Source organism: Cupressus sempervirens, chromosome 4 (genome assembly GCF_028749045.1).
Source record: "Cupressus sempervirens isolate cs-2001-9-10 chromosome 4, ASM2874904v1, whole genome shotgun sequence".
Taxonomy (NCBI): Eukaryota; Viridiplantae; Streptophyta; class Pinopsida; order Cupressales; family Cupressaceae; genus Cupressus; species Cupressus sempervirens.
Window position 1 is genome coordinate 457,048,461 of NC_143121.1, and position 72,089 is coordinate 457,120,549.

General features: G+C 33.6%; 1 pseudogene; it reads right to left on the minus strand.

Annotated features, from left to right (window-relative positions):
- Positions 1 to 22,638: 22,638 nt before the first annotated feature.
- LOC149561951 (uncharacterized) lies at positions 22,639 to 51,241 on the minus strand (annotated as a pseudogene).
- Between the last annotated feature and the right edge of the window lie 20,848 nt (positions 51,242 to 72,089).

Here is a 72,089-nt window from a genome sequence, read left to right on the forward strand (position 1 = left end):
TAATGATTACTTAGCATCTGAATGACTTGATACTTACTATCTACTTGATAGTTGAGTGACTTGGAACTTACTACTTAGCACATACTGTATATCTCTCTTGACATATACTATCTGAAAAATTATACTCAACATGTATTACTTGTTTCACATGAGCTAAGTAAATGACTTAAGTATATTTTCACTCATATGTCAAAACTAATATGAGATTAACATTGATTGTGTGCCACTAATCCAAAAATAAACATTGATTATTTGCCATATTTTTGTATCAACATTTTGAATCACACTTAGTGATCCATCATCATGATGTGAAGAGTTGGAGGACATAAATGAATAGTTATAGACCAACCAAAGAATACATGCAAGAATGGAAACTATATTCTCTATTTGGTTTGCAACTACTCATTTATCTCCTTCATCTCTTCACATCTTTATGATGGATCATTGAGTCTGATTCAAAACATTGATGCAAAAAAATGGCACATACTCAAATCCAAAATATGCATCTCTCAATTATGACTAATTGTGGAAATATGTTCATGTTAACTTTTAGGCTCTATTTTCATGATCTCATAGAACATATATGCATTTATACTTGAACTACTTCCTTTTATATTTTTTTTTCCCATTTTCAACTATTACTTCTTGAACCCAGAGATCCTAGAGGGAATGTCAATGTGGAAATCCCTTTACCGGTTGTTGCTTTCAAAATACTACTGTGAGATCAGAGTCAGAATTGTTGAATAAAGGTTTCTCCCTTCTAAGTGTTTTAAAGATGTGCAAATTCTACAAGTTCGAATTTCAATTCAGATCTGCCATGTTATAAATCATTGTTTCAAATCTTTCTCACATATGTGAGTGGCGAATCTATCTAAAGGATCTCTGAACCATTGTAGATCAGTGATGTATAATTTATTTTCAAGAGTTTTCAGTTGAATCAAATAGATCTAAAAGTTGTGTTGAAAATTTAAACAGAAGAGAGAGTATATAAGTTTTTGACTGGTAAGTTTTGAAGTTCTGTTTGATTTGTTGTTATAAGAATTTGTAATGATAAAGATGAATCACAAAAATGATGTCATTTAATTCTCCTCAAGGAGATGGTGACTCTGTAAGGTTATGATCAGTGGTGTAAAGAATTTAGATTAGCACCAGGCCAATCAGTAGATCAGTGGTTTCACGCAACAACACTTGAGGTATTTTTTGCTTTCATATGATTTCTTTTCAATGAAATTGAGTTCCACATATGTGTTCTCCATCAAGTGAAGTTTTAGCACTAAGAAGAGGAGAATGATTTGATAAGTTTTATGCACTTCATTAGAATGAGTTTCAATTGATTATTTTTAAAGTTGTGAAGTGTATTCGGAGCATTCATTTGGTAGAGGGTTGTGAAGATTTGCTACAAGTTATGAATTCTGAAAGTATTTAATGATGAATGAGTCTTGAGTTGAAGAATGTCAAGTTTCATCTCATCTAGTATGAAGCCTATTAGTGAAGTTCCTAGATCCATCTCTACCAGGAGGTATATGCCATTGAATTTTAATGGTATTCATGGTTTCCGAAATACTATGCCTTGTAACCTCAGAAAATATTTTCCTAGGTTTGGTGGAAACCATGAAAATTCAACCAGTCATCATGTTCATTTGTTTAGTGACTTGGTTGGTGATTTTGAAATTTCTCATGAAGACCTTCAGATGAAGTTGTTTGTTCAGACTTTAGAAGATCATGCTAGGGACTGGTTTTCATTTTTACTAGAATGTTCAATTTCATCCTGGGATGAATTATTGATAGCCTTCATGATACAGTTTGGGGAAAGAGTAAGCATCTCTAATTATTTTGATAAGTTTTCAAAAATTAAAATCAGGAATGGTGAGTTAGTTCTTGAATTCAATATCAGATTTTCAAAGATTTTAAATGAAATTCCTAAAAGTTACAAGCCGGATGATCAAATGTGCTTAGTGGTTTATCTTGGGGCATTTGATAAGAAGATGAGCTATCTATTGAGAGATAAATAACCCAAGACTTTGCATCAGGCATTCATGATATTGATAGAGATTGAGAATAACATAAAATATGGCTTAACCAGGAGTCACTTCTCTAGAAATGTTTGCCGGCTAGATGAGGTGCAAAGAACAAATCAACGTCATATAGAATATTCAATTTCAGATCAGCAAATAAGTACCCCTGCAGTTGTAAATAGTTTTGTTGAATATTCAAAAATAAAAACATGTGAACATGAAATCTCTTTGTTGCAAAGAAGAAATGATTCCATTCATGCTGAATTGAATGCACATGTTTATGGTATTACAACAGCGAATGATAGAATTGATTCACTTGATGAGTTATCCATGCAAGATATGAATCTAGTCATTCATTTTCCCATTGATGATTTGCATTTTGTTCAAAACATAATGAATCAGGAAGAGGAAAGGTATTTATCTCAGTATGAGGATGAAGAACCTGGAAGTGATGTATCAAGTGATAAAGATGAAATTGCCTATCTGACATATTGTGAAGAAGCATCATGTGAAGATAATGGCGAGACTTGTTGCTCAAGTCAAGAAGAGGATTGTGATAGTACATATGTGTCTTCATGTGAATCAGATGCTGATTGGGAAGAAGAAAGTAATGACGAAAGTGAGTACTCTTTTTCTAGTAAAGGTATGAATTCTTTTCTTAAATCTGAAAGTGAGTGTCCATTTCAGAATTGTGTAAATCAGTTTGAGATTGAAAGTTATGAAGAAAATGTGTCTACACAATATGAAGACAAAGAGGTTATCCATAGAGATGTATTACCTAATTGTGTAGAAGAGTGTCTTGAGGATGAGTGCAGTGATGATCAGTATGTGATTGACCCTGAGATTAATGCATCAGCACCTATTAGTAAGATAAATGATGATTTGCTTGCAAGACATTTGAATCACCTATATGGAGACAATGAAATTAACTTTGATTTTTATTCTGCATGCTTCGTTGATGGAGTGGATGTTGAGTCTTCATGTAGTTTTGATTTTTCTTCATATGTTGAAAGTGTCCATGACAGTGATGTTAGAAATGGTTTTATAAAGTTTTCACTAATCCGTTATATGGCAAGGAGTTTGATGTTGATCAGCACATCACTTGTCCTAATGTATACAAAGGCACTTTGCATGGAGTTATCAATCCTCTTTTTGAAGAACATATGGATGGTTCAGATTTAAAAGAGAATAAGTTTAATGATCATACTTTGTCTTACTGCTATAAGAGGTCAAACTATTCTTCTTCCAAATATGATAGTGAATATGATCATAATGTTGCATCTGATTATGATAACAAGGTGTTTGATGAGACGGTTATTGAAAATTTGCCTATACCTTGCAATGATTTTTATGATGAATATTTTCATGTGATGACTAATCCATTTGCTGATTGTGAAGAACCATTTGAAGGTTGTGGATTAGCTTCAGATTCGGATGTGGATGATATATGTGAGTATCAGTCAGATTGTTCATTTGATTCATATCCAGTTATACAAAAGGATACACATTTTGAAGGTACGAGTGGTCTCTTTCCCCAAGTTGAATATGAAGCCTTCACATTCAAGAATGATAGCATGCATGAGCCATTAAATGAAGAGGATTTTCAGTTTCAATCTGATATGTTTAAGCATGCTGATCAATATTTTCATAATGAGCTAATAGTTGAAGATGAAGTAAGTTTTTATATGCATTATGAAAGTAAGAGTGATGATTTTGTTTTGCCAAGTGATTTGTTATATGATGATAATATGATTGGTGAAACTGATAGGAGAGGAAATTTCAGTTTACCTCATGAAAGTTCAGATGAGAATCATGTTTATGACAGAGGTAAACAATTTTGTTGAAGTTCGGTGGCTCGGGGTCATCGTTTGTAAATAGTAGAAGTAGTTGTTTCCTTGCTTTCAATAAGCTGTTTGAGAGAAGTTTTGTTGTTTCAGGAATGGTCTACTTCCTCCAAAGATCTAAATCCTTGCCATGCCCATAAGGGGCATGCATCCCTAGGTAGAGCCACTGTTGGCGCTAAAAATTGCATGGTCAATTTTTGAGCCCTATTGAGAAATTTGAGCCCTATAAACGCTTTTAAATGAGATTGTACCCAGCTGTCAGTTTGAGGCCTAAAAGGTGTTTAATTTTTCTAACACCTTCCATTCAGCCCATCTACATGTTCCATGAAGTTAAATTGTCATTTTGAGCCATTCTGTGAAGTCTTGTTTCGAGAAATTGTCAAATCAGCATTTTACCCCAAGTGTCAAACAACGACAGGGCCATTGAATATCTCGAACCAAAAAAGGTTTTGTGACTTTTTGCTTTGAGAGTGTCTAGTATCCATACCCAAAAACCTATGTTTTAGATTTTGAGTCATTTTGAGTCTGTTTGACTAGGTTTCAAATCCCTCAAAGTTGGTCATTCATTGTTTTCATGCTTTTGCACTGTGCACACATTTCTGGGAAGCCCTATTTGACATGCTATAACTTTTGACCAATTGATCCAAATGTTGAAATTTCTATTGCATTGAATTTTAGCTGTCAAAGACTTGTTATGTTTCAAGTTTCATATTAGGACGAATCCGTTTGATCAATTTTCAAGCGTGATTCCAAGTGGAATTTTTGACTTTTTGCTGGTGTTAGTATTTGCAGATTGATTGGAAGCCCTATTTGTGACATTATATCTCATGATTCATGATTGGTCAAATTGAATGGATTTTACCCCTATGTTTTCCTCTAAAAATACTATAAGTGTGTCAGTTTTTAAGCCTTGACGAATCCATTTGCACACTTTTCTAGGTCAATGCCATTCGCAAAAAATATTTTTGTTAGCATGTCCACTCTGTAAAATTCTGAGTAGCCCACTTTGACTGATCGCCATTAGCACCCTATTATTCATCATGAGCCCAAATCATAGGTTCATATTCACCTCGTGACATAGAACTAGTGTCCCAATTTTTGTTTCCCCATGTGCTCGTTTGCCTAGTTTTCCAAGCCAATTTGTTGTTTTCTAACATGTTTATCTGCAGGTGTTTCTAAGTAGGCAACTTGAATAGTCGATATCTTTTGACTAGGAATTCATCTTGAGATGAGATTTGGTAGGATGCACGTATGTAGAAGAAAGATTCAATGTGTTAGTTTTCAGAGCATTGTCAATTGTTTGGGTCAGTTTTTAAGGCTAGCCAACGAACCTCCTAGCACTAAAATCATATTTTGCAGAAAGTGATAAATTGAGTTTTTAATGATCTTGATTCCAATCAGTTTGAAAAGGTTGGTGGATCACTTTGGCATTTCAATTGTTTGAAAATAAATTTTTTTTAACTGAACCCACTCTGGGGTCCGACTGACTCCAAATAGATTATCAAGATGTTTGGGTGTGGAATGATGTATTCAGGAGCTGCAATGTTGTAATGATGAATTTTAGTTATATTCTTTTTGTGTTGATTAAAGTGGGTGGAGAATAGTTTGAATAAGTATGAAAGGCACCTAGAGCTGAAAACAAGGATTGCAATATGAAACTACATGAAGTAGCTAAAATTGGTAATAGAGAGGTTGTTGATATCCTCCTTTGCAGACAGAGTTATGCCTACTATTTCTATAAGCTTAAAGAGACAATTTTAATATTCGCTTCATGGTATGGCTACGTGGAAACAGTTAGGTGTCTCTTGCAATCTAGGTTACATCAACATGTATTTGAATGGGATCGATCTATTAGAGAAGTAGCTTATAGGGGTTGCAGTGTGGAGGGAGCCTTTCATGAAATTACAAAGGCAGTTTGTAGCATATATTGAGGGAAGGCAATGCATTGGGACAATTGGGAGCTCTTCCAAGAATGACTCAGAGCATCCTCAGGCCAAGGAGTAGAGGAGTCGACTTCAAACAAAGAGAACCTATAATCAAATAAAATAAAAAATAGTTAATGCCACAACATGTAAAAAATGCAGTCAATGGAGGCAGATATAGCAGAGACAACACCCTAAAAAGTAAACTTGTGCTAGCGCAAAGAAAGAATAGCGTATGAGGAGAACTCATGTAGATGGAAGGATCTTGGTGAATGGAGGTAGCGACAAGAAAAACTAGAGCGTCCATGCATATAAAAATGCAATTTGCAGTTAAAATGAAGAAGTAGCTCATGCTTTAAAAGAGCAGCTCCACGCAAGGGAAGAGCCTCATCATTAATGATAGGAAGACGTCATAACAAAATAGCTGATGCATTTTAAACAGGAGATCCCCATGTCCAAGTTGAGAAAATGTAGTTACAGGGGCAGCATTTGAAAATCCATAGCATTAAAAGGAATTCGCAGGCAAGAGGAACATAATAGCCCACACAACGGAGGAACCCGCAGACACAAAGGTTTTTCAAAATGTTTAATCCCACATTAAGGCCCTGAGAACTATTTTAACATTTTAAATACAATGCAACTCATCCTTTAGTGTGTATTGAAATAAGAGGCTTTTGGAAGCCAAGTTCGCGGAGGTGGGGCTCATGGTCGGTAGGCCAGTTATAAACGCAGTCAGAGTATAATTTTAAACAAACACGCGGTCAAAATTGGTGACATCAGCGAGCTATAAGGCAATCGAAAACACCAAGAATCTGGCAGTCGCTATCTCGCTAGCCAAAAAATCTTGAAAAATTTGGCTAGCGACATAGCGAGGTCATCAGAAAATTCAAGAATCACGCAAGAGTCAACAACAAATCGGATGTTTACAAGTGGGTTCCAGATGGTGATGAGATGGCGGGAAAATAGATCTAAGTGCTGAGATGTAGCCTGAGATGTTGCCATGTGGCACAATCAACGGTCCTCATTACCTCGCTAAGGTGAACTTGCTCACCGATTAATATAGCAAAGTAGCAAGTGTGATGTGGCATCCATGTACCATGCTGATGTTGTGTCGACCGTGATAAGGTGGCATGCTGACGAGGCAAAATAGAGGGCCAATGAGATAATGCCATGTGGCAATCAGTCAACCCTGAGTCGACCACAGATTTTAAGGCAAAGGAAAAAATAAAGAATTTAAAATGTCATTTTTTGTCATTTTTCAAAGAAATGATGCACGTCAGATGTTTTAAAAAACCAAAAAGGCATTTAACCTAAAGTTTTAACTTTAGAGTAATTTAAATTTCTCAAAATTTAAATTTTAAAGATGTGCAGACCTGATAGTTACACCAGAGGAGTCATTTTCAAAATGATATTCTAGGAAGTTTTTGATATCTAAAACTAGCACTCCAATATACTATTGGAACCAGGAAACTCTGAATTTTCCGAATATGAAGTTCATTTTTGCATAGACTACCACTAGTACATGCTACAGGGCATTTTTATGAAATCTAAGGTATTGACAGTAGAATAAGAAAAACTCATCATTGATTTTCAATTTTGGTTATGAGGTAGATGTAAAGGCCTTTTGAACCCTGAGTGTGGTAAAAATAAGCTAGAAAGGATCATATTGCATTCTGAAAGGCCCTTTGTAACTGATTTGTTACTTTTACCTAGTGAATTAATTTTAAAATCAGAGTCAGTAATTTTTTTTATCATTACATTTTGAGATTTTTATGCCTCTGAGGGCCAAGGTGAAAGGATTTGATTTGCCAGTCAAGGAGAGAGGAAATAAAGATGTTTTTGATCTTCTCGGGAGTGAATTTCAAGTGGACATCTGTCAGTTGTATAACAGATCTAGGAATTCATCTCCCTCCTATATCTTGCTTTCTTTCTATCATTTGAAGGGTTCCAATTTTTGGGAAGTTCCAGTTCTTTGGAGAAAATCTGCACATTACTGTGATACCAAGGTCTTGGATCCAGTTTTGGTTGCATTCCCATGACTGTGACACCATTTTCCTTCAGGAATTTCTTCTCATGTGAACAACAGTAGTGTAAAGTTAATACAGATAGTTCTGATGCATTAGGTTGTTTCATGTTTTTAATTTTATGCATCTAAATGTATAGTTTCAAGGAAATGAATATATATGAGCAATAATTTCACTAGTTTTGTTCTAGTTCTTGTCTCCTATCTCAGCAATCTGTATGTCTTATGTGGTTTTGGAACAAAGATTTGAGACCCATTTGCATCCCTTTAAGGTTGTATGTTTGATGCATTTTTTTGTTGGACCAAAGGGCCAAGTAAATGCTCGATATGTTTAAACAAGGTTACTGGTTGTTTGAGAAGGATATTTTGTGAGAATGAGACCTGAATGAACACTGATGTCTGAATCACAAGGTGGTTGGATAGATCTGATGTCTGGGTATATGAGATATGTCCTGATGTCACAGATGTATGTTTTGAATTCATGGAATTGCCCAATGGATTAGGCACTAATTAGTTATAGGATCACTGGTTATACTGTTGCATTTTTGAGGTTTTGTTGAATCAACACCTTGTATCAAATGAATTTCCCTTTCATGTTAAAGAGCTATCATAGAATGCCCTCACTCAGCTTATGAGGTTCATAGATCTACATCTAGCTATCATAGGTCTATGTTATTTCATGAGTTCTTAGGAGAAATAAGGGCTTTATTTTCTTTGAATAGATTCAATGTATGCTTTGATAACTGGTACCATATAAAGAATCTGTAGGTCAACCCGCCTAGGTTTTGCAAAGCCTAAAGAAGAAGAAGGGTCATGCCTTATAGTTGGCCCTATGTCTAAAATGATATGTTGATAATGGGAGTTAGCTGCCCCTAGATGTGTCATATTCTCATGGGGATAATTTGAAATGGGTAACAATTTCAAAAACCAACAAAATGGCGACTCTGTTGAGGAATGTATTGAATCAGATTTAAGGCAAACCTTAAGAATTTGAAAGGAGATTCAATACAGCAGGAGAAGTGCATTAAAGAGTTCAATAGTAAGTTCTCTGATGTTCTTTCCAATTTTCTTACTCTAAATCATGCACCAGAGTTAAGTTTTATCCATTACTGCAGTATTTTTCAAGGTTGAATCAAATTATGTTGCTAAGAGTGTTCATATTCAGTCAAGTTATCCAGTTGTTGCTTTCAAAATACTGTTGTGAGATCAGAGTCAAAATTGTTGAATAAAGGTTTCTCCCTTCTAAGTGTTTTAAAGATGTGCAAATTCTGTAAATTGGAATTTCAATTCAGATCTGCCATGTTATAAATCATTGTTTCAAATCTTTCTCACATATGTGAGTGGCGAATCTATCTAAAGGATCTCTGAACCATTGTAGATCAGTGATGTATAATTTATTTTCAAGAGTTTTCAGTTGAATCAGACATATCTGAAAGTTGTGTTGAAAATTTTAAACAGAAGAGAGAGTATATAAGTTTATGACTAGTAAGTTTTGAAGTGTTGTTTGATTTTCTGTTATAAGAATTTGTAATGATAAAGATGAATCACAGCAGTGATGTCATTTAATTATCCTCAAGGAGATGGTGACTCTGTAAGGTTATGATAAGTGGTGTAAAGAATTCAAATTAGCACCAGGCCAATCAGTAGATCAGTGGTTTCATGCAACAACATTTGAGGTATTTTATGCTTTCATATGATTTCTTTTCAATGAAAGTGAGTTTCACATATGTGTTCTCCATCAAGTGAAGTTTTAGCACTAAGAACAGGAGAATGATTTGATAAGTTTTATGCACTTCATTAGAACGAGTTTCAATTGATTATTTTTAAAGTTGTGAAGTGTATTCGAAGCATTCATTTGGTAGAGGGTTGTGAAGATCTGCTGCAAGTTATGAATTTTGAAAGTATTTAATGATGAATGAGTCTTGAGTTGAAGAATGTCAAGTTTCATCTCATCCAGTATGTAGCCTGTTAGTGAAGTTCCTAGATCCATCTCTACCAGGAGGTATATGCCATTGAATTTTAATGGTATTCATGGTTTCCCGAATACTATCCCTTGTAACCTCAAAAAATATTTTCCTAAGTTTGGTGGAAACCATGAAAATTCAGCCAGTCATCATGTTCATTTGTTTAGTGACTTGGTTGGTGATTTTGAAATTGCTCATGAAGACCTTTAGATGAATTTGTTTGTTCAGACTTTAGAAGATGATGCTAGGGATTGGTTTAAATTTTTACCAGCATGTTCAATTTCATCCTCGGATGAATTACTGACAACCTTCATGATGCAGTTTGGGGAAAGAGTAAGCATCTCTGATTATTTTGATAAGTTTTTGAAAATTAAAATCAAGAATGGTGAGTTAGTTCTTGAATTCAATATCAGATTTGCAAAGATTTTAAATGAAATTCCTAAAAGTTACAAGCCGGATGATCAAATGTGCTTAGTGGTTTATCTTGGGGCATTTGATGAGAAGATGAGCTATCTGTTGAGAGATAAAGAACCCAAGACTTTGCATCAGGCATTCATGACAGCGATAGAGATTGAGAATAACATAAAATATGGCTTAACCAGGAGTCACTTCTATAGAAATGTTTTCCAGCTAGATGAGGTGCAAAGAACAAATCAACGTCATATAGAATATTCAATTTCAGATTAGCAAATAATTACCCCTACTATTGTAAATAGTTTTGTTGAAGATTCAAAAATAAAAACATGTGAACATGAAATCTCTTTGTTGCAAAGAAGAAATGATTCCATTTGTGCTGAATTGAATGCACATGTTTATGGTATTACAACAGCGAATGATAGAATTGATTCACTTGATGAGTTATCCATGCAAGATATGAATCCAGTCATTCATTTTCCCATTGATGATTTGTATTGTGTTGAAAACATAATGAATCAGGAAGAAGAAAGGTATTTATCTCAGTATGAGGCTGAAGAACCTGGAAGTGATGTATCAAGTGATAAAGATGAAATTGATCATTCGACATATTGTGAAGAAGCATCATGTGAAGATAATGGCGAGACTTGTTGCTCAAGTCAAGAAGAGGATTGTGATAGTACATATGTGTCTTCATGTGAATCAGATGCTGATTAGGAAGAAAAAAGTAATGACGGAAGTGAGTACTCTTTTTCTAGTAAAGGTATGAATTCTTTTCTTAAATTTGAAAGTGAGTGTCCATTTCAAAATTGTGTAAATCAGTTTGAGATTGAAAGTTATGAAGAAAATGTGTCTACGCAATATGAAGACAAAGAGGTTATCCATAGAGACGTATTACCTAATTTTGTAGAAGAGTGTCTTGAGGATGAGTGCAGTATTGATCAGTCTGTGATTGATCCTAAGATTAATGCATCAACACCTATTAGTAAGATAAATGATGATTTGCTTGCAAGACATTTTAATCACCTATATGGAGACAATGAAAATAACTTTGATTTGTATATTGCATGCTTCGTTGACGGAGTGGATGTTGAGTCTTCATGTAGTTCTGATTTTTCTTCATATGTTGAAAGTGTCCATGATAGTGATGTTAGAAATGGTTTTAAAGTTTTCACTAATCCATTATATGGTAAGGAGTTTGATGTTGATCAGTACATCACTTGTCCTAATGTCTACAAAGGCCCTTTGCATGGAGTTATCAATCCTCTTTTTAAAGAACACATGGATGATTCAGATTTAGAAGAGAATAAGTTTAATGATGATACTTTGTCTTACTACTATAAGAGGTCAAACTGTTCTTCTTCCAAATATGATAGTGAATACGATCATAATGTTGCATCTAATTATGATAACAAGGTGTTTGATGAGACAGTTATTGAAAATCTGCCTATACCTTGCAATGATTTTTATGATTAATATTTTCATGTGATGACTAATCCATTTGCTGATTGTGAAGAACCATTTGAAGGTTGTGGATTAGCTTCAGATTCTGATGTGGATGACATATGTGAGTATCAGTCAGATTGTTCATTTGATTCATATCTGGTTATACAAAAGGATACACATTTTGAAGGTACGAGTGGTCTCTTTCCCCAAGTTGAATATGAAGCCTTCATATTCAAGAATGATAGCATGTATGAGCCATTAGATGAAGAGGGTTTTCAGTTTTAGTCTGATATGTTTAAGCATACTGATCAATATTTTTATAATGAGCTAACGGTTGAAGATGAAGTAAGTTTTTATATGCATTATGAAAGTAAGAGTGATGATTTTGTTTTGCCAAGTGATTTTTTATATGATGATAATATGATTGGTGAAAATGATAGGAGAGGAAATTTCAGTTTACCTCATGAAAGTTAATATGAGAATCATGTTTATGACAGAGGTAAACAATTTTGTTGAAGTTCGGTGGCCCGGGGTCATCGTTTGTAAATAGTAGAAGTAGTTGTTTCCTTGCTTTCAATAAGTTGTTCGAGAGAAGTTTTGTTGTTTTAGGAATGGTCTGCTTCCTCCAGAGATCTGAATCCTTGTCATGTCTGTAACGAGCATGCATCCCCAAATAGAGCCACTGTTGGTGCTAAAAATTGCACAGTCAATTTTTGAGCCCTGTTGAGAAATTTGAGCCCTATAAACACTTTTAAATGAGATTGTTCCTAGCTGTCAGTTTGAGGCCTAAAAGGTGTTTAATGTTTCTAACACCTTGCATTCAGCCTGTCTACATGTCCCATGAAGTTAAATTGTCATTTCGAGCCATTCTGTGAAGTCTTGTTTGGAGAAATTGTCAAATCAGCATTTTACCCCAAGTGTCAAATAGTGACAGGAGGCTGTGTTTGCCATTGAATATCTCACACCCAGAAAGGTTTTGTGACTTTCTACTTTTAGAGTGTCTAGTATCAATACCCAAAAACCTATGTTTCAGATTTTGAGTCATTTTGAGTCCGTTTGACTAGGTTTCAAATCCCTCAAAGTTGTTCATTCACTGTTTTCATGCTTTTGCATTGTGCACACATTTCTAGGAAGCCCTGTTTGACATGCTATAACTTTTGACCAGTTGATCCAAATGTTGAAATTCCTATTGCATTGCATTGTAGGTGTCAAAGACTTGTTATGTTTCAAGTTTCATATCAGGACGAATTCGTTTTATCTGTATATGAGCAATGTTAGTATGCTAATAGAAACCAAATTTAAATAAAGCTTCTACAATCTAAACAAAATTCATAAACTTCAAGATAGACTAAGATGAGCTCTCAATTGAGAATATGAGCCATTAATGGGCTCTCTCAATGAGAAGCTCTCTTGTTGAGTAGCTTTGTCTAAATAGATAGGATGTATGCTCAAGCTTATGCTTCAAAAAGGGCTTCAAATGGAGTTGGAATTTGGGTGTGAGTGTATGGTTTTGATGTAAAATGGCTTCTCAAAATGGCATTATGACTTTACTTCATGGATTGTGTTATTTTGCAAAGGGGAAGGATCCAATTTATAGGCAAGAGGCTTGAGGGATTGAGAGCTAAGATGCAAGGATGGGAAAAAGCTCATGGAGGGCTTAGATTGCATGAGAGGAGAGCACATGGATTGTGCTTCCTTACAACCAATCAGGGAGTGACACATGTCACATGGTTAGAGGATGGAGGAAAGGGGAAGGATGAGTCAACAAAGGAGGCTCAAGGGATAAAATCTTCATAAAGACCCTCATAATGACTTGTAAGAGCAATAAAAGGGCTTGTAAGAGTCATTTATGACCTAGTGGACTTCATAAAGTTTTATGGTTGAGATATTTTGAGGGTGATGAGAGCAATTTTGACTTGGACTTGATTAGGAAGGTTTTAAGCTTGTTTAGGCTTGTGCAAATGATTAGAGGATGGATTAGGATGGTTTAGAATTAGCTTAGGGATAGGCAAGTGGATGGCATTTAATGAGGGTGGGTGAAGGAGGAGATATTTGTTAACTTTGGCTTGGGTTAGTAAGTTTTAACCCATGTTTAGGGAATGTGACAAGGTTAGGAGGGGATTAGGATTAGGTTTAAAGACATCTTCTAGAAGAGTCTAGACTTTGGATGAGGATAAAGACTTTCTAGAATAGTCTAGAATTTCCTAGGATAAGAATGAAGACTTTCTAGAAGAGTCTAGAACTTCTTAGGATGAGGATAAATTAGATTTTTAGGAAATAAATAAAGTTTTATTTATTTCAAGGGTTTGGGTTGAGGAGATATTTATTAAAACTTTTTTAATAAACATGAGGATTAATATTTAATCTTAATTAAATATTTTGGGTTGGGATTAGGGGTAGGAAATGATGGGATTAGCCTTTAATCGAAATTAAAGAAGGATTAGAAGATTTTGGAAGAGGTTATTGGTCATAAGGAAATTGGCCAAGTTTTGGGCAAAAAATAAATTTTTTATTTATTTTAGGATTTTTGGTCAATTTATTAATTAAATAATTAATAAATAAGGAAATAATGTTTAAATAAGATTTAAACATTTTTGGGAGGGATTCCTTAATTAAATATTTTTAATTAAGATAAAGGGATTTAATACCATAAAAATTAATTAATTAATTAATTAAATAATTAATTAATAAATGATGATGTCATCAGGGATTTTTTCAAAAAATAAAAATACTTTATTTTTTAAAGGATTTTTAGGTGTCTATATTTTCAATCTTCAAGCGTGATTCCAAGTGGAATTTTTGACTTTTTGCTGGTGTCAGTATTTGTAGATTGATTGGAAGCCTTGTTTGTGACGTTATATCTCATGATTCGTGATTGGTCAAATCAAATGGATTGTACCCCTATGTTGTGCTCTGAAAATACTATAAGTGTGTCAGTTTTTAAGTCTTGATGAATCCGTTTGCACACTTTTCTAGGTCAATGCCATTCGCAAAAAATATTTCTATTAGCATGTCCAGTCTGTAAAATTCTAAGTAGCCCACTTTAATTGATCACCATTCGCGCCCCATGATTCATCATGAGACCAAATCGTAGGTTCATATTCACCTCGTGACATAGAACCAGTGTCCCAATTTTTGTTTCCCCATGTTCTCGTTTGCCTAGTTTTCCAAGCCAATTTGTTGTTTTCTGACATGTTTATCTACGAGTGTTTCTAAGTAGGCAACTCGGATAGTCAATATCTTTTGACTGGGAATTCGTCATGAGATGAGATTTGGAAGGATGCAAGTATGCAGAAAAAAGATTTAGTGTGTCATTTTTCAGAGCATTGTCAATTGTTTGGGTTGGTTTTTAAGGCCAGCTAACAGACCTCCTGGCACCAGATTCATATTTTGCAGAAAGTGATAAATTGAGTTTTTAATGATCTTGATTCCAATCAGTCTGAAAAGGTCGGTGGAACACTTTGGCATTTTAATTGTTCGAAAATGAAATTTTTTTAGCTAGACCCACTCTGGGGTCTAACTGACTCCAAATAGATTATCAAGATGTTTGGGTGCGGAATGATGTATTCAGGAGCCGCAATGTTGTAATGATGAATTTTAGTTATATTCTTTTTGTGTTGATTAAAGTGGGTGGAGAATAGTTTGAATGAGTATGAAAGGCATGTGGAGCTGAAAACAAGGATTGCAATATTCTACTGCATGGAGTAGCTAAGATTGGTAATAGAGAGGTTGTTGATATCCTCCTTTGCAAACAGAGTCATGCCTACTATTTCAATAAGGTTAAAGAGACAATTTTAATATTCGCTTCACGGTATGGCTACGTGGAAATAGTTAGGTGTCTCTTTCAATCTAGGTTACATCAACATGTATTTGAATGGGATCAATCTATTAGAGAAGTAGCTTACAGGGGTTGTAGTGTGGAGGGAGCCTTTCAAGAAATTACAAAGCCAGTTTGTAGCATATATTGAGGGAAGTCAATGCATTGGGACAATTGGGAGCTCTTCCAAGAATGATTCAGAGCATCCTCACGCCAAGGAGTAGAGGAGTCAACTTCAAACAAAGAGAACCTGTAATTAAATAAAATAAAAAATAGTTAATGCCACAACATGTAAAAAATGCAGTCAATGGAGGCGGATATAGCAGAGACAACACCCTAAAAAGTAAACTTGTGCTAGCGCAAAGGAAGAACAACACATGAGGAGAACTCACATAGATGGAAGGACCTTGGTGAATGGAGGTAGCGACAAGAAAAAATAGAGCGTCCATGCATATAAAAATGCAATTTGTAGTTAAAATGAAGAAGCAACACACATTTTAAAAGAACAGTTCCACGCAAGGGAAGAGCCTCATCATTAATGATAGGAAGATGTAATAACAAAATAGCCGACACATTTTAAATAGGAGATCCTCACGTCCAAGTTGAGAAAATGCAGTTACAGGGGTAGCAATTGAAAAGCCACAACAGTAAAAGGAATTCACAAGCAAGAGGAATAGAATAGCCCACACAATGGAGGAACCCGCAGACGCAAAGGTTTTTCAAAATGTTTAATCCCACATTGAGGTCGTGAGAACTATGTTAACATTTTAAATACAATGCAACTCATCCTTTAGTGTGAATTGAAATACGAGGCTTTTGGAAGCCAAGTTTGCGGAGGTGGGGCCCATGGTCGACAGGCCAGTTATAAACGCAATTAGAGTATAATTTTAAACAAACACGTGGTCAAAATTGGTGACATCAGCAAGCTAGAAGGAAATCAAAAAAACCAAGAATCTGGAGGTCGCTACCTTGCTAGCTGAAAAATCTTGAAAAATTTGGCTAGCGACATAGCGAGGTTGTTAGAAAATTCAAGAATTTGGCAAGATTCAACAACGAGTCAAATGTTGACAAGTCGGTTCTAGATGGTGATGAGATGCCAGGAAAATAGATCCAAGTGCTGAGATGTGGCTTGAGAGTTGCCATGTGGCACAACCGACGGTCCTCGTTACCTCGCTAAGGCGAACTTGCTCACCGATTAATATAGAAAAGTAGTGAGTGTGACGTGGCATCCATGTACCGTGTTGATGTGGTGCCAACCATGATAAGGTGGCATGCTGAGGAAGAAAAATAGAGGGCCAATGAGATAATGCCATGTGGCAGTCAGTCAACCCTAAGTTGACCATGAATCTGAAGGCAAAGGAAAAAATAAAGAATTTAAAATGTCATTTTTTGTCATTTTTCAAAGAAATGATGCACATCAGATGTTTTTAAAAACCAAAAAAGCATTTAACCTAAATTTTTAACTTTAGAGTAATTTAAATTTCTCAAAATTTAAATTTTAAAGATCTACAGACTCGATAGTTACACCAGAGGAGTCATTTTTGAAATAATATTCTGGGAAGTTTTTTATATCTAAAACTAGCACTCCAATATACCGTTGGAACTGAGAAACTCTGAATTTTTTGAATATGAAGTTCATTTTTGCACAGACTACCACTGGAACATGCTACAGGTCATTTTTATGAAGTCTAAGGTATTGATAGCAGAATAAGCAAAACTCATCATTGATTTTCAATTTTGGTTATGTGGCAGATGTAAAGGCCTTTTGAACCCTGAGTGTGGTAAAAATAAGCTAGAAAGGATCATATTGCTTCTGAATGCCCTTTGTAACTGATTTGTTACTTTTACCCGATGAATTCATTTTAACATCAAAGTCAGTTATTTTTTTTTATCATTACATTTTGATATTTTTATGCCTCTGAGGGCCAAGGTGAAAGGATTTGATTTTCCAATCAAGGAGAGAGGAAAGAAAGATGTTTTTGATCTTCTCGGGAGTGAATTTCAAGTGGACAGCTGTCAATTGTATAATAGATCCAGGAATTCATTTCCCTCCTATATCTTGCTTTCTTTCTGTCATTTGAAGGGTTCCAATTTTTGGGAAGTTCCAGTTCTTTGGAGAAAATCTGCACATTACTGTGATACCAAGGTCTTGGATCCAGTTCTGGTTGCATTCCCATGACTGTGACACCATTTTCCTTCAGCAATTTCTTCTCATGTAAATAGTAGTAGTGTAAAGTTAGTACAAATAGTTTTGATACATTAGGTTGTTTCATGTTTTTAATTTTATGCATCTAAATGTATAGTTTCAAGGAAATGAATATATATGAGCAATAATTTCACTAGTTTTGTTCTGGTTCTTGTCTCCTGTCTCAGCAATCTATAAGTCTTATGTGGTTTTGGAACAAAGATTTGAGACCCATTTGCATCCCTTTCATGTTGTATGTTTGATGTATTTTTCTGTTGGACCAAAGGGCCAAGTAAATGCTCAATATGTTTAAACAAGGTTACTGGTTGTTTGAGAAGGATATTTTGTGAGAATGAGACCTGAATGAATACTGATGTTTGAATCACAAGGTGGTTGGATAGATCTGATGTCTGGGTATATGAGATACGTCCTATGTCATAGATGTATGTTTTGAATTCATGGAATTGCCTAATGGATTAGGCACTGATTAGTTATAGGATCACTGGTTATACTGTTGCATTTTTGAGGTTTTGTTGAATCAACACCTTGTATCAAATGAATTTCCCTTTCATGTTGAAGAGCTATCATAGAATGCCCTCACTCAGCTTATGAGGTTCATAGATCTGCATCTAGCTATCATAGGTCTATTTTATTTCATGAGTTCTTAGGAGAAATAAGGGCTTTATCTTCTTTGAATAGATTCAGTGTATGCTTTGATAATTGGTACCATATAAAGAATCTGTAGGTCAACCCGCCTAGGTTTTGCAAAGCCTAAAGAAGAAGAAGGGCCATGCCTTATAGTTGGCCTTGTGTCTGAAATGATATGTTGATAATGGGAGTTAGTTGCCCCTAGATGTGTCATATTCTCATGGGGATAAGTTGAAATGGGTAACATTTTCAAACACCAACAAGCTATTTCAAAATTTGGCACACCAGCAACTCTTGCTTCTTGGCCTATGACTGCTTAAATGGAAGTCTAGAATTTCTTTTCCCACTCAATTCTTTCCTCCTTTAATTTTAGTTCAAATGGATTAGGTAGGATTTATTGAATCTAACACATAATTTCCTTCTTCTAGAAACATCATGAAGAATCCTCTTGAATTCGCTCAAAAATGGTTTACATAAAATTATGTGCCACTAGCTCATCATCCTTATCCTCCAACTGGTTCACAAAATTCAAGGTAAAAACTTTGCCAGCTCAGATCTAGTGAATCTTTAACATTTCCAATAATGCAACAGCTTGACACTATTAAAATTCTGGTGCTTGGCACATACTATGCTACTTAGCATCAACTATGTTTTACTGATGCTCGATGCCTACAGTGAGTTCACTCAGCATCCACTAGGACTTTTTGATGCTTGACACCTATTACTTTGCTCAACACTTGAACACACTCAGCTTCTTCTATATCACTCAGCACAAACTAGATTTCTCATTTACTAACTAAAAATTTGTTTGGCTTAAACTAGCTTGCTCGGCACTCACTGCTGAACTTAGTTAAGCTTTGCAGTTAACCTTATTCCAACTTATTCCTTCAAAGTTTCTAAGTGTGGCCAACCTCTATAACCTCTATATCTTCAAGTATGTTATCAATACATCATTAAACCATTATCTTAGCTAATCATTGCACTTCATTACAAAACCATAACTCAACCTTTCCTTTTGGTGCTCTTGTTACATCTTGTTGATTAATTTCTCTTCATCAATCAACTAAGTGATAGTACTTGGATCTTAGAAGTAATTTTCATTCTTACAAATATAAGGCTTGAAATCAATGAAAAAAAAATGATTGAAAAAATTCTTTATCAATAATCTCCTTCTTTCAATCAATCTTCTTCTCACAATGATCTTTTCAATCAAATTTCCAACAATCATGAGACCCATTTTTGAGGATGAGAGGTAGCCTATGGAGCCTTATATTTGTAGATTTAGAGGTCAGCTTACCTTGACAACTCTAGGGAAGACTAATTTGTGGAGAGCTCATCTTGATGACTTAGTCTCTGTATTATAGTAGCCCTGGCTGATTGCATTTGGATTTCATCATGCTACTACTTAGATCTCTGAACATCTTGCTCTACCTACTCTCACAACCCATGGATGTTACACTCTTGGTCTGCAATATGGGAGGCCCTCATAGCTATTTGGATCTATATCTCTTCTAGCTATCATTGCATGATTTGTATCCTCTGCCTAGCCCTCCTTAGCCCCTCTTGTGTCTATGTCATGAGATCTCCACCTTGGGCTCCCATAGTATGCTAGTCCTACATCTCCTCATCTCCCTACTTAGTTGGTTGCTCAACTAGCCATTGCTCCTCTATACAAGGTCTTTGTCACCTCTAACCCATTCCCCTCCCACCAGTACCCAAGTCTAATGTCATCTATCTTGAAGGGATCTGGACTTATTTGGTCCTGTGTCTCACTCATTGTGGCTGCCCTGGCTATTGTGGTGGTTTTGAGGGTGCCTATACTATCTATCTGGGAGTTACCATCCACACTAGATTTGTAAACTATGTAAACATATGACTCATAAAATATGCATGATATGTAGGATTCATCCCTCCATCTACTACTACTGGTAAGTAGTCCCACTGTGTCACAATCAAGTTGTACACATTGATCATATATCTCTATGGATCTAATCTCATGGACCATCCACAATCCACATTTGTTGCTAGCTATGCATAGGAGCAATACTCCTGTGAAATATCCTATGGTCCCCCATATTGCCACCACACACATGTCAAAAAAATCTCTCCACTATCTACATAGATCGACCTATCAGTGGTCATGAAGTGAATATGTGTTCGAGCTCTTGGTCTACATCATCCCAGTCCTCTATCTCTCTCCAAGCCCGCCATACTATAGAGCCAAAAATGTATGCATAAAATGAGTCTTAGATCCTCACACACACTTTAACATGGTCATTACCTGAGAGACCATCCCAGAATGAACATTGAATTGTTCATCCAAAAAGTCCAAGAGAGTGACCTATTGCCTTTTAACTCGAATGATTTTTTCTTTTCTCTTAGAACAAGAAGTAGGTGACCAAACCTCTAGAACAAAGGATTTTAAACTATATGAGATATGCAAGGTTAATCTAGATGCATGCAAGATTATTCTAAGAATAAGAAAGAGCAGGTAATCTAGAATGGGTGCATTATTAACCTATACAAGATTGATATGTAAGAATATTAAGCTATAATGCAAGAGAAAATGAGTAGATATTCTAGCATAAGTTTGATGCAAATTCAATTCAACCTCTATAATGAGGAATTAGAAGCCTCTTAAATAGAATTCCCAAAATCAATCAATGGTTGAGATCAACCCAGATCAATGGTCAAGATTGAAGCTCAGTTAGGATGGAAGATTCCTAGTATAGGTGAGGTTGACTAACTTAGATCCTGAGTATGATGGAGAGTTAACTAAAATTCACCTGAGTGTGAGAATAAGTCAATTAACTCAATTCCAATTCGAGAGTTAGATCACTTAGAATTCCCATTCTTGAATTGAAGAGAAGGATTTTGAAGGTTATTTAATTTAATAAAGTGAGATATGACCTCATAAATGCACATTTTAATTAATTAAGTAATTAAACCCAACAACTAAGATGAGGATATTATTAAATTAAATAAATTTAATTCCTTTTCACATTAGGTAGAGAAGTAATTTAATTTAATTAAAGTATAAATACTTACAATTAAATTTAATTTAATCAATAGGTTTAATGTAGCTAATTTGAGTCAATACATAGGAACTAAATAAAGAGTGTGATTAATGCATAATAGGGTTTTCTACATCTGGAAATTAGGTCAAGTAGGAAGAATCAAAATTAGAATCGCCTAGCATAATAGGACTTAGAATTGATCAAATAGACCAGAATTGGTTATCATGGCAATGTGCCAATTTTGGGGTATTACACAACTATTGTATGCCTTTTACTTAGAATCTATGTAGTTAAACATGTCATCAAAATGTAGTCTAGAACATTTCCTTAACTGTGCATCACTAGAAAATTAAACCATTGTTCTTACCAGCAAGATCTCTAACTTCTATTCTCCTAGTCTTTATAGAAACAATACTATGTTGACATCAATGACAAACAGTCATGAATGTAGCATGTCAATACTCTCCAATTCTTAGGATACTCCCCAAATTTAGTATCATTAGCATTCATGCTAATAGTTTACCCTTTCTCTCTCTAGCATGATTAGTATATCGATAATTAAAGTTTATCTTGTATAGTGAACTTTACATTTTCTTCTCATCATATAGGAGACAATCTAGAGTAAAAGATCAAGATAGTGAATCCTAATTGCTAAAAATGATGAGTTCATTCAATTGCACTACATGTTGTTTGAAAGAGAGTATTGTGTTCCCTTGTACATTCTAATCACATTGAACAATATTTTTTCATGCAAAGTAAATTTTCTTAAAAGAATTGTGGCATTAATAATTGGGAGTGAGCAATTTACCTTTCATCGAACTTCACAAGACATAAATCCTTCAATCTAGTTAGATGATTACTCCTATCTAAAAGCTACTTTTCCAAGAGCGAAGAATCTAGTAACCAAACTTAATGAAGAATTTTTTTTTGTTGCAATAGCAAGTGTATCCCAAGAATATTAGCAAGACTTAACTAACAATGCCAAGAAAGTTAATATTGAAAAATTAAGAAAGAAGAATGACACAATTATATTCCCCTATGTAGCATTTCATACATACCGCAACTTATAAAATTTTCTAAATGGAGTTTATAAGGACTTCTAATGCACGACATATAAGTTAAAAGGACTTTTCTCATTCTAGTGCAATGTACTTGAGAATAGTAGAAAATTACAAGAATAGGATGTTGTGGAGCAAGAGTCATGTGGGAAAAATGATAATTCCTCATTTAGTGTATTTGGTTATTGCAAAGACTCCTTCATACAGATTAAACATCTTGATCTATTTTTGGTGGCATTTACTAAAATTTGGTGCTAAGTTCCTACTCAATGCTAAGTGTATTTTCTAGTTATCTTTGAAAAATTTAACAGTTAAAGGAAATGTGGATGAATATAACAAAATTTGATGATTTTATAGAAGAAATATAATTAGATTCTCTAGTAATGATTGAAAATCTTGAGAAAGATATTTATCCACCTCATCCATGACAAGCATTGTACAATCTTTCAAGTTACAAACACCCTTTCTCACAAGATCCAAAACCCTTCCTAGTATTCCATTGAGTAGATGTACTGATGGGTACAACCACATGATATTATCTTTTAAACTAGTTCCCCCTATAGTAAGCATTTATTAAATTTTTAAATGCTTGGCAAGATTTTTGCATACTTGTGATGTTTGAAGTGCCAACTCTCTTGTCAAAACCAAAATGAGTGCTTGTATAGAATTTTTGTTCTAATCTATCTTCTCTAAAGTATGGATTCAGAAGGTAGCTATTTTTCTAGTTCCATTCTTTTCTCTTGCTAGTTTTTTACTTCTAGTTAAAGCTATTGTGTTACTTTCTTCCCAAATTGGAGAGGCCTTTAAAGTCCCTTCTCATATATGCCCATTAGTTTCTCTTTCTTATGAAAATAGTCTTCAAACTCATTTCCCTTGGTAATAGTTACATCCTTAGTCCTATAACATGAATTGATAGGAGGAATTATGACTCGGGCCTTCTAATTGTGTACTAGGATCACCATTTGTGAACTAATCCTCTTCACTATTATCAACTACTACATCTTTGTTGGGTAGATTTTGACTTCTAGAATCCACTACTACTAATGATTATTGTGTTTAATATGATTATTACTACTTTTATTAACATTATTATTATTTCTTTGTAAATACTAATGATGTGCAATTTTTTGTGCAACATATTGCTCCATATTGAAGTTCTTTGCCTAGCCATTTAGAGCTAGGCCACCATTACCTTGGGAAACATATCTCCCTCTTGAATTTATCCCTATTCCTCTAAGAACATGCTCACAAAAAATGTACTTGCTAAAATCCTAAATAAAATTAAAGCTCTATTGTCCTCAATAAAATCCTCCACATGGGAATCAAATTTTAAGGCTTTTTCTTAGCCTTGTAATTTTCTCACAATATTTTGGCAAAATCTCTATTTTTTTTGTCTTCATCAACACCAAGAAAATGTCTACTGACAGAAGCTAACATGAGAGAGTTTCAGAATATTATGAAGCTACAAATTGATTATGAGATTTCTTGTCATACTCTTTGTTAACAAGATTATATAGCTAGCCAATTGGTTGGTAGATTGATTCCCTTGTTGATCACATTGAAACATATTAGCTAATGAGTCTCAACATAAATACTGGCAGGGTTGGGGTTCTAAACCATCTAGAATTTTTTTTCATCTTCTAAATATCTTAAATGCATTTCATATTCTCTCAATCTAATGTCATTCTCTTGAAAGTTGGGTGTCAAATTAGCAAATAAAAGTATATCACATGCTTGATGTGAGGATAAAGAATGTGTCCTCCCTAGGTGACCATCTTGATTACTTTATATTGGAAAGATATCAAAATAATTAGATTATACATACTATAACTGTTTGATTTTTTTGGTGTAGAACTAATAGTAACCCAATTCTGTGGAAAAGTCCATTTGATTAAAAATTCAAATCTAGCAACTCTTTTTCACTCATTTTAGAATTGATAATTGAAGACTCAAGATTGTCATCTTGAATAGATGAATTTTAAAGAAAACCTATATTAGAAATATGTTTTATTCATCAAAGACATTAAACTATGTAGCCATAAGTAATAGTAACCCAATTATGTGAGAAAAATCCATCTTCTACCTAATTTAAATCTATCAATTCTTTTTTACTCATTTCATAAATGATAATAGCACACTCAAGATCATCATCTTAAATAGATGAAGTGCAAAGAAAACTTGGATTAGAATTATAGTTTTCTTCTTCAATCTTCTTGATCTGATGGTTTTTTTTTCTTATCTTGATCTAATCTAATAGGATCTATTTTCCAATTTAAAGAGTTATTAAGTGGATTAATAAAGCTTCACCTTTAATAAGTCTTGATTTATCTACAAAAAATAGAGATATTATTCTATAAGCTTCAAAGTTCACTTGTTTAGCCACTATATCATTTTGCCTTTTTCTTGAAATTTGTAATCCTTTTTTTGGCATGTCTAGATGGCACCCTAGCATATGATCTGGTCAAACAAAACTTGTAAGTATTATTTCTAATCACAACACTACAACACTAGTTTGGTGTAACTTCAAATATTTCTCATAGCTCTCAAAAATTTGTAGTTATCTTTTGGTGGTACCTAGTGATATGTGGGAAAGAGACTAGATTTCTAAAAATCCTACAATTCATACTTTACTTTCCTTGAAAATTCTTGATGGAGATTTAATTGTACCACCTGGGGTAGACTAAATCACTCCTAGAACCACTTGACACATTTTATGGATTTTGGTTTTTTGAAGTATATTAGCTAATCCACCTTGTCGGGGATATAGGTCTTAGTATTTCACTATTCATTTACCTTATTTGAGTCCCTAGCTCTTCTCAAGGTAGGTTTCTAGTTTAGGTATAAATCTTGAAAATAGAGTTTATGTAACAAAAATAAAGGTTGATATCATGGTTAATGTGCTAACCCACTATTAGCAAATTTGGTCCAATGAGTTAGAGTTTATATCCTCTCAAAAATTAGAAATCCCGTCAAAGATTATTATGAATAATCCAAGAAAAATAAATTGAAGTTTCTTAAGTAGTTTTTGGAAATGTTTAGTTTAGTGATATATATAATTGTTGAAAACTAAATCATTTTTCATTGATTGTATAAGTGGTATGCTTTCCATATTTTGTAGTTATATGAAGATGAATCTCCACACATATTACTTTTATAGAAAGGAAATAAATCATCAAGCGTCCTTGTGGGTGCCTAAGGCCTAATGAAAATTGTTATTTTTGTCCTCAAAAAATGTTCTAAAATATTTTTATGCTTTGAATGCCAAGTTATATGTTAGTAAATCTATCTAAGAATTTTGGAAGTTATTATATGCACTAGCTCAAGGCATGTGATTCTTACTATTTTATGGTATCTAATTTTTTTACTCATAGGGATACATATTAAAATCTAACAATGTGCTTATCTGAAAAATATTATCACTAAGGAAAAGTTACATGTAAATACTTATTTTCCTACATATGTTCCTTCTAATCTTAATTACAAGCTAAAGTCAGTGCATAATGAATTCTACCAATTAAAATATGAGTTTGAGACAAACAACCATATAACATGATGTGACAAACTATTTTATCTAAATGTGTTTTTTTCAAAATACCCATACCATGTAATCTCATCACAATGCATGTCATCTAAGAAAGTAAATCAAAGAAAAAATTACATAAGGAGAAGATCAATCTTAAAAACAACATTGATGATTACTACTTTCTTAATCCCATTTGCAATCAATATTGTTGTTTGTTTTCATAATACTTTGAAGAAGTACGATATATCAATTTTGCATGCACAATTGCAAGTAAGATTAGGGTGTCTAATAGATTTCCAAAGAATTTTAGGGAGCTCAAAAAGCTATGGAGATAGGATTATCCCAAAGGAGAGATAAAAATATTATCCATAAAAAGAAGGCATATTCACATTAGAAAGGAAACATGTATCAAAATAAAGAGAGTAATTCAACATGGGAATAATATATTGTAATTGATGTACACTATCAAATCATAAATATGAAAAACAAAGAATTTTTCATAGTAAACAATGTAGTGGTAACATAGGAATTTTATGGGCTCTCATTACAACATGAATTTATAAGGTAAATACAAGGAATTATTGAAAAGAGATTGTTTGAAGTGTGGAACCTATCATGGAACAATCATTATTTTTTCAATGATGTCAAACCTGCTACTTGTTGGTGAGACAATTGCCTTTTGGTCTTAATGTTATCATTTAATTAATTGATGAATAGGATTTGAGAAGAAAGAATAACAAGAGTACCTAGTGAAAGGTTGAGTTATATGGTGTATAAAAGGAGTACTAAGACCAAGTAAGACATTGATGATATAGTGTATTATTGATCTACTTATGGCTAAAGTAAATGGTTACTTTATCTAAGCCAACAAGAATTTTTTTCATAAAAAGTGTCGGCCAAGCCTAGCCAAGAAAACAATGTAGGTTGAGCAACCTTAGTTCAAGCTGAGAAAAATTCAACATGTGTCGAGTGTTAGAAAATATAGTAGGTTCTGAGTGTCTGAAAACTTAGTAATTGTCAAACATTAGGAAAATAATAGTTCTTACTGAGTGAGGAAGACTTGGTAGATGTTGAGAAATCCAATGATGGAAGAGCATCACAAGATTGTTATTGCTGAGTGAAAAATGTGGATGTTGAGTGACAAAAAAATGAATTTAATCAAATATTTGATAGACTTGAGCTGACAAAGTTGATTTCTTGAATTATGTGAAGCATGTGGAAGATAAGCTTGATGAGTTGGAGTCATAAAATTCAAGGTAAACCATTTTGAGGTAAATCTAAGGAAGATTGTAAGAGAGGTTTCTAGAGGGCTCAAAATGGAAAGAAGGAGGATTCAATGAATATGACCTAACTCTAAGATGGATGATTTTGATTAATTAGAAAAAGATCATAATTCTCTTTATAAGGGAATACAAGGACAAAATTAACTAGTGTTAAAAAGAGTTTGAAGGTGTTGCTCCATATGCTGGCTGAAGGGATAAATCTACAAATGGTATACTAAGAAAGAAGACTAAAGGAGTTAAAGGCTTGAAGGGTGAATAAGAAAATAAAGATAAAGTATATGAATGCCAAGAAAAATGGAGGATTGAACCAGAGTTATGTAATCTACAAGTGAGTTGTATTTTATTATCAAATCAAGTCTTGCTACTAATATATAATCATTATGTCGATTTGGATAAATCCTTTGGATTAAGATTGACCTAACAATCATTTGTAAATCCTTTAATTGGGTGACATTTTAATGGAATGTTCTAAAGTCCTCTAAAAAAAATCACTCCTAACAAGGTGATTGAAATCCTTTAACAAGGTCACATTTAATAGTGTGCATTGTAACCTTTAATAGGGTTGGCTCCTAACAAGGCTCACTTTAGAAGAGTGAAACTTGGTAGCATGATACTAGTGTTTTTTCCCAAATTGGGTTTCCACATTAAATGCTTGTGTTAAAATGTGTTATTGATTTTGTGGTGTTTAATGTTTACATTTCTAGAAAGCTATTTTGACCTAGGACAGTGACCTATTAAGTTATGGAGTTATTAGATGATTTATTGGAAGCATGCATGATATAGATATATGGATATAAATCTATTAAGTACTAAACAATTTTATTTGTATATTTGAACCTTGGATAACTAGTCCCCCCCCCCAAGAGTTATTCTAAACATTTCAACAATTGGTATTAGAGCTTTGGTGCTTGTGAGGAACAATTTGAAGGTGCTAGAAGCTAGAAATCAAGATGTCCAAAAGGGAGGTACCCAAGCTTAACAAGGATAACCTTCTTGCATGGAAAAGTTTAATGAAGTTGCATCTAGGAGGACTTTGAGACTCTATACTATCAAATATAACTACTGAGTATGTAGAAATTACTGGAGGTTGTTGGAAATATAAATGGAGTAACTGGGGGGGGGGGGGGTGAATCAGTTATCACAAAAATAAATCCACAAATGCCTTAGATTTCTGATAAAACTAATTATTGTTGTCACTCAGTAAACATACAAAAATTGTTGTAACTCGGTAAATGTAGTGTATGCTATACTTTAAAAGATCTTAAACATTCATAGTGATTAACATGCAAGCATAAAAGAAATAACATGAACCCACGAGACACTAGATTTAACTGTTAAAAGGTTTTAGCACCCATTCAAAACTAGATTTTACCTTAATCTAAAACATGAAGATATAAGACACTAGATTTAAGGTGGAAACCCAATATGGGAAAAACCACCAAGTAACTAGCTACTGATTTTCACTCTTCTAAAGTGAGCCCTATTAGGAGCCAACCTAGTTAAAGGTTACAAAACACACTGTTAGGTGTGACCTTGTTAGAGGATTTAATCACCCTACTAGGAATGGCCTTACAATAGGTCTTAAAATAATTCAATAGAACTGTCAACTTGTTAGAGGATTTACAATTGGCTATTAAACCAACTCTATTAAGAAATTTAAAATCACTGCTACATTGGTATGAAAGTAACAATGAAATGACTTGAATGAGATGCAAATGAATTTTCTAATTACATATCTCTATTCTGCTTCATGCTAGATCCTTCCTAATTGACTATAATTTTGCTGCTCCTCAAGGATATCTAACCATCCTTCAAATTCACTCACACTTTCCTCTCCAAACAATAAAAACATTTTCATACTTGCTCATACTTTAGAATCTCAAATTGTCCTTTCATTTATACCATACAAATTATCAAGTTGGCCCAATTACAACTTATAATGACCAATAAACATTACCATAGTCAACTGGAATAAATCCTTGAAATAATTAAACTTCATTTCCCAAATTAACAAAATCCTATATTAGCTGACCCTACTCAATAAACACTGATCCAGAAATGATTTCCTATGTTAACCAATAAAAGCTTGGTTAACACTACAAACTTGTGAAAATCCTTCAAAAATTGAGTGAATTGGGTGAATACTAACTCTAAGCAACTTTCCTTCATTAACCATGAGAGCTCAGTTAACACTTCTTTCTCCCATAATTTCCTTCGATGCCCAAGTGAGCTTAGTAGATATTGACTTTGCAAAGTAATCTCCAGGAATTCTCAATAGATAAGGAAAATTTCCTTGCTAACCAAGTGAGCTTGGTAAGCACTGACTACCAACTAATATGACATTTTTGTAATATCAAAGACAACACACAATTAGACAATTGTATCCAACAATCTCCCTCTTTGACATTGATGGCAACACAACATGTCATAGCATAATGAAATTTGAAAACAAGACTTTCTCTGATAGAAAGTTTCTCCCTCTTAGATTTTATGCCACAAACTTCTCTAATGCAGTAATCTCCCTCTGTGAAGGAATTACACAGCTTTTTCTCCAACAAGATATGATAGTAAACTCTACCTCAAACAAATTTTAGAAAGATATGACAGTAAACTCTCCCTCTTTGACAACACATGCCAAAGACAACAAATACCAAATGAGTATCAATTTAATTTGAGTACTAATTCATATGCAATGTTTCCTTAACTATGTTGCATCAACTAATAGATCTTCATCTTGGTTCCTATTGATGCATCACTAAAACTGTATTTTAGTGGGCTTCAAATAGGGGAATGACCCCTAACTTACCTCTTAGATACAAGAATGCATCCTTAGGTAATGGATTGGTAAATATTTTTTTAATGTGTTCTTTTGTATGGACATATTCCAATCTAATTTTTTTTATCCCACACTAATTCTCTAACAAAGTGGTATTTTATAGCAATGTGCTTGATTTTGGAATGCATCACTGGATTTTTTGATATATTAATTCCACTTATATTATCACAAAACATGACAACTAGTTCTTTGATCTCAACCTTCATGCTTTCCAACAACTACTTAAACCAAACAATAGTAGAATAGTTCACTTTTGCTTTAACATATTCTACTTCTATTGTAGATTGGGATGTGTAATTTTTCTTTTTGCTTGTCTAAGATACCAACCTTTTGCCAAGAAAGAATGCTCCACCACTTGTACTCTTTTTTTCATCAATGTTTCCTACTCAATCAGTATTAGTAAATACTTTTAAGTCTAGATTTCCTCCAAGTTAAAACCATAAGTCATAATCTTGAGTACCTTTCAAGTATCTCAAGATTCTTTTTATTTCCATTATATGATTTTATTGAGGTTTTGTTGAGAATCTTTCCAGTACACCAACTACAAGAGCAATATCAGGCCTTGTATGAACTACATACTGTAATTTTTCAATCATTGATCTATACAAGGTCTAATCTACCTCTTTTGAATCATCATCTTTGGTAAGCTTTAGTCCAATACACATGGGGGTTCCAACTAGTTTTGAATCTTCCATACCAAACTTCTTGAGTATCTCCTTGATATATTTAGACTAAGTGATGTAGATACCATTCTTGCTTTTTTGTATATGAATACCAACAAAGAACTTAATCTTACCAAAAATAGACATTTCAAACTCTTTGTTCATTTTCTTTGAAAATTCTTTGCACAGATCATCATTCCCTATAAATAAAGTATCATCCATAAATATTTCTACCAAAACAATTTTGTTGTTTAGTCCTTCCTTGATGTACAAACTACTATTATCATTAGTTCTCTAGAAACCAATCTATATAAGGTAGTTATGAAACCTCTCATACCATGCTCTAGGAGTTTGTTTTAGACTATACAATGCTTTATGTAATTTGTAGACCATGTCCCTTTTGTATAGACCAAGAAAACCTTCAGGTTGTTCAATGTTGACTTCTTCATCAAGAATACCATTGAGAAATGTAGATTTGACATCCATCTGATATACTTTAAATCTTTTATGTGTTGCATATGCAAGTAAGGTCTTGACACCTTCCAATCTTGCAATAGGAGAAATTTTTTTACCATAATCAATTCTTTCTTCTTGAGAATATCATTTACACACCAATCTAGCTTTGTTTCTTGATACCTTACCATCTTCATTCAACTTATTCTTGAATGCCCATTTTTTTCCAATCACATTTTTATCTTTAGGCCTAGGTACAAGAGTCCAAGTTTTGTTCTTCTCTATTTTCTCTATCTCTTCATTCATAGCCTCAATCAAACTTTCATGTTTCAATGCATCTTTGACATTTATAGGTTCAAAATCAGCAAGTAAACATGTACCTTTTAGCTTACTTCTTATCATCATTCCTTCTGATTTATCTCCAATAATCTAATCTAGTGCATGATGCCTTCTGACATACTTGGCCAATATAGGTTCCTTTCCTTTTGAATGAATTGCATTTTCATCCTCTTGAACTTCAACATCAAGTTCTAGTTGCTCAAACTTGGTAGACATTAGCTTGGTAGCTTCAGAATGTGACTCGAGTCCTTGTGACTTAGTTTGAACTTCTTGCAATTCAATAACTAAGGAAGACTTGGGAGTAGAAGTCTCTTGATTGATAGATGTGTCTGGCAATGTATCAAATTTGATGTAAACAAATCTCCTGTAATCCTCTAGTTCCTTTTTTCTTTCTTCTTTAGCCCTTTCTGCAAACTCATCAATTCTCACAGGTGCACTTTCTATGATTTTGTCAATAGACAAATTCAAACATCTATATGCCTTACTTTTGCAAGAATAACCTAAGAATATACCTTCATCACCTTTTACATCAAATTTTCCTTTTCTAGATTCTTTCAAGATATAACATTTACTTCCAAATACTTTTAGGTAACTTACATTGGGTTTATAGGCATACCATAACTCAAGGAGTTTTGTATGAGTCCTTCTTTAACTATACTCAATTTAAGATATGAACTATAGTGTTAATAGCTTCCTTCCAGTATTTGATAGCAATGTTCTTTTCAATCATTAGTGTCCTTGCACAATCTATGATAGATTTGTTTCTCCTTTCAGCTATTCCATTCTACTCAGGAGTTGTAGGGGCTAATACCTATCTTTTGATTCCTCTTCAATGAAAAAGTTATTGAATTTATTGGAGATGAATTCACCACCTCTATCTGATCTTAAGAATTTCAATATTTTTCATGTTTCCTTCTCTACTCTTGCCAAATACCATTTGAATTTCTCAAATTCTTCTGACTTTTCTCTTAAATACATAACAATCATCATTCTAGAGTAGTCGTCAACAAAAAGAATGAAGAACTTTTCTTTGCTCTAGCTCTCAATTCTAATAGGTCCACACAAATCAGTATGCACAATTTCCAATATATCTTCAGACTAATAATTTTTTATTTTAAAGCTAGTCTTTCCCATTTTACTAATCTGACAATTCCTGCTTAAACCAACATTAGGTTTCTTCAAACTAGGAATGCCTCTTACTTTCCTGATTTTTCTTATCTTCACCATGTTAACAAAATTGACATGACATAACCTTCTATGCCATAACCAACTTTCTTCAACTTGAGCAATAAAACATGAGCACTCACCAAGATCAAGATAAAAACAAGTTACCTTTTGTTTATTTTTCTGATCCAATCAGTTTTCCTTTGTCATCCAACAATCTTTCCTTGCCATGCATGAATTCCACCTTGAATCCAATCTTGATTAGTTGTATCACACTTAGTAGATTATGTTTTAGTCCTTCAACCCAATAGGCATTATCACATGCAAGTTCTTTGGTTAATGAGATTTTTCCTCTTCCTTTTATGCAATAAGGTTCATTGTTTCCAAACCTTACACTACCACCATCATAATCTTCAAAGTGTTCAAATTTTGTTTTTTCACCAGTCATATGATGCGAACATCCATATCTATGATCCATGTATCATTTTTTCTCACATGAGAGATAAGTGCCATCTTATATTCTTCATCATTATCAAATTTATCTTTCGTAGCAATGTAAACTATTTCACTTTCACTATTATAAGAATCCTTAGGCATAAAACATGTTTTCTTACCTTTGTCCTTGAATGATTTGAAATCATTCTTGCCATTGCACTTGTGACCTTTCTTCTCATCCTTGTTTGCTTTGTTTGGGCACTTGGCTGCAATATTACCAATTTCTTCACATGAAAAACATATTAGGGGAACTTTACCTTTATATTTTCCTTTGCCTCTAGAATATTTCCTTGCAAGTAGAGCTTCAACAACTTCAAGATTACTATCAGAACTTTCCTCTAATTCTTCTTCACTTTTTGACTAAGTGTCTATTATTTTGTTGCCTTTTTCCTTAAGTGAAAGCTTAGCCTCAAATGCAAATTCAATATTCTTGGAAGCTGGAACATAATTGTCATAGTTATCTAGCTCAAATGTTGTCAATCTTCCTACTAAGGTATCCAAAGTTATCTTATGATTTGTTTCACACCTTCTTTCTTGAATTTTAGATACTCTAATTACGTAGATGGGAAGCAATGTTCTAAGAATTTTACTTAAAACTATTTCTTCCTTGATCTCTCCTCTAGAAGCTTTGTTTGCACTAACACTTTTTTTGACCCTTTCAACATATTTAACAATGTTTTCATCTTCTCTCATTCTCATCTAATCAAATTTTCCTCTAAGGCCTTCTACTTTAGCTCTCCTCACATTTTCATCACCACCATAGATGTCTTTCAGCTTGTTCCACATTTCAAAGGCAATTTTGCAATCCTTGATATCATCAAATTCCTCATAGCTCAGAGTAGATGTAATGTATATCATCATGGTGTTATGAGTCTTTTTCTCAACAATGTCACCAACAGATAATGTACCAGAAGGAGTTGTGTATTCTTTATCAAGGTATTTCAATCTTGAATCACCAATAGAAGCCAGATGAAGTCTCGTGAGATGCTACCATGTTAAAAAGTTATCTCTATTAAGCCTTATAATTTCTCTCTTGTAAAACGTCCTGATCTTTAGATTAGGTCCCTTGAAACCTTTCCTGCAAACACCAAAATCTTTCATACTAATTGTTGGAAATATAGATAGAGTAATTGAGGGGCAGGTTGAATCAATTATCACAAAAACAAATCCATAGATCCCTTAGATGTCTAATAAAATTAATTACTACTATCACTTGGTAAACATAAAAAAAAAATTGTAAGTCAGTAAATGCAATGTATGTTAACATTCATAGTGATTAACATGAAAGCATAAAAGAAATAACATGAACACATGAGACACCAGATTTAACATGGAAACCCAATATGGGAAAAATCACCAAGTAACTAGCTACTGATTTTCACTCTTCTAAAGTGAGCCCTGTTAGGAGCCAACTTGGTTAAAGGTTACAAAACACACTATTAGGTGTGACCTTGTTAGAGGATTTAATCACCTTATTAGGAGTGTCCTTGCAAGAGGTCTTAAAACAATTTAATAGAACTATCATTTTGTTAGAGGATTTACAACTGGTTGTTAAACCAACTCTGTTAAGAGATTTTGGAATCACTACTCCAATGGTAAGAAAGTAACAATGAAATGACTTGAATGAGATGCAACTAAATTTGCTAATTACAGATCTTTGTTCTGCTTCATGATAGATCCTTCCTAATTGAATATAACTTTGCTGCTCCTCAAGGATATCTAACCATCCTTTAAATTCACTCACACTTTCCTCTCCAAACAATCAAAAAATTTGCATGCTCATTCATACTTTAGAATCTCATCTTTTCCTTTCATTTATACCATAAAAATTATTAAGTTGGCCCAATTACAACTTAAAATAACCAATAAACATTACCACAATTAGCTGGAATCAATTGTTGAAATAATTAAACTTCATTTCCCAAATTAACAAAATCCTTCATTGGCCAACCCTGCTTGGTAAACACTAATCTAGAAATGTTTTCCTATGTTAACCAATAGAAGCATGGTTAACACTATGAACTCATGAAATCCTTTGGAAACTGAGTGAACTCAATAAATACTAAAACTAACCAACTTTCCTTCGTTAACCATGAGAGCTCAATTAACACTTCTTTTTACCATGATTTCCTTTGACACCTGAGTGAGCTTGGTAGACATTGACTTCACAAAGTAATCTCTAGGAATGCTTAGTAGACAAAAAAAATTTCCTTACTAACCAAGTGAGCTTAGTAAGCATTGACTGCCAATTGATATGACATTTTTGTTACATCAAAGACAACACACAATTAGACAATTGTATCCAATAGAGGTATGATAGCAAAAGAACTAAAACAAAAAAAACAACACAACCAGAAAATGTTGGAGATTGCATCTACCCTTAGCTATTATGAGTCTAATGACATCAAAGAGTGTAATACTTCTAAAAGGATGTGGGATGGCCTACACAATATCTATGGAGGAGATAAGAATGTGCTAAGAGTTATATCTGAAAGTATTAGAGTTAAGTTCAATGAAATGAGAATGCAAGAAGGTGAGAATATAATTTAATATTTTGCTAGAGTCAAGGAAATTGTTAATGCCATTAGAGGATCTAATGGAATAATTGAATATGAGACTGTGATTAGCAAAGCATTAACAAGTCTACTACCTATCTATGCTATTAGAGTCTCTAGTATACAAGAACTAAGATGTACTCCTGGTAATGATCTAACCCTTAAAGGATTGGTTGGTAGACTTACTACTTTTAAGCTTTCAAATTCTAATAATTTCAAAATAGAGAATGTTGAATCTTCTTTCTCTTATAAATAGATAATACTAGGGGGGGTGGTGAATCAATATTCTACAAACTTTTTCCCACAATTGAATATTGTTACTTACTTTATAATGTACATATGAAAATAAACCAATAATTTTGAATAGTAAATATAACCATACACATAGAGAAATCATAACACCATTATTTTTTAACTAGGGAAACCCTATCCAAGCAAAAAACCTAGTGGGGATGATACCCACAAGATGATTCACTAAACAATAGGATCTTGTTAAGGATATTGACCTTGTTAAGAGTCTATGAAATACGTATAGTGTCTCGATTCCTTGTTAGAGGACTAGGTCTTGTTAGAAGCCTCAACCCTATTAGGAGTTTTTGAACAATTACAATGTATGCAAGAAGATCCTACTTCCCTAGCATGCAATTACACAATTCAATTCTTCACAAGATAGGTATACATACAATACTTTCTTTACTATTGTAACTCACACTTTCTTTGATCATACATTAGATCTCGAATCACATAAGGCTCACATAATAGTTCACATTACAAACTCAATATCTCACAACTTTTCAATAACTACATTATATAAGATCTTTACTTATACCTTGCACATTCACAAATTACTACATAGTTGGTTCATCATAACTTAGTAATTATTTTGTAACCAAAATAATTCCTCAAGCCATACAACTCTATTTACCTATATGGTCTATTCTGCTTTATTAAATACCTACATTGGTATTTTAATCATAACTTGTGTTGTACTGTCTATACACATATACACACTTAACCACATCATCACGATAGTGTCACAAAGCTTCTCTTAATTGTGAATAAGCTAACTTACAACAATTTTTTTGCACTCTTAATATCTTTTCTCTGTACAGCTGCAAACTATCTAATACTTAGATAATTTTCTATCTATAAATGCATAAACAAAATATTGAATACATGTTTGCATAAATGACAAACATCAAGACAGATCTATCTAACCATATTTCAAACAATCTCCCCATTTGGTATTGATGGCAACATTTGGTAAAATTGCCTAATTCCAAAATGATGTCATACATAACAAAAACACATATAAGAGTTTGCATAAAGATTACCTTCAAAACATAACAATTTTATTCATGTTTTGATGGATCATTATGTTCCTTATCACTCCTTTAAATTGATACATACGTAAGCTCCACCTTACATATACATTTATCGATATACAATTTTCTCTACATAATACTCCCTCTTTGACATAAATGACAAAGGTGTCAAGAACTATATCACAAAACTTGATGCTTGCTAATGATCAGCTCCTCATTCTAGATATACAATCTAAAAAATCAATCTTCAGCCTATCTATGTCCTTCTTCTACTTTCCTTTCACTATATCTAATATTTTAATGAGTGCACAAAGTGCATAAGATGCCACTTCAACTATGCTCAAATCAATATAGGAAAATTTTTCATAGGATGTCTTCACTACAAGGCATTCTTCCAACTGCCTCTACAAAATGACAACTTTGGGTGTCAAATATTCTCTAAGAAAAGGGAATCTCCTTAATACCTTCTATTGGAGTTCTTTTTGGTAAGGAACATATTAGGTGGGTTTAAACTTGATACTAGGAAGCATAAGATAGGGACAAGCCTAAGGATGAGCTAAATCCTATATTCAACAAGGCTAAATCTTAGTTATAGGCCAACATTAATAGAGTCATCAAGTCTCACTTCAATTTAAGCTCTACAAAGACAAGGTGGGAAAACCTAAGGGATTAATCTTGTTAACTTGATACTCTTTTCTATAAAGATTGTTCCTATAGTAGAAATGGTCAACATTCTTCTATAATTTGCTGATAAACTTTCTAAGCACAGTAGCTAACTACAACATAAAAGTATATGAAAATAAGTAATGACCAACACTTTTATCTCTTGATACAAGAAATAGTAAATTGATTTTTTGTTATGAATATTCCATAATTAAATGAATCATTAGAATATCCTTGAACTTTTAAATGGACTAGTGTCTTATCTAATGGGATATAGGGTCAAGGATTAGCAGATTTGGACCTTTTTAATCAACTTATTATTAAAAGTGTCAACATTAAATTCTAAGTTTCATTCTTATCATATCCCTTTCAAAAACCCTAAACCTTATACATTACAAAAAGAAATTACCTAATTCTTTAAATTAGAAGAAATCAATAAGAGACATATAACTTGTGTAAAATGCATTAAATTGAATGAGATTTGTTCATTCAATACCAAGATTATGGATATATGAGAAAGGAGACAAAACTCAAAAACAATGATAATTAAAGGAAAGTCATTCTTATTAAGATCTTTATAATGCTAACAGAAACTCATAATATAACATAGAGACAAGCCATGGGTACAAAATATTCAGTTTTTTGTATTCAAGTATGCAATAACTAAACTCATTCATATAATTACAAAACAAATGGACAAACTGCAAAATAATACATGATAGAAGAGAAAATTCTACAGACAACTGACCTCTACTCTTCATCTTGGAAATCCACATATAGGATTGCAACAAGCTATAGATGAGAGGAGGACACATGTCAAAATAAGATTGGATAGAAAAACTTTGGAAGATGGGAACAAAAAGGTATGCATAACATTCTTCCAAAAGATCAATTAGAAAAATAAAAGTAGTTGGGACAATAAGTGAACATTTGTATCATGCTCTTGATTTTTCTCCTCTTTGTCCTTCACTGTCCTTAATAAGAAATATCTCAACTACCTCCTATCAATAGACCATTAATCTCTCCTACCACTTCCCAAACATAAATTTCCCTTTTTGTGGGCCACTTTGTAGTTTTTACCTCTTGCAAATCCTGAGTGGCTTTTGTCCACCTAACATCCATGACTACTTTTGATTCAACAATAAATTTATTGAAATCTATTTTTGCCTTAAATAGGGAATCAATTAACTTATTATATGGGATTTTAGAATTATCTTTAAAAATTGATACTGTAGCCTCCTGAGTCAAAATTTTATCAAAAGAATTAGACCATTCTTACAAAGCTATCATTGTGCTAGTAGCATCTAGAATTGGTGGTCTATAGGGTTGGACTCCCTAAGATAAAATCTTTAACTTTCCTTGTATAATTTCTAACTTCCCAATGAAAAAACCAATCAATTCTTTTACTATCTCAAGGCCTTCCTTCACTATGATTATATTATCAGGAAAATCTGGCTTTTTAACCATTAGCATAATTAGCCTCTCCAAAAATTGAGCATATGGCCCCCAAAGATTAAATGTGGGTAGTAGCCATGAAATTTCCTCATTGCAAAATTTATTAGCACTTTGTAAAGAAATATAAAAACTATGGACCTATTGTGATATTTTTTTCAAAACTTTAATTCTATGGCTCATCATATTCCTAAGGAAATTTGTCCTTATCTCACCTCCCTGCTGAGTAGATTGAGCATCAATGCTCATCCTCCTAGGTTCTGATGTTTCCTCTTCTCCCACCTCCTCTATTTTTGTCAAGGCCTAAGATGTGTTCCTGGCTGGCTGTTATTGATCTTCATGTTCTTGTCTCTATACTATAGCAACCACCTATTCTACATGTACATGTTGCTCCCTGAGTGATGCAACTTCATTTTCAAGTGCTTGAAACTTGGCCTCAAGATCTACAATTCTCTCCTTGTACACATGGATTTTCCTGAGCTCATCTTCATAGAGCTTTCTCACATCTATGTAATCATTTATGGATTTTGAAAGTCTGGTCTCGATCTCCTCTACCTTGGCTTCTTTCATAAATGAAAAGTTCTTCGTGGCCTTAGGTATTTATGTGCCAGAGGTGCCTTGTAGAGTTCATAAAATCATGTTACCTTTCCTAGTGCTCTATACATCTATTAATTTTGGCTTGTTGGATAAAGGAACCATACTCCAAACTACCAGAGATTTGATGTCAATATTAAAATCAGTTCCTCTCTACAATACATCTGCACTAAATGCCTCATATGAAATGGAATTTTCCTACCCCTTATTTGATCAATCTTGAAAGCTTGTTCCAAGTCCCATCTAGGAACCAACAACATGCCACTCCTTTGTATAGGATCCCTAGCCTCCTCTAGAGTCATAACTTCACTTTCATGATCATAGGCCTACAACTTTTCAACTAGTTCTACCTTTTTTTCATTTGATTCTCTTGGTTTCATCTTTATTAGTAGATCACTTTATTTTATCCTATATAAAAAGCTTTTGAAGTTAGCATATTTGATGAATTCATCATCTTATAGGAATTGTTAGGCTTGCATGATCCTATCATCCAACCTTGTTGCTACCAATTTACTGTCAGTGAGTGTGTTCTCAGTTGCATTTATTCTATCTTGGAGGTAATTTTGTCTTAAGTGAAAAAAATACTGACTATTCCTAGGTAAGATCTATAGTGTCCTCAGTTTTACCTCAGTAAGGATATGGATAATCTTGTATCTCTTGTTTCCATTTGTGACCCATGATGCTTCAGGGCATCATCTTCTTCTATTTCTAGGGTCACATTAGGTTCAGGACTATCAAGGAAAACGCAACCTTCTTATCCCATTGGCCCTTCAGGCATCTTAGCCATGATCTCAGGATGGTCAATAACCATCTTCTTGATCCTTTGAGGATAGGGGATATCTATGTAAAATCCCAAAAATTGGGGATCTACTATTTTTATTTCTCTCTCCACCCTCAAAAAATCATCTAGCTTTGCTAGTCTGTCAGCTACCTCACCCTCTGCAACTATGTTTGGAATAACATCCTCATGGGGAAATTCCTTGGTGCTAGGTAGTACATAATTTCTTATCTCCTTGAGAGTAATCTTCATCTAGTTGTTAAGGTCATACATTCTATAAGGAACAGTTGACAAATTATAATGATGGAGAAAAGTATGGATCTGATCTAGGTCCTCTTTTCCAATTGTAAAATTCCTGATAGCTCCTTTTTCACTAATGAGAAAATTCTACATTTTTTGTTGAAAATTTTGAATTATTTTGCTAGGGTTATGATTATATTTTTTCCATTTAAAATTAACCCTAAAAAATTGCATAATCACTATTTTTTCCCTAACCCTAGGCCATATAAATGAGCGGGTTTTCATTTTTCTAAAAGTACATAATTTTCTATGATGTTATGATGGAGGGTTAGCATAATATCATAGGCAAGCATAAAGGCTTTTTCCAATCTCACAATTAACGTTGTATCATGTTATTGTAGGTATGATTTTGATCTTTCTTGATCTTGTGATGTCCTTTATGTCGTAAGATCATATGGCATTATATTTTGTTCATGAAAGATCTTTTCTAATGTTATGATAAAAGGTTTATCATGGCATCAAGAGCAAAGAGTAAGGATGTTTATGACCCTATGATAAAGTCTTCATTTTTAGATCATAAAGAAAAGGAGGGAGACCTATGATTCTGCGGTGCTTGTCACATGATTGGAGGGTTCAATTTTAAGAATTAACATACTATGACAAAACAATTTTCATGTGATCATATAAAGGATCAAGGAATGTTGCAATGACATGATATTCTATCATCATAGGGTTATAGGGGTCATAAAAGAAAATAGGTCATTGATTGTTAGGACAGATGTCAATTTCCTATTTGAGAGGAGCTAGCATACATGTGTCAAATGTATTCATTGTCAGCATTTGTGGGACCAAAATATTTTAAGTTGGACAGTGGCTTGTGGTCTCTGATCTTACAATAGGTCTTTCATCATGAGATCTTGGGACTTTGAAAGGGGTTTTTTGATGTTATGACTAGGGTTTGTCATAAGGTCACACAGAAGGAATAATAACTCACCAATGTTATAATGTAACAGTTTCAAGATGACTGTAACATCATAGAAGCAAACATGTTATGTTTCAATGTTACAAAGGGGGAAGATCAACTATGATCATATGATGATAGGGCAAGAGAAAGTGACTTACTATGCTCCAAAAATGCTTGTTGTGAGATTGTAGAACAAGATGGAGTTAGCTACCAATGCTGCAATAATGATTGGTGTCATAAGATTGTAAAGGGTCTTGCCACTTAAATTTTAAGGGATGTCATAAGATTAAAGAACCATTAATACAATGATGCAATGTTATGAAAGTTCTTTTCAGTCACCTTGTCATAATATCATACAATCTAATCTTTACAGCAAACATAATGATGAGAAAAAAAATATGGGCTTATCAACCAATTAGATTTGAGTGTAGTACAAAAAGTGCATAGTTGGAAATTAATGGTGATGCTCCATGAAGTTGACATAAAGAATTGATATCATTTTTCAAGCATGTTAAAATCAATGCAACATAAATGTGAGTCTGAGCATATTAGCTCATAAGATATTCCTTTCCCATTATCACTATTCATCATTTCCAAAAATAGAATTTGAGTTTATCATGTGTTTTCTATGCATTGTAGATTGTTGTTTCCGAAGCTTTTAAGAGATAGAATATTTCCAATTATAGATAATTCAGTTGAGAATTCACAAAATATCAGACCAGGAAGTGGAAGAAATCCAAGCCTCAAAAATGGTAGTATTAGAGACCTCAACCTCAAAGGGAGTTAAAACTAGACAGAAGAAGCCTACCTGATTCCCAAAGGAGTGGATAAAGTTGTTTCCAAGATCTACAAATGCAAAATATATTGATGATCATGCTTTTATTGATCCATATGCTAGGTGCCCTGATGTCACTAGTTCTGAGCTTTTCTACTTTTTCTATTGCAATAGGGAGAAGAAGGTTCCTATTTGTAATCCATGGAAGAAGAACCTAGCCAAGATAATTTTCCTAGAGGTGTTAATGGATATGGATTTGATGAAGGCTTTGTTCCAATGCTACAACCCTACCACCAATTCTTTTCACATAAAGGATGGAATTGTTCTATGTACCTTGGACCAAGAACCTTTCATTGAAGCTTTTAGATTAACTAGAGCAATGGGTCAACCTATAGATTTGAAGGACTTATAGAGGATATTTGAGGAAAATCCCAATGCTTTCACTAGAGCTTCATTGCTGCAACATATTCCTAGTGATTTGATGAAGGTGGGTGATTACATAAAGAAGATATAGAAGAAGATGCCCATGGAAAAATTCAAAAGTTATTTTGTCAAGACCATATATGGTGTCCACAAGGTTGTAGGAAAGGATGGGTCTGATGAGGTCTGGGGGGCAGAAATAATTGCTAGAGATGTACAAGATGCCTACCATGCCTAATGACTATATTAGTCATATATTAGATATAATGAGGGATACCATTGCCAGGGAAAGGTCTAGAGATATGAGAGGATTCACTTTCCCTTACTACTCTCTGCTAATGCATTTGATTCTCTACAAGAATGTGGGATACATTAGATCTGATTTTATTGATCAAACTTTTGATTTAAATGGAGACTTGTCAGTGTAGCTATGGACATAGGCATGGGATAGCACTTATCATTTTTCTGATTCTGTGTCCTTTTTCAATAATTTTAGTATCGTTATAATGAAAATGTTAGATCCAGGGTAGTTTATGGCCCTTGAAATTTTGAAAGGTCTTCTAAGACCAGCCCTGCTACCTAAAGGAAAAAGATTAGATCATAATTGGGGGGATATTTTCTTGTTTCCTACCTTTTCTTTGATGAGAGTCTATAGTTGTCCTCAGCCACCCCACATTTTACCAAATTTTATTCCTCCTAGATTAGGAATAATTGAATTTATTTGGAAATTGTTCATGGTTAATAGAGACTATCTAGGCCCTAAGGTCAATAGGGGAACCTTTTTGTATAGATGTTTTAAAATTGGTGATTTTACTATTGGCAAAGAAGCCCTAGATTTTGCTCATTCTTTTCTGCACCACTACAATTTATGCATAGGCCCATATAGAATGTATGATTCTAAAGGGTGGATAAGGGAAACATTGAAAGAAATAAGAAACTTTGTATTTCCCAATTCCAAGGAGTTGCCCCATATAGACATCATCCCAAACATAGTATCAGAAGGGGAGGCAACTAACAAGCTTGCAAAGCTTGATGATGTGCTAAGGGTAGAAAAGGAATTGAAGAGATATGATCCCCAATTCCCAAGTTTTTGCATGGATATCCCTTACCCCTAGAGAATCAAAAAGATGGTCATGAACCATGCAAAGATAATGGCTAAAATGCCAGAGGGTCCAATGGTGGAGGAAGAAAGGGTGTTCCCTGATAGCCTAGAACTTGATGTGGCCCTTAAGATTGAGGAGGAAGATGCACCCTAGGCATGTTGGATGGAAAAAGGGCATAAAAGGTAGAAAATTGTGCAAATACCTCCCCAAGTTAGGCAAAGAACTTTGTAGATTTTTCTAGGGAGCAGTCACTATTTTGCTGACATGAGACAAAATTACCTCTAGACCAGGACTGATGAGCAAAGAACACTTTGACAGACTTGGAGCTGGCAGTAGCAAGACTAGATGATAGGATCATCCAAGCTTAGAAATTCTTGGAGGATGATGAATTCATCAAATCCAATGAATTCAAGAGCTTTTTATATAAAATTAAATAGAGTGAGCTAGTCCTCAAGATAAAACCTGATGAATCAGATGAATAAAGGATGGAGTTGATTGAGAAACTGTAGGCCTATGATCTTGAAAGTGAAGTGATGACTTTAGAGGAGGCTAGGGATCTTTTCCAAAGAAGTGTTATGTCACTAGTACTTGGTTGGGACTTGAAGCAAGCTTTCACACTTGATCAAATCAAAAGACAGGAAAATGCCATCTCCTATGAGGCAATTGGTGCTAAGCGATTGAAGAGAGGGACTAGTTTCAACATTGATACCAAGTCCTTAGTAGTCTAGAGCATGTTCCCTACTTATAAAAAACCCAAATTGATGGATGTGCAAAGCACAAAATAGGGAAACATGATAATATGGACTCTACAGGGCACCTCTAGCATAGAGATCTCCAAGGCATTGAAACATTTTTCATTTATGAATGAAGCCTATGTGGAGGAAATGGAGACAAGGATGGCCCAATCCATACACGACTACATTGATGTTAGGAAGCTCTATGAAAATAAGCTTAGAAGTAGTCATGTATACAAGGAAAGAATTGCTAAGCTAGAAGCTAAGGTCTAAGCACTTGAGGATGAAATTGCATCCCTCAGAGAGTAGCTAGCACAAGCAAAATAGAGAATGGCTCCAGTTCAGAGAGAGGAGGGACAAAGGACTTCCGTGCCAATTAGGGATACTGCTGAGGCTTTGGTGCAGATTGAAGAAATAGAGGAGGATGAGTCTTCATAGCCAAGGAGAATGAGCACTGACACTCAATCAATTTAGCATGGAGGAGATGTAAGGATAGAAATCCTTAGAGGTATGATGAGCCATAGGGTTGATGTCTTGAAGAACCTATCACAATAGGCCCATAATTCTTTTATTACTTTACAAAGTGTTAACCAGTTTTGCAATGAAACACTCTCATGGTTAACAGCCACTTTTGGTCTATGGGGGCCTTATATTCAATTTTTGTACAAATTAATTGTGTTGATGGCTAAAAAGCTAGACTTGTCAGACAAAATTTTCACTATAAAGGACAGCCTAGAAATGGTAAGAGAATTAAATGGCTTCTTTACTAGTAAGTTGTAGGTCATAAAAGGAAAATTAAAATTTTTATTTGATGGAATAGAACCTTGTATACCATCTATACTAAGTTCTACCAATGTAGTAATGGACTAGTAGGAGTGGTCAACTTCTTTTGATAACATCTTGACCCGGGAGACTATAGTAGCATTTTTTGAGGATACCTCTGTTTCCCCTTCCCATGCTTTGACTGATTCTCTTTTTAAAGTAGAGATAAATTTGAATAAATTTATTTTTGATTCCAAAGAAATTATGGATGCTAGGTGGACCAAGGCCACTCAATATTTACAAGAGGTAAAGAATACTGACTGGCCCACCAAAAGAGAGATTTGCATCTGGGAAGCAGTAGGTGAAATAAAGGGTTTACCATTAGGAGGTAGCTGAGATTTTTTCTTACAAGGTAGATAGAGTAAAAGGAGAGGAGAAGATCAAGGATTCAACATTAATGTTTTTCTACTTCCTCAACTACTTATCTTTTTTTGTTGATATTTTGGAAGACTAGTCTTTGTATTTATTATGTACACCTTCCAAGAGTTTTTGATTCCATTAGAATTTTGACATGTGTCCTCCTCTCATCTGTAGCTTGTTGCAATCCTATTTATGGATTCCCAAGATAAGAAGTAGAGGTCAGTTGTCTATAGAATTTTGATATATGTCATTATTATTTTGCAGTCTATCCAGAGTGTTATGTAGTTACTTGAATGAATTATGTTATATGAATATTTGAATACAAAAAGGAAAACATTATGGAAAAGTGCTTTTATCTATGTATTATATTTTGACTTGTATTAGTAGTATTGAAATTAAATAGAAGGATTTATCCTTAATTGTCATTATCCTTGAAGTTTTGTCTCTTTTTCATATATCTACAGCTTTGAGACTGAATAGATAAGTTATCTCTTCAGTATAATGCAATTTAAATGGTTGTATATCTCTTATCGATTGTTGCTGATTTAAAGAATCAGGTAATTTATTTCTATAATTGATAAGGTTTAGGATTTATGAAAAGGATGAGAATCAGAATAAAACTAAGAGTTTAATGTTGAATCTCTTAATCAAAAGTTGATTAAAAAGGTCTAAAATGCTATTTATTCACTCTATAGCCCAATGGATAAGACACTGGCCCATCCCAAAGTTTGAAAGCATATTGGAACATTCATGTAGCTACAAGACATTTACACAACAAACAATATCAATTTCCCTTTTTATGTTTTGAAGAACTAGAAGTGTTGGTCATGGCTTATTTGTTGTCACTCTCTTTGGTTGTAATTGGCTACTATAATCAGGAAGTTTTCTAGAAAATTGTAGAAGAAAGTTGACCATTTTTGCTATAGGGGATAGTCATACATAGAAGAAAATCAAGTTAATAGGATAAATCCCTTAGGTTTGCTTGCCTTGGCTTAGTAGAGCCTAAAGTGAAGTGAGTCTTGTTGACTCTATTAATTGGCCTAGAACTAAGATTTAGCCTTGCTAAAAATAGGATTTAGCTCATCCTTAGGCTTGTCCTTGTCTTTGTTTCCTGGTATCAGGTCTAAATTCACCTGATATGTTCTTTACAAGAAAGAACTCCAACAATCCCCAATCCTAAAACATCTACATAAGAATGTACCCCTATGCACTTTAGCTCCTAGATACTCCCTATTTACCATAAATAGTTTCCAAATGAATTCAATTATACCTAATCTAGGAGGGATAAACTTTGGTAATATATGGGGTGGTTGAGGGAAACCATAAACTCTCATCAAAGAAAAAGTTGGAAATAAAAAGATGTCCCCTAGTTATGGTCAAGTCTTTTCCCTTCAGGAAGCAAGGCTAGTCTCAAAAGGACTTTTAAAATATCAGGTGCCCTAAGGTAACCTACATCTAACATTCTCGTTATTACACTACTAAAATTATTTAAGAATGAAGCAGAATCAAAAAAATGATAATTGATGTCCCATACCCATGTCCACAGCTAAACTAGTAGGTATCCACTTGCATTAGAAGTATGGTCAATGAAATTAGAACTTACATATCCTACATTCTTGTAGAGAATTAGGTGCATTAGTAATGAATAATAATAGATAGTGAAATCCTTTGGTTCCCCACTCTAAGCCATAGCAATATTTTCTTTCATCACCTCCATATTGTAATTCACATAATCATACTCCCCACCATGGTAGGAGTCTTGCACATCTCTAAAATTATTAATTCAGTTCCATATACCATATTAGTTCCATATTTTCCAATAACCTTATGGACACCATATATTATTTTTACAAAATAATTTTTAAACTTATCAAGTTGCATCATTTTTTCAACCTTGTTAAGGTAATCACCCATATTTTTCAAATCCATGAGAATATGCTATAGCATAGATTTCCCAGTATAGACCTTGGTATTTGACTCAAATTTCCTACTCAAATCCTTTAAATCTATAGACTATCCCATAGCTCCATCCAATCCAAAAGCCTCAATGAATGATTCATGGTTAAGAGAGTAGAGGATGGCTCCATCTTTCCTATGAAAGGATTTAGTGGCTGGATTGTAGCAATGAAAGAGAACTTTCATTAAGTCTACATCTAGAAAGACTTTTGGAAATATCAACTTTGCTAAATTCTTCTTCCATGGGTTACACATAGGAATTTTTTTCTCCCTATTATAGGAGAAGTACTTGAAAAGCTTTGAATGTGTTAAGTTTTAGGATTTTCACCCTACTAAATTGGCAATGTTCAGTAATCTTTACTTAACATGGGAGTCATTTCATTACGTGAGACTGGATAATGAAATGAAACCTCCAGATTCTAGGCCTACTCCTATTATATCTTTCAGTGAAACACTCTAAAACTTAATGAAAACTTAGAGGGAAAAGGTAAGAAAGTGTAGAAAATAAACCTAAAACCTAAAGCTTAAACTAAGAAAAGAGGTAATACACCAGAAGTTACTATGAAGATGTAACACACATGTAACAAAGAGGATTATAGTTCTATGAAATACAAATAAAGCACATTTTCTTGTAAAGGCTTGCACAAGTGATTTATGATAAGGTTTCAATACTAAAACTACAAAAAGAGGATAAATTACTATCTCACTTTGACTAATTTCACCTATGAACACATATCATAAGCTGCAAGTAGACTTAGTTTTCCACAAAAAGGTGCTAGAATGAGATAGAAAACAAGGAATAATGTAAACATTCACAAGTTAACTTATCAAATCATTCAAAACACACACAGAATTTGTAGAAAGGAAAAATAACTTGACAATTTACTTCATAAGGCATAATCACACTACTATCATTGGCATTATTTCTTCAAAATGTTGAATTATAGAACCTCTAACAAAGCTTAGGACTCCAAAGATGTCTCCAAACTCAGTCATAAAATTAGAACTCCCTCCAAATGAGTTAGAAAACTCATTAAGTACAATGCCCAACTGTTTGGGTCGCATGTAGAAAGATAGCCTGGAAAAGAGGTGCTAGAAACTTCTAAAATAATGGTCTTTTGCTCAAAATGCTCCACTCGGTCATAAAGAACCCTATGACTCACCTTCCACTATCCACAAAATGCTCAAACTGGTCATAAAGACCCCCAAACTGACTTAGCAAAGTCAAAATCTGACCTCCTATATTCCATGCATATGTTCCCTAACTAATTCCCCTCTTAAAGACCATTACATGAGCATACAAGATGATTTATTTGATTCGTTTTGCAAAAAATAAAAATAAAATATTTAATGACTTATAATATCATCATTTCAAAGCAACAAGCAATGACTAGTTATCTCTCTCTTTATTTCTTTCATTCATATGTATCTGTTTATGTATTTCCTTATGAAAGAAATTTAATACAGTGAGCTATACTCACGGTTTGTGTGGGATCATTTCTTTTCAGCATATCATTTCATTTCATTGTTTGAAAACATCAATGTATATTTGAAAGTAAATAAATACAAAGACATTTCTATTTGTTTAAATGAAATGAAAAAAAGAAATTCTACTTTTATTGCATGCATGCTTAAATTTTTACACATGTGCAAAAATTAAGTAACATTTTTGGCAACTTCTGTTGTATGTCTGCTTGCTTGACATTTGACCAATGATTAAATTGTGCTTATTCTTTGGGCATAGAGTCTGATTATGCAATCCTAGCACCTAAACCTGACACAAAGTGACTTCTAAAGTTACTGGTTCAGTTTTGAATGTATGTTTGTCAATTTAATAAGACTGGAAATTCTTATTAAATTGATGGGTATGCAGGGTCAAAACCCAAGTATCAACTTTATAAGTTGCACCATCTTAGTCAACCATTTGGTTGGTGTATGTGTAGATGTATGGACTTAAATAAATTCTTGTGTGTATGCAACGTATGCATGCATATGTAGATATGTATGGTGGATAGCCAGACATATTTTAGTGTCAACAATATGTATGTGTGTATGTGTGCATGTGTTGGATATGTGCGTGCATTTAAGCACACATATCTATGCATGTGCAAATTAAATGAGCGGGTATGAGTACAAAACAATGTAAACCAACAACTAAACTAACCTAGACTACCAAACCAAAATAGAATAGAAAACAAAACTAAACTAAATTCAGATGCACTTATTGAAAATAGGAAAAACTAACCTATTATATAAAAGGTAGGACTGAAACTCATACCTCAAAGCATGGTTTGAGGTGTATCCCATTCATAGGGATCAATAGTACATCTCCTTCCATGGTAGCTAGCTGGTAGGCATTATGCTATTTACACTTAGCAATCTGAAATGGTCTTAGCCCACATGTGATCAAATTTATTGTGCTAGCCTGGCCTGCTCTTCAAAACATCCCACTTCAGTACCATGTCACCAACATGGAACTCCTGAGCTTGAGCTCTTCTGTCAAAGCTCTTCTTGATCTACATTTGCTGATACTCCATGGTTTCCATGGCTTTTTTCCTTGTTTCTTCCAACTCCATCAACTGGGTGCACCACACTAAAATAGGGTCACCTTCCTCAAACAAAACTAGCTGTGTAGAAAGGTCAAGTACAGGTAATTCTATCTCAATTGATAATCTGGCTTCTTTCCCATACACCAGCGTATAAGGCTAGTTTCCAGTAACTTGCTTTGGAGTAATCCTATCAACCCATAAGGCAGCTTTTAGCTTTGAATGCCAATCTCTCTTGTTCTCTTGTAAGTTGCGCTTGATAATCCTTATAAGATTCTTATGTGAAGATTCATCCAATCCATTACCTTGTGGGTAATAATTTGAGCTAGTGCTAAGATAAATCTCATGATTAAAGGCCCAATTAGTAACTTTCATTCCAATAAAAGAAAGCACGTTATCAAAAATAATGGAATCAGGTACTCCAAACATGTTCACAATATCATCATAGAAATTTAGGACTGTTGTCTCATTTGCATCCTTTAATGCTATTGCTTCTATCCAGCACGTGAAATAATCAGTGGTCGTAATAATCCACTTATGACCTGCACTAGATGGAGGGCTAATGGGACCTATAAAATCAACTCCCCACTTCTTAAAGGGTTGTTCTATTTTAATTGGCTGCAAAGGCAAAGCTGGTAGCCTTTCTTTTCCCACAAACATAGTGCATTTGGCACATTTTCTAACATATGCATGACAATCTTTGAACAAATCAGGCCAATAATAGCCTACTTTTAGAATATTATAAGTTGTAGTCCTTGGAGAAAAGTGCCCTCCTAAATGACCATCATGAAACTCATGCAATATTTGAGCAGTTTGATCTAAATCCACACCTGAGAAGGACTCCATTGAAATCTTTTCGATATAGAATGTTGTTAATTAACACAAAAGGAACTGATTGCAAGCGATAATATCTTTTCTTTTCTCTGTCTAAGGTAGCTAGGCATTGATTGGTTTTTTAAAAATGCATCATATCATGTAACCAGCTTGCTGGTCTATCATCATTTCCAGCTGCTACGATCAACAAAACTATATTTGCTTGCTCCTCAAGTTTTGAAATATCCTTATCTACAATTTTCTCACACATGCCCTTTCCTCTAACTAGCTTATTGATCTGAATATTGACATCATACTCCATGACACATGTGATCTAGCCATCTCTCTTCTCATTCAAATCTTTACTTAAGAGGAATTCATTAACACTTGGATGCGTGACATGCAAAATGACTTTGTTATGTGTCAGCAAGTGTCTAAATTTTTTAAGACTCTTCATAATAGCAAGGATGTGTTTTTGAAAAAGCTATAACATTGTTCATACTCCTCTAGTCCTTTGCTGAAAAATGCAATTGGTTGTTCCAATCCCTCTACATTTTGCTATACCAACATGGCTGAAATCACATCATAACCACCATAAGCGTAAAGAATGAAATCCTTACTGAAATCAAGATTGATTAGGATAGGCGCTGATGCTAATGCATTTTTGATGGCCTAAAAATTATCTTTGGCTTCCTTTGTCCGTGTGAAAATTGCATTCCTTTTAAGCACAGTTGTTAAAGGCTTGAGAAGTGCTGAAATATCAGGCAAAAACCTTTGCATGAAATTGATATGGCCAATGAAACTTTGAAGGCCTTTCTTGTGCTATGGTAAAGGCAGCTCTAGAATTGTTGCAACTTGTTCAGGGTCCACCGTGATGCCCGACTTAGATACAAAATATCCAAGTAACTTTCCCTCATGTATAGAAAATATACTCTTTTTGGGGTCTAAGGAGATGTTGAACTCTCTACAATGCTCAAAAATATGCCTTAAATGATCTATGTGATTTGTTGTTTTCTATGAGTAAACTATAACATCATCCAAATACACCAAAACAAATTTGTACATCAAATTGCTGAAAGCCATCTCCATGGCTTTTTGAAATGTGGCTCTAGTGTTGGACAATCCAAATGGCATCCTTTTGTATGCCATGGTTCCCCATTTTGTTGTAAATGCTATTTTATATTGGTCCTCTTCCTTGACCAAGATTTGGTTATAACTTGAATAACCATCCAATAAAGAAAACCTCTTAGCCCCTGACACACACTGTAATATCTGCTCCATGGATGGAAGCAGGTGCCTATCTTTTAATGAGACTCTATTCAAGTCTATGAAATCCACACACAACTATAACTCCCCATTCTTCTTCCTTACTGGAACTAGGTTAGCAACCCAACTCATGTGCTTAATAGGAAAAATTATCTTACTTTCAATTAGCTTGAAAACCTCCTTTTCCATCAATGATTCCAGCTTAGGATTAATTGGTCTTTTCTTTTGTCGCACTAGTTTTGCTAATGGTTCTAGATCTATTGTGTGTTGTGCCAGTTTCAAGTTAAATCCTTTTAAGTCACTATACTTCCAAGTGAACACATCGCTGAATTCTTGAAACAAATGAAGAAAATCTTCTTTTTCTTTAGCTGAGTTAACTTTACAAAATTTCAAACATTTACCCGATGCAATTTCCAGGTTTGCATACTAATTTTCTGTAACTAGCAAGTTAGCCTTTCCAGATTTGAGCTAATCATCTAAATTAAAAATGCTCTCTAGCATTACTAAACCCTTTGACAACTTGTTGTTTTTTAACTGGATCGCCTGGTCACCATACTGATCCTTATACCTCTACTGATTAGAATTAGCAAAAACATCTTCTTCTAGCAAAAATTGTAAAATTTGTTCATCACTATCAAAAACTTGCCAATTAGTATCATTATTAGGAATTGAAGGTCTGGTAATGATTTTGATATGTTTTTTATTAGCATGTGCAAACGCGCTATTAACAATATCATACTGGGCTTCTATAGTTGCTAGCCTATCAGCATGCTGATTTTTGTTTCTAGGAACAGCCAGTATGTTAAATGCATCAAAATGTTCAAGTAAATCCCAAACATGATGTCTATAAGATTTCAAAATATCATTCTTTATAACATTCAGACATCTGATTTGGTTTACTACTAATTCACTGTCATCGTATACCTTTAAACACTTGATTCTGCACTTTCTTGCCCATTCTAACCCTTGGATTAAACCTTCATACTCTGTTGTATTATTGGTACAAGAAAAACTGAATCTAAAAGTGGCATAATATTTCTCATTATCAGGTGAAATCAACATAACACCCGCACCAGCACCTTGTTTACCTCTCGAACCATCGAAAAACATGCTCCATAGCTAATCTTTGGACTTTGTCGACTGACTTACTAGTTTGACCAAAGCTAGAATGACTTCATTTTGTTCATGGATAATGTAAGTCCCTAAATTAGTGCTTGTCACATGACAAAAATAATTTTCAAAGGTTTGAGTAGAGGCCCATTCATCAAGAAGAATATCTGGGATGTTATCTAGCTGGATTCAATTTTCAGCTATTGTATGACACTCCTCTTCATTAAATGCAAGCAAATTTGCATTGACAACACTGGGTGTATAAGGTTCTATATGATTTTTTGCAAGCAACTCAAATTTAATGGTTACTTTAGTGCCATATCTAGTCCTAAAAAGCATATGAGACCAATCAAATGATAAATAACCACCAATCTTTGCTGTTGAATCCCTAGACAAGTAGATAGCAAAATATGGGGGTAACTCTATGACATATATATCTTGCTGAATGGAAAAATTAGGATAGGCATGAAGGGTGACACTTGCATCTTTAATCACACCTATAGTACCTACAGACGTCCCATCAAGTTGAACAACACCCTTTTCAATAGGTTGGTATTTTAGTCCTAACTAGTATGCTATCTTTTTTGGCATTACCGAGCTTGTGGCTCCACTGTCTACCATACATTTATGGACTAACTTATCACCAATGATCAAGTAAAGGTAGAAAGGTGGTGGTTTTATTACCTTATTTGATTCCTTGGTAGTTTTCTCACTGTCATCCTTCTTTTCATCAGTGTTGGTTAAAATCACCTTTGCTAGTTCATTAATCACCTTTGTGGGATTTTCTTAATCTAAGAGAGCCTTTTGCAAGATATCTGTTTGACTGGGAATAGCCAAAGTCTCCCACATTGACATAGACAGGTTCATTTTCTTCATATTCTCCACTATGTTGAATGGCATAGCAAAGAGTGATTTCTGATGTATCTTAGCAGAAACATGTTTTGCTAGTTTATGAACGATTTCCTTGGTGACAAGGATGTGAGTGTCTCCCACCATGTTTGTAGCACTTGATGATGGCTCAACTGTATCAGTTGCTTTACCCTTATTTTTTGTTTGGTCTACCTCAAGAGCTCTTTTCTTAGCTTAGTTATTTGCTGATATTGATGAGTCATTATTGACTGCGCAAAACTCATCTCTCTACCAGTTGAGGAAAGCAGTCTTAGGAGTCGGTACATCATGCTACTGTTCAGGTGCATCATTTATGACATTTTGCTATCCTGCTACTATATTTTGCACCATTAATGGTTGATTTATAACTCCATTTGTGCATGTAGCCTGATTGTGATGTTCATTATAGGGATAACACCACTTAAAGTTGGCTACAAGATTATTTTGCATGGGCACTATGTCTCTAAGTGGATTCGTAGAATTAAGAGGAACTAGATTATATGGTTGGAAAGGTCTTTGATTAATATTCTGCCTATAACCCATCATATTACCTTGAAATGGTGGTATATTTCCTTGAGGTTGGCCTTGATTTTGCTGTTGATAAGGTAGATTTACTACTGGAGTTTGCTGTTGGTAAGATGGCCTAGGCTAAAATTGTTTCTTTTTAAGATTAACCAACTCATTACTAAAGGTTTGCATCATATTTTCAATTTTGAACTAACTGTTCTTAATCTCTTGCAACTCTAGAGAAGGACCTGTGGTATTTGAAGGACCTGCCATGGTAATTTCTTGGCTGGGAACAATAGGTAATGGGTTAAATAGCAGAATTACTAATGGTATATTTGACTGAATGTCCAGAAAAATGGGCATTGGAGGCCTAGGGGCTATTTTACCAACCTGGATAAGACTATTCTCAGCTCTAATAGTGATATCATAAGCTTGAGGCAGTGAAACACCTCCCATAGACTGAATCATTACTAAAATATCGCTATTTAAGCTTCTCAAATAATATAGAAAAGCATGATCTGCTAAAGGTCTTACCGTATTGGGTATTCTAGTCCAGGTCCTTTGAAACTGATTATTAAAATCCATCATTTGTTCTTGTGGTGCATGCTTTATGGTTGTGATCTGCTCCACAAGCGACAAAAAGTCTGACTTATCCTCAAAATGTCTTGTCAAAGCATCACCCAAACCATCCCATGAGCCTATAGAACCAACAACTAGGCTTCTAAACCATTGAAGTGTTTTTCCTTTTAATGATGTTGCCAATAGCTTAGCAGCCACATCCTCCTCTATAACATGATGTACGTTGCATAAAGTTGCAACATCTCTTATGTGCTCATATGTTGTAGTCTGATTTTCTCCTGTGAAATTAGGCAGACTTTTCAATGTAGCCAGTGGTATATCATGGTGTTGAGCAAAATTCAAGGGACTCCCTTGATTAAAAGGCACAAAAGCATATGCCCTCACCATTGGTGGAGGTTGTTGTATGGTTTGTTGTACTAGTTGCTGCTATATAGGTTGTTGTTGAAAACTTTTATTGACTATACTTGCTGGTATAAAACCAGTACTTGCCAAATTTTTAGTTGAATTAGCAAAAATGTCAAAAGAATCAGCTCTTACTAATGGGATTGTTGAATGTCTAACATTTTTTTTGACGTGTTCTACTATATACATGAAGACCAGGGACTGAAAGTTGCCTCCTTGATGTTGGCTTTGTCCTGGATAAGCTCCTTCCACATCTTTTTGGAGTTTCCAACTACAGATATTCAAAAGAAGTGGAACTTTGTGTTTGAATCTTTCTAATAAATTCATCACCTTCTGCTAGCTAGTTGAAAAATGACCTTCAGCTATTCTAGCACAGTTGAAAAATGTGCTTAGGTCCCATCAGGCGTGCCAAAACTATTAAGTTTCAAGATTTACACCCTACTGAACTAGCGATGTTCAGTAATCCTTACTTAACATGGGAGTCATTTCATTATGTGAGACTGGATAATGAAATGAAACCTCTGAATTCTAGGTCGGCTTCTATTATATCTTCTAGTGAAACACTCTAAAACTTAATGAAAACTTAGAGGGAAAAGGTAAGAAAGTGCAAAAAATAAACCTAAAACCTAAAGCTTAAACTAAGAAAAGAGGTGATACACCAGAAGTTACTATGAAGATGTAACACACATGTAACAAAGAGGATTATAGTTTTATGAAATACAGATAAAGCACATTTTCCTATAAAGGCTTGCACAAGTGATTTATGATAAGGTTTCAATATTGAAACTACAAAAAGAGGATAAATTACTATCTCACTTTGACTAATTTCACCTATGAACACATATCATAACCTGTAAGTAGACTTACTTTTCCACAAAAAGGTGCTAGAATGAGACAGAAAACAAGGAATAATGTAAACATTCATAGGTTAACTTATCAAATCATTCAAAACACACACAGAATTTGTAGAAAGGAAAAAGAACTTAATAGTTTACTTCATAAGGCATAATCACACTATTGTCACTGGCATTATTTCTTCAAAATGTTGAATTACAAACCCTCTAACAAAGCTTAGGACTCCAAAGATGTCTCAAAACTTAGTCATAAAATTAGAACTCCCTCCAAATGAGTTAGAAAACTCATTAAGTACAATGCCCAACTGTTTGAGTCGCATGCAGAAAGATAGCCTAGAAAAGAGGTGTTGGAAACTTCTAAAATAATGGTCTTTTGCTCAAAAATCTCCACTCAATCATAAAGAACTCTATGACTCACCTTCCACTATCCACAAAATGCTCAAACTGGTCATAAAGACTCCCAAACTGACTTAGCAAAGTCAAAATCCAACTTCCTATATTCCATGCATATGTTTCCTAACTAATTCCCCTCTTAAAGACCATTACATGAGCATACAAGATGATTTATTTGATTCCTTTTGCAAAAAATAAAAATAAAATATTTAATGACTTATAATATCGTCATTTCAATATTTATATTTCACATTAACATATATGCAAAAGGAAAACAATAAATAATGCTCTTGTTATTTTGCATTTTAGAATTAACAAAATAATATTAAATGATTAGAATTAATCATCTTAACATTATTTCTTTGTTATAGTCATGCAAAATAACAAGTAACATTATTTTAAAAACTTAAGACATCAAGAATTAAATCTTCACATTCAACTCAAATACATTTTGTCAAAAAAGATGCAAAATATATTTCATGACCTAGCCACGGACTTCAAAGAGAAATGCAATGTGAAAAAGGGATAATATATCAAATACCCTAAAAAGCATCATTTTCATCTGCATTCACTTTATGAAGAGTCTAGAATGACTGGTCAGTGAAGAGAATGAGGGTTTTAAGACATTTCTTTGATGTGCTACCATGAATATTCGCTAATTTTCTAAAGGAAGGTCCACCATTAAAAGGTTTTGTTGATCTTTGAAGCTGCAATTATGCTAGTTTACTGAAGTTGGATTACTTGCAAATTCATTTTCTACTTGCCACTATTGTACATCTGAGAGGTATTTTTCCATGAGATTATTTGCTATTATTTATGCTTTCTGAGTTCATTTCGGAGAACTTTTCTGTTCCTCAATTCGACCATGCCGACTATAGAATACATTGTTGGAGCAAAAATTATCTTTGAAAATTGGTTAGAGCTTTTGAATTTTTCCCTTCACCAGTAAAAGATGCGGATTTTGTTTGCCATCACTCTGACTAGGAACATGAATTTAGTGTTGTAACTAGTAATTGTGAAACCCAAATGAGGCTTTCTCACTCTGACTGAATTTGCAAGTGTTTTAGGAAAACACCCAAATGGGGTTTTTTGTTGTTTGCCTCTATTTTTATATTGGCATTACTGCTATATTTCCTTTCTCCTGCATACTGTATTGCTGCATATCACATCCATTTATATTCTCATTCCAGTTACATTTTGAATGGACTCTCTAAGAAAATCATATGGGTCAATCATTTGTCATCATGTTTTTAAATCATAGATGAAGGAAGCGTCTGCATGTCAATCATTACAGCAAAGACCTAGCATTGTAAAACCTTGCTTCCTCAGCATTTCTTGAGCTTTCATCACTAGTTCAAAGTTTTCCAATCAGTACACCATGTTTAGAAATGATTATTTAAATTGCATTACTCAAAGTTTCATATGCATTATCATGATTTTAGTAGGATTTGCATCTGCAAAAATTTAATCAGAATGGCAGCCACTAATCAAAATCTTTGTGTGAGGCATCCCTTTCTTAGTAAATCCAGCATACACTTCCTGAGTGCTTGACACATCTACCTACATTGCTAGCTTTATATAGTCAAAATTATCATCACCATCTAGCTTTTGCTTTAGAAACTGTTGAATCTTCTATTGTGATTGATAAATTTTTAGCATAATGCTGCAGTTGTATGCTGCCCATCCAATCAAGCTTGTGAAATATTCCACTATGAAGAGTTGAGATAAATATTGCTAGACTCTTTTGTGTGCTTGAAAATGGTTAACCTGTAGTCTGGTCAACTAAATCAAGCATTTCATGGGTGATCTGTATAACCAATAGATTGCAACATAGAATTGATTAATGTTTCGTGGATAGCCACATATTCCTCATTCTTGTAGCACAAATTATCAATCCATGTGTAGGAGGAATAATTCCTTTTGGAGACTCCAATATCGATTATACCTGATAGTCATGAATGCCACCAAAAATGGACATAACTATAACATTGGAGAGTATTGAATCAGATATCCAGCGACCTGATCTTGTCCTCTATATTTTATATACACTCCTCTGAGCTTTGTTTACTTGTGAAAAGAAGTGGCCAAAATATGATTACAATGCAATTGGTGGAGATCAATGTGGGCTCGAATGAGTGATGATGGTCTCCACTACACCTTTTATTAAATTAAGGTGCATAACCACTGCTCTAGCAAAAAATCTTCCCATTGAATGACCCACCAAAATTACATTAGTTGGCAAAGTTCTAGCATTCTATTTTATCTTTTGTACCACTGTCTGATGAAATTGTGTTTAACATATTAACATTGCATGTTGTTTGAATTTCTAAATGCTCTATAAATGACAATGATTTTTTGCAATTTTAGTGAATGATCTTTAATTTGAAGAAAAAATGATAACAATAATCTTATTTGCTTCATGAAATTTATTTGCATATGATCTTTCAGTTGTTACTTCTTCCTTTTGCTTATACAGTAAATCACTTCAATAATATGATGAACGCATAGTTTGTTCGCATTATAGCACAATCTTAAACTTTGAATGTGCATTCTTGTTTTAGCTTTTATTTTATGCATTATAGATCCAAATTTTGTAATCAACATTATGATGGCAATCATTATTTAGCTGATGTAATCCTATAGCATCTTGTTCTGTGAGGTTCGAGCACGGGCTCATGACACTCACAATGACTTTTATTTCTTTCTGCTTTCTTGTCTTTCGTAATGAGATGCATGAATAGAGAACATGTGTAGTTGTAGAGATAGGTAGTCATTGCTTAGATCCTTCAGGATCTAACATCAGTTGCTTTCATGTTTTTTGCAGACTGGGGATCATGTGAAGCTTGGAGATGGATTCTGCTGCACCGGGGAAAGAGTCATAACCAGTCAAACCAGCAGGCAATGACTGGTTATCTCTCTCTTTATTTCTTTCATTCATATGTATCTATTCATGTATTTCCTTATGAAAGAAATTTAATACAGTGAGCTATACTCATAGCTTGTGTGAGATCATTTCTTTTTAGCATATCATTTCATTTCATTGTTTGAAAAACATTAATGTATATTTGAAAGTAAATAAATACAAAGACATTTCTATTTGTTTAAATGAAATGAAAAAAACAATTCTACTTTCATTGCATGCATGCTTAAATTTTTACACATGTGCAAAAATTAAGTAACAGAACCAGTAACACCAAGGCACACATCATCTTTACAAAGAGCATATGGATTGATGAAGGTGTGATCATCTATAGCATTGGCATTAGAAGAACTAGGGAAAAATTTTATCCATTCTCCTAAAAACCTATTTGGTTTCTTCTATCTTGTTTTCCCTCCTTTAGAAGTTGAAGTTTTCACAACTCCCATGTCTAATGCTTGAATTTCTTCCACCTCTTTATTAGAAATTTTTGACAATATTCTTACAAATAGGGTATGAAAACCATTCTCAAAGCTTTGAAATAACAATCTATATTGCACTAAATAGTCTAAAAATGCTCAAATTCTTTTTCTTTGTAAATGGAAAACTATAATTGTAAAGTAAGAAATTTTTTACAAATTAATGTATGCAAATCAATTTTCATTTTGTATTGATTTTCAACATGCTTGAAACATAATATCAACTTATTCTATCAACTCAAGGGAGCATCACCATTGCTATCTAGCAATGCACTTTTTGTACTATGCTTAAATCTTATTGGTTAAGAAGTTCATTGTCATTTCCAACTTAAAAAGGTGACTTAACACTTTTAATGTCAAAATAGGGCCTACAATCCTACGATCATGACTAATGAAAAGACTCCTTGTATTATCTTATAGCTAAAAAAATAGTTTCCTGATGTTACAAAACCCTTTGGAAAACCCTAGTTTACTAGTTAGAAACCATACTAAAACCCTCTTATGATCTAATGAATCATTAGTTGTAATGGCATTGGTGCTAACTTTTTCTTCTTCTATGATCTCTTGGAAATAGCTTTGTTGAATTGGCATAGCATCTTACCTTGACATTTTTCACCATACGATCTTATGATCACAGTCACTTTTTTTTACTTTGTAACATCTCTTGTTACCCTTCAAACTTGTATGATATTATGATAAACTATTAACCTTTTCTACCATAGCATCATGGACTTTACATTTTTCATTTGCAATCTTATGATCGTGGCTTACTCATAACATCAAATCATATTATTTATTACCTTGAGATCTGACAATAAACTATATATCATAAGATCAGAGATCACCAAATGTCATTTGAACTTATATAAAAATCTTTTTTTGGCTTGACTACTCTAGCTAAGTATACATTTGGTATTTGTACCACAATCCAGCCAATCAGAACTGGATACCTATCTGACAGAACACCATTACTTTTGCTTGTCTTCAATCTCCTTATGATCTTACAATCATAAATATTTCATAGCATCACAACAACCAAATATTTCCTTTATGATCTCAAGATAACTACTACTTCATAACATCATAACACCTTTCATTATCCCTAATGCCACGATTGCCTTCTTTGTCATAACTTTATAGAAGTAAAAAAGAAAACCATTTTAACTTTCATACATCAATCATATCATTAGGAACACTAACTTTCTCATCCACGATACTATGATACAACACTTATCTTAATATTGGGATAATGAAAATACCACATCATGATCCTCTACTAACCCTTTAGTTGTAACATCATAGAAGATGACGTAAAAGATAAATGAAATTCCACTTAGCTTTAAAAACCTACGATTAGGGCCTAGACTCTGATTTTAAGAAGATTTCTACAATGTGAGATAAAATTAAAACCCTAGGGCACTAAATTTCACACTTGGGACAACAATGAAAAATAATTAAAATCAAGGAAAAATGCTAGAGTTTCCTCTGTAGATGAAAACAAAAATATATTCAATATTTTCACCATAAAAATTGAAAATTAAGATTAGTGAAAATAAGAGCTATCAGTGGCTTTGTCTAGGGATGATGGATAACTTGTATCCATGAAAGAATTTAGAATTTTTGGTTTAAGTAGACCACAAACATGATAACTTGAAGTAACAACTTGAGACTATACAAAAAAATATACATATACACAAGGGTTATATGCATATGCATAGGTAATTAAATAAATGTTCATAAATACAAAACCTAACTATTGTTCATGGAAGATAAATACCTTCAACAGAAGTATTTCTTCAAGAATTGTCCATGAAATGGCAATTCTAGAAGGTTTCCTGATAGTTCCTTAATGAAATATGAATCTTCACCCCAAGTTGAATCAACCAAATAAAGACCAAGCCAAATGGGATCAAATATTTTTAACTTTATCTTCTAGCCTTGCATTCCACATTAAAGCAAGATCATTAGATTGAAACTTTCTAATCACTACCTTTTTTTCATATAAATGTTTTGTCTACAACTATAATTTCATATTCCTTGTAGAGGATTTTTTCCTTGTTTTAGCTAATCCAACTAATTCATCAATCCTTTCATGCATATCATAAACAATATAATCATCATACATCTGAATATAGTTATACAAACCCATCAAATTGTTCTAAGGCATTCTGGACTGAATTCCATATACAAGGTCAAAAGATGATACACCTATTACTTTTTTTACTATTACTCTATCACCCCAAATAGATAACTGCAACTTAGAATCCCAAGCCTTTTTGTTATTATTCAGGGTCCTCTTTATGACCTTTAACAAACTCTTGTTTGTAGATTCTACTTGTCCATTCCCTTGTGCATGATAAGGTGATGAAACTTATCTAGTGATGCCATATTTATCATAGAAATTAATAAATTCCTTAGATCTAAAGCACATAGCATTATCAATTACTATTCTTTCAAGACATCCAAACCTTGTGATAATATTATCTAGTAGGAAAAATTTTACCACTTTTCTGGTCAAATTCCTAGAAGGGATTACTTCTACCCATTTTGTAAAATAATTAGTTGCAACTAGTATCTAGGAGAAACCACTATAGAGCTAGGTGAAATTTCACCTATAAAATCCATTCCCCATTGCTAAAAAGGTGCCTAAACCTCAACTAATTTCAAAGGTGTATTCCCAAAAAAGATTAATTTTCCTACAAATCTCTATCAGGAGTTAAATTTCCCAACTAGGATTTGGGCATCTCTAAACAAGCTAGGCCACCATAAGCCTACTCTCATGATCTTATGGGTACTAGTTTTTTCCATATAATGCGCACCACATACTCCTGAGTGCATATAATTCAACATTTTCTCTAATTTATGTTGATCAAGGCACTTCAATGATACACTTTCAAAATTCATTTACCGTAAATATCTATTTACAATAATGTATCTAACTACATGCAATTTTACAGTTCACTTTTCATTATTTGTTAGATGAGATGAAGATTGCATATGTTTTAGATTATGGTAAAAGCAAGTTTTGAAAGGACCTTGAAACCCTTTAACAAAAATAGAAAAGATAAGACATGAAGCATATCCAGCTTTTACAAGGACCTAAAACCTATTGTTTAAATAGTATCAAAATCAGGTTTTACAAGGACCAAAAATCACAAAAAAATCCAAAAAATGAACCTAGGTTTTATAGGGACCTAGAAGCTAGTATAAACAACTGATAAAAACCATATAACACTACCAAAAATAGAGACCATTTACTAGGACCAGTAAATAAAATCAAAACAAGGACAAAAACTAGAGACCAAAGACTAGTGAATGCTACTATTGCAACTCTTTGATCATTTTGACCACCTCTTTACTAGTCTCTGTAGCACCTTGAATGGAATCAGCAACTGATCCACCAACAGCCTCCACAACCCTCTTCCTAGAACACTGCCTAGTTCTCTTACTAGGACCCCCTGGTGACATAATTTCTTCATTGGTATGCTTTCCTAGAATTGTAGTGGTAGCATAGATACTAGAGGTAACCTATTCCATTTTATTACCACTTTCCTTGATAAGCAGCTGAAGGATTTGTTCATAGTCCTTGAGTTTATCTGGTATGTTTCCCACTTGGACTTCCATCTAACTAAGCTTACCTCAGTCCATATCCTCATTTTGATTCACATTTTCCAATTTCCTTTTGAGACTCATTAACTCGTTATACATCCACAAGTTAGCTTGCAACATGGTATCAACTTTTAGTTTTGCAGTGTGCAAAAAGGAAAGCATAGTATCCCCTTGAGGTGAGTCATTTTTATTCTTCTCCACATCTTCTTTGGTAGGTGAAACATCCTTTTCAGTCTGTTCTTTCTCCCTCGTATTTACAAGGTCCTCCTTAGCCTACTCCATCTCCACTTTATCATCCCTTACTTCCTTGGAATGGTCATTCTGGTTTCCCTCATCACCAACATTACCCATCTTTGTATTCTCCTCACTTTTCTCTTCTTCATCCTCCTTCCTACTTTTTTCCTTGCTATCCAAGTAGCCTTCCAAATTGGAACTAAAATCTCCCTCATTCATGTTTTCCTCTTCCTCCAGATTTTTCTCCTCCTTATTTTCCAAATTCTTAGATTCAATGGCCTCTTCCACATTATGATGAGGAGATTGTTGGGTTTCATGTTTCATACTCCTCCTCTTACCCTTAACAATCTCATCTCCCTTACTCTTCCTAGAGTAGGTTTCAATGGCAGAACCCTTCTTTTCATCTAATGAGGGAGAAGACATAATAGCCATATTTTTACAGTAACCCTCTATAAGAAGAATCAACCCTTCATGCAAAATAGGACCCAAATCTTTTTTCCTATGAGCTTGCAAACTTTAGAGAAGGGAGAATCTCAAATAAAAAGGAAAATAAAGTCTATCCTTGTGCCTGAAATGATTAAGGAAGACAAAGTGAAACTTATGCACTCATTTATTTCTATCATCTAAGCTAAAATACTCATGAGTACACGAAAGCACATCCTGCCATATGGTCTTTATCTAGTCCAGTTCATAGAAGTCCCCATTTCTCTCTAGGTTTTTCTCCTCTACTTCCATTTTGGGAAATTTCTTAAACACTACATTTGAAATGCTCATTTTTTTGCTGAACTTAATGCCATCCATAGGTAAGCTCGTTATCTCTTCTATGAATTTTTCTATCAATTGCACAGTGATGCCATGCAGAGAAACCCTATCCTCTATCCAAATTTTGAAGAAGGCCATGGTAACATGAGGTTTAAAACCATGAAGATGCTCTAGGAAATCAGTCATCTTCCCCTTTTTTAGAATTTTCCAAAGATCCTCTTTGTCCTTCCATGCCTTGCAATTTTGGGGTTCCTATTTTTGTGGCTCTCCTCCCATTTCCAGAGAACTCAAAATACTATACCAAACCAAATTCAATAGAAGGCAGTAAGTAGAAGAGTTAAACATATACAATTTATTCATTAAAAAAAATAAAACCCACTTCATGCCTGATATGTGCATTGCCAGGGTTGCAATTACATAAATGTACTTCCTTGGGGAAAGAACATTGACAACTGTAGGCCCACTTCCAAAAATTATTAATTTGCTAATCTTAGCAAATCTTTCCCACCATTGCATGAGTAGCATCATAATTAATGAGGGCTTTGAGATCCACATTTTTCCTTAGGTCACCATTCCACATCATCTTATATCCCATTTGGACCACATAGTTGGCAACCCAGTTAGCCACCCTATTACCTTCATGGTAATTGTGGGATATAATCTCTATTTCAAATTTATTTATTAAATTTTTTAACTCCATAACACTTGCCTTAATTGAACAAGTGATTGAATTTTTATTATTAAGTATATTTATAATATTTTATGAGTCACCTTCCAACCAGAGGTGAGGACAACCAGTTTCAGTTGCTAACCTTATAGTAGATAGAGCAACAGTAACCTCTATTATGTGGTTGTTTGAATTACCTATAGGTATTGCAATGACATCAATTATATTACCTATATGATCTCTTAAGAACCCTCCACACCCTACTCTACCTAGATTACCCTTTGCAGCACCATCAAAGTTTCCTTTGATCCATCCAATAGGAGGAGCCTTCCATCTAGTAGTCAATCTTGGGTTATCTTTTTTCAATTGAGAATCTTGTGTTTGCATCAAAATACCAATTTGAAAATTTTGATCACTTTTCCTCTGAGACTTGAAAGTTTCCTCAATTGCTCTAACAATAGTTTGTCCAAGCACCCATCCTGGTAGTTCTTTGTTTCTAAAGATTCTATTATTTCTTTCTTTCCAAATGCCCCACCAGAGATGGGGAAGAGTAATTTTCCATAGAAAATCCACATCAAGATCCTTAGAAGGACACCTCTAACTTTTAAAAAAAAGTTCAACATTATTTTGATGAACCCAAGTTATATTCCAGTAGATAAGAACAACATTCCACACTTGTTGGTTGTAAGAACAATTCAAGAACAAGTGATTTCTATCTTCAAATCCATCTTTTCATAAAGTACATCTATTCACTACATTAATACCTCATTTTTGTAGGTTATCCTTAGTGAGGATTTTTTTTTGAAGCAATATCCAATAGAAGATGTTAATTTTAGGTATGAGACCCTTTATCTAGGCTTGAGACCATAAAGGTTGAATACCTTTCTCTTAAGAAGTAAAAAAAGAGGATACTTTGAACTAACCACTAGGATCAGCATTCCATATCATCTCATCCTCATGGTTAGGATATAGAGAAAAAGAATTCAAACTTAACTAAATATTATTAAAAATTTGGTCAACATCAATCAAGTTCACCCAAGTATTGTCATGCTAGTAATGTCCCACTAATGTACCATATATTTTCTTACATCTATCTACTTGAGTGGTATTTTGAAAGTCTTCAATTAGAGGATGATCCAATAACCAAACATCTTCCCAAAATCTCACTTTTTGCCCATTTCCAATTTTCTAGCAACATCGCTTGCCTAGAATGTTCTTTGTTCCCTCAATAGCTCCCCATATAGTAGATGGAGAAAGAACATTAGGAGATGAAAGGAAATCAGCTAAAGAATTAGCATTAAAGAGGTATTTATGTTTCCATATAGAACTCCATTCCTTATCATAATGATAAGTTCTCCAACCTTGTTTTCCCAATCCACCATCTTTGATAGGCTTATAGATTTTATCCCATGCAATTAGAGCCATTCTCTTCTTTTCCTCAATACTAGTCCATTAAAAATCCCTCTAAATTTGATCAATAGTATCTGCAAATTTCATTGCAATTCTAAAAAGTTTCAAAGCATAAGTAGGTATACTTTGAAGACATGCTTTAAGAAGAGTAATTTTACCTACTTAACTCAAAATATTTCGTTTCTTGCCTACCAACTTCTTACTAAATTTCTTTATGAGATTTTCCTAGAAGGAATCAAGAACCTTCAGGCCTAAAGGAAGACCCAAATAAATAGAGAGAAAATATACTATTGAGCACCCTAGAATTTTAGCAATTTTTTTATGTCTAAGGATAGGGGTATTAATAAAAAACATAGCACTTTTATTCCAATTTACCAATTGACCAGAGGTAGAAGAGTACAAATTAAGGGCTTGCTTGAGGTTTATGGCTTTAATAACATCAGATTTACCCATGAAAATGCTATCATCTACAAATGGACCATGAGAATAAGTAAGGGGTTGAGAAGAGGGCTGCAGACCTTTGATAGTCCCTTTTTGAACCAAATCCCCTATATATCTCCCTAGATAATCAACCATAATAACAAAGAGTATGGGGGATAAGGGGTCTCCCTATCTTAGACCTCTAGAAGGATTAAAAAAATTAGAAGAACTTCCATTGATGAGGACAGCTATGGAAGAAGTTGAGATCAACTGATAAATAGCTCTAATAACCTTATGATCAAAACCAAAGGCTTGTAAAATTTTAGTAAGGAAGGCCCAATCACTCTATCATAGGCTTTATCAATATTAACGTTCATAATAAACCCCTGATTATTAGAATAGGACAAAGAGTGAATATTCTCATGAATTGCAATCACTGAATTAAGAATTTGTCTTCCTGGGATAAAGCCATTTTGTTGAATAGCAACAAGAGAAGGAAGCACAAGGAGCAGCCTAGAAGTAAGGACTCTTGAAATAATCTTGTAGAAGGAATTACATAGACTAATCAATCTAAACTGGTCTAGAGAATCAGCCCTAATATTTTTGGGAATTAGACAAAGGAATGTGGAATTGATTTCCTTTAGCATTGTTTTTGCTCCAAAAAATTCCTTCACAGCATCACACACATCTTTTCCAACAAGCTTCCATGACTTCTAGAAAAAGAACATGGGAAAACCATTTGGACCAAGTGCTTTGTCTCCTCCTAAGGAACACACAGCTTTAAAGATTTCTTCTTCCTTGGGAATAGATCCTAACAATTTATTTTGTTCCTTCATAACTAAAGGTGGGATCACCTTTAAAAGATCAGTTTGGCGAAGAGGATTAATGTTAGGATCAATAGTCATTAAAGAAGAGAAAAAGGAGACCATTTCTTCCATAATATCCTTGTCCTCAAAAATCTTAAAATCTCCCTTTTTTAGATATGAAATACAAGTTTTGGCTCTGTGCTTCAGAGTAGAAAGATAAAATGTTGTATTTTTATCTCTTTCATTTAGCCATATCAATCTAGATCTTTGCTTCCAATAGATTTCTTCTTTAGTGATAATATCATGATATTGGGCCAACTTTTCATTTTCTTTAGTAACAAGGTTAGGAGTGTACCCTTCCTTCAATACGTTATCTTGAATGGTTTGGAGTTTTTCCTTTATACCTACTTTGTTCTCAAAAATGTTACCAAAATAGTTTTTGTTCCATATTTGGAGATTGTATATGTTGTAAATAATATATCACATCTTTGTACTGATCACACTGATCCATATCACATGTACCAAAGCTAAGGTTCTAATCTTCAACATTTATTTGATTAGCATCTAAATTGGTTGATGCTATGAGCTTAGCTAATCCCTGACCTCTTACCAACTTGGTAATTTGAATATCTATGTTTTGTTTATCCATCTATGCCTTCTACCAAATACTTATTTTTGGGAGAAAATGTCCTTCACTACTACATTAGGCACAAAAGCAATAACAATAGCACCTACTAGGTATCACCTAAAGGGCTTCATAGCGTTAACTAGCGCATATGTCTAATTCTCATTTATTTCATACTTAAGTTCTATTGGTTGCAAGGATTTACTAAATAATGCTATAGGCTATCCATATCCATCTTCATTTTTCTAAAGTAAAACTTTTGCAATAGTATGAAAAGATGCAAAAGAGAAAATATGCATAGGCTTTTCATAATTAAGGGTTCTAAGGACCAAAGCATTCTTAATAGCATTTTTAATTTCTTGGAATGCAACATTAGGCTCACCTTCCCATCTGATTGTAGCTCCTTTTTTGAGCATTTTTTAAATTGTTCTACTAACCTTTAGTCACAAATATCCTTAAGAAATTAAGCTACCCAAAGAAAGATTATATACCTTTGACACTTTTTGACCTAAACACTTTATCAATTTCTGCCACACTTTCAAGGTCAATCTTTACCCCATCTTTTGAAAATATATGTTGTCATGGCCCCCACTTAGAACCCTAATCATAGTGTTCTCCACCTATGAGAGATAGATAAATGGTATAAAATACATTACTGCTAACTATTGATATAATGATAAATAAATATAATAAATTCATTAAGTATGATGTAAGGCTATATATGTTACCATAATATAATGTAATTTTTATATATATCAACATATTGATATAATAATGATATTATATTAATATAATAATAAATATAATATAAAATAGTAATACATCAAATACTATGATGTATACTAATTTGATAAAGAATAAATAATATTTATGGTAATTAATAATCAAACAAAGAATAACAATTAATATATTATTAAAACCTTATGAAAACCTTAATAATAATATATAACAATTATGAAAATATTAATAATAATATATTAATCATATAAATAATAATTATAATAAGAGCATTAGAATAGACGCATCCCTTCAAACATGGAAAATATATAAGGATATCATTTTTGGGGGGAAATATATCATCCCGGACAAAAATATATCTTATTAAAACATGGATGGAGAAAGGGGTCATTACAAATGGTATCAAAGCTAGCATCTTGCCAACCTATACATCATGAAGGAACCTACTAATTTATGAATATCAACACAATTATTGGAAATTAATACTCATAATTACATATATGACATATTAGATACATAGATAAAAGGAATAAAATATATTTTCTTCACTACTTTGGAGACAAGAAGCAAAGACAATTGACTGTATTAAGTAAGCAAAAGAAAATATAGGGATCATAGTCAATGTCCAATCACAAATGGAATTTAAGATGATGAATAAATAATGATAAGAGAGGATTATTATCATAGTCAAACTCTTCAGTGAGAATGACAAGAGAATATAAATTCAGAGGATTATTGAAATATGGGAAGCTATGTGGATCTATGTATACACAATGCATTAGTGCTAAGGGGAGATTATAATTGACGATATGTAAATAGATCTCAAGGGTGGTGGTGTGAGATGAGCAAAATGTGCAATGCCTCCTTCAATTGACCCTCTCTGCATAATCCAGAAAAATTAAGATAACTCATAGATGACAATGCCATTTTTATGATAGTAATTAAATTTCAAAATGTCTAGTATTACTTAGTTACATCTGCCATAATGAGATTACAAGGAAGCACCGATAGGGATACATTGTGATATTATTTTTGTTGGCATAGAATAAGGAATAAGATATGTTTCATAGAAAGATTGGTTATATAATAAATTTGATACTCATTAAACATGGAAGACCTCATCTCACATAATCAAATGAGAAGCTTGAGCCATAAACATACGAAACATGGACATATTGTTATATATAATCATAAAAACAAATAATCATATGAAAAATACTTGTCCAGAACTGAACTTTGATCAGATAGTGCAACTACATTGATTCTAATAGCTTAGAGAGAGTTCTTAGTATAACATCACTAGAGGAACTACCAAGAAATAATTTTTTATTTTCCAATAATAGTTTTTCATGGGCTCTACATATCTTTCAAGCCCTAAGTGTCAGTTGTGAAATTATTTCAAGAATCAGCACATGAAGAACAATACTTAACAAGTCTATATTTTGGTAGAGATGAACCAAAAATCAAATGGCAATTCTAAAGTTGAGTATTGTTCCTACCAATTATAGTAGGAGGAAGCATTGTTAGCACTCTGTGGCAATATAGTATCATAGGGATGGAAGAAAGTTATAACAAGCATGTTGTAGATGTAATACAACTTGGAGTCCACATAGCATAGGGAATTTTTTTTTTTTTTTTTAAAACATTCACTTGGTAACTGAAGGTTTAGATCTTAAATTTATATCATAGATATTTCCACCACCAAATACAAAGGGTTAAATTAAAAAAAGATGATAAAGGGCATAGCACGTGGAGTGACTCACATATCTAATCTCATGCCTCGGTTAATTTCTTTTAGACTAGACCATTATTGGATGGTGTAGGAAAATATATGTAATAAGGAAAAAGCAAAAATTTCAACTTTGAACTAAGGGACCCACCCTTAAAGATTGTTTTAAATCCTCTTGGTAAGAAGGATCATCTCACTTCCACATTGCCTATCTTCAAATATTTGATTTAGGAGTGAAATTATAAGAGGATTGGAAGAGTATTAAAGTTATAATAATGGACCTATAAATTATGAAGAACATTAATTCTATAAGAAATAATAATAGTGAGAAAACAATTAAAGTATATAGATAACAGAAAGAAGATCATATATTACTAAGGTAATTATATTGGATAGTTATAAAGAAGAATATCAATTTACTAATCCATTTTAATTCAAATTGAAAACAAAAGGGAGGTGAGAATGAATCCAATTAGGTTGCATTAC